This window comes from Stegastes partitus, unplaced genomic scaffold (assembly GCF_000690725.1).
Source record: "Stegastes partitus isolate 25-593 unplaced genomic scaffold, Stegastes_partitus-1.0.2 Scaffold89, whole genome shotgun sequence".
NCBI classification, from domain to species: Eukaryota; Metazoa; Chordata; class Actinopteri; family Pomacentridae; genus Stegastes; species Stegastes partitus.
The window spans coordinates 1-67,831 of record NW_007577820.1 but is presented as its reverse complement, the minus strand read 5'-3'; the positions used below and the strand labels follow the sequence as shown (position 1 = coordinate 67,831).

Genomic DNA, 67,831 nt, shown 5'->3' with positions numbered 1-67,831 from the left:
AGGTGAGTTCGTCTAGGTGAGACCGTCCAGGTGAGTCTGTCCTGGTGAGTTTACGTAAGTCAGCCCAGTCCAACTGAAACAGTCAAGGTGAGACTATAAGTTAGTCCAGGTGAGTCTGACCAGGTGGGTCTATCCAGTGGAATCTGTCCAGGTCAGTTTAAGTGAGTCAGTCCAGGTACGTCCGTCCAGTTGAGTTTACGTACTTCAGCCCAGATGAGTCCAAGTGAATTCAGTCCAGGTGAGTCAAGATGAGTTCAGTCAGTCCAGGTACGTCCAGGTGAGTCTGTCCAGGCGAGTGTCCTTTCCCAACTCAAGGAGTTTTCACAGTTTAACACAAAAAAACTTTCCTGTCATAGTTTATTTCCTGAAAACGGAAACAGTTGAAATATTTCATCGCGACGTGACGCCGATGAACAAAAACTTTGATGAAAATCCTTCAAGTACAAAAATAAAAGCTTCTGTCTGTTGTTTCAGATTTTCAGAGTAAAGCTGCAACATTTCAAGCAGAAAACTTGTTTTTAGAAATACTGTAAAGTTTCTCTTTCTACTAAAGGAGGCGTTCTACATTTCCCAAGAGTCTGTCAGGTTTGCAAAGTTTTTTTTTTTTTTTTTTTTTTAAGTAAAACATTTCAACATGAAAAACTAATGATTTTTTTTTTTAAAAAGGAAAAAAAAAGTAATTTCTAAATTAAACAAAAACGGATGTAATTAGTTCTCAAACATATGAAACTAAATCAGCTTTGAAGGATAAATTCAGGCTGCAGTGACGGATTCTTCATTTCTTTACATTATAATTTGGAAACATAACCAAAATTATTCAGAATTTTTTCGCAACTTTTTCCCCTCAGAGGTTACCTTGGCGACAGGGTGCCTGCCGTTCCCATAGGGACAGCCTCAGTCTGATATTACAGTATTGATCTGTTATCAGGTCAGTATCGGGATTATTTCTGTTGAGGCTTTTCGGCGCAAATGTTTGCGCTTTATTCTGAAACGATCCTGAAACAACAACTAAAGTAAACAAACGAAGGAGCTCAAACTGACGAAATGAAGACGTGGACAAAATAAATAAAACGATGACATAATCTCTGGTTGTCTGTAAACATCAATGAGGGGTCTGATTGGTCATCCAAAAAACAAAAAAACAGGACCAATCAGAGAATGTTCGCTGCCCACAGGCTGCCAATGAAGTCCTGAAGCTGCGGTGACATCATGCGTGATGTCAGCTGGGCAGGTTTCCTCTCAGCCCCAGAGGAACCAGCCTCGGCATTGGCCTCCAGGCCACGCCCCCCTCCCCCCCCTCTGTTGATGACACCCCCGCTACCCCGTCACTTGTGCTGGGCGGAGCCACTTTGTCTCCTCCCACCTTCATCTGCAGCAGAGGGGGCGGAGCCAGCTTGCCTCCAATAGTGTTTGCTGGTCCAGGCTGCACGCCAGTCGTCTCAGTGTGGCCGTTAAGCCCCGCCCCCTCAGTCTCTGTGGCAACGGTGCTGTTACAGTCCGAGTCCAGCTGGAGTTGCCCCGGGATGTGGGCGTCTTGCCGCTCCTTGGCTCCGCCCAGCTTAGTGGCATCCTCATAGGACGGCTTCCCCAGTGATGAGACCTCTGTTGTCGTGGCGACGTTCTGCTGGTTGAGGAAGAAGATCTCGTTGAGGAGGGACGTCAGGGTCTCGTTCTCAGGGTCCCCTCTGATCTCTGGAGGCTCCGTCCCCTTTTCCTGTGACTGACGATCGGCGCTCAGAGACGGAAAGGACGAAGGTCTGAGCTCGGCCTGCGATGGAGGCCGGACCTGATCCGGGATCCGGTCTGATCCAACTGAGACCAGCTGAAGGTCCACAGGATGGGTCTGTTGTTGTTGTGTTTGTTGTTTGTCTGTCTGTTGTTGTTGTTGTTCTGTGATTGCAGGCTGAGCCAGGTGCAGCATGTTGCTGAAGTCTGTGGCTGTAAATAAAAACAGTCACGATCAGCTGATGTTTTTCTAAACAAACAAAATAAGTTGCAAACAACAAAGATGACTCGATCCGATCTCACAGATCAGGGCTGATCAAGGCAGGGATGCACGCTTTTGATTATTTCCTTCATAAAAGCAGCATCGTCAATCAATAATTACTAACATATAAAATTAAAATTAAGCTCAGCAGATGTTAGTCTTATATGGACTGTCCTGTTTCAGTCCACACACACATGAGGGCTATAAACACAGCTCTGCTGTACATGTCACTGTGACAGAAACACTGTTCTAGTTGGTCCTGAATGAAATTCAACTCCTGAGTTCTGGTTGGAGGTCATGAACCTCCTCTAGGTCCTGTGGCTGCTAAACTCCCACAGTGCTCTCTGCTGCCACCATGACTGTAGTCTGAGTGACGCCTCCTCTGGTGGAACAGCCAGGTACTACAGCTGACCTACAACATTTGAAATGTGTTTGTTGCTTTCAGATACTAAACATTAAATGACTCAATTGGATCAAAGGTAAAACAAAAACCCGATCAGGTAAAACTCAACGATATGTTCTGTATTGTATTTAGAAGTCTCGTAGGCTGATTAGCTACCTGTGAGGTTAGTGACGGTGAGCGGCGCGGGGCTGCTGTAGATCTTACTGGTTGGTGGGCGGGGCAGTGAGGTGAGGTGCAGCTGCTGATTGGGCAGGTTGGGGATGTTCAGGGTGACGGAGGCCACGCCTACACAGAAGAGTCTCATGTTACTTTGACAACGACAGCCGGGGGCAGCAGTGAACGGAGGATCAGTGGTTAGTTAGTACCTGGTCTCTGAGCGGACTGCAGCACCGTCGGTTCCGTCATCACTGGGCTCAGCGCCAGGACCTGCTGACCTGGTAACGATGCCCGGACCAGAGACAGGACCTCCGCCGGGAGCAGAGCCTGGAAGGATGGAGGTTCAACTGGAGGATGGACTGCAGAAGGACCAGTCAGTTCATAAACTCATCGACAACACTGACCGACAACTAACCAGCAGCTAACAGGTAAAATACTTTGAACTAGTTTATTGATAAACCAAAACATTAACTGTCAACCCAAATATTTAAAACAAATTTAACTAATTAACTCTTTATTAACTGACTGACAGATCACTAGTTAGTCAGTCAGTCAGTCAAACAGCTAGCTAAGTATCAGTGAATCTATTATAAAGTAGGTAGTTAGTGAGTCAGTTAACCAGGTAACTGGTTGGCTATGTCAAACAGTAGGTTAGTTAAGTTGTTATACAGTCGGCTAACTTGGTAACTGACTGACTAAATGTTTCAGTTAGGTCAGCTACTCAGTCAATTAGCCAGCTAACTAGGTAACTAGTTGACCAGGTCTGTGAGTAGATCAGTGTATTAATCAGTGTATCAGCAGCTAACTAAGTAACTGGTCTACAATTAGATAGGTATTTAGTCAGTCAGTTAACTGAGTGAGTGTGTGACGAAGTCCACCAGTGGGTGGGTCAGTCAGTCAGTCAGTAAGTCAGCTAGTTGGCTGGTTAGTTGGTTAGTTAAGTCTTACCCTCTTCAGTTGTCGTGCTCTGCGGTGGTGGAGGACGACTCTTCCTGCGAGACAGGATGTTGGGAATCGTCCTCGGCCGGTCTCTCTGCACAGGTGCATTGTGGGATGCAGCAGGACGAGGCGGGACGGACGTCAACACCTGTGCGACCAACGGAGGCTGGGCAGGTGTAGGAGTGGGCAGGGCAGAAACACGGGTGGGAGGAGCTTGTGGAGGCTGTACGTCAAACAATGTGCCTGTGACGTCCTCGTCGATCGTGTCTCCTGCTGGCAGCTGATTGGCTGATCTCTGCTCAGTCTTACCTGCAGTCACACATACAGGCAGGTTAGAGCTTCGCCTACAGGTGAGCGGTCACAGTTATGACCTTTCTGGTCGCTGTTCTGGCTGCTCACCAGCATGTAATTTCTGTCAACATAATTTGTTTTCCAGCAACATTAGAAGCTGCCAATACTTTACGGTGTGACGTCCTGCAGGAAGGTTTAGCTTATAGAAACACCCTCACCTGGTTTCTCACCTGGTTTCTCACCTGAACTCTGTGCGTCTTTTTGCTGCTTCAGACTCGTCTTCAGACTCTTCAGTTCCTCCATCGTGCTCTTCAGAGTCTGGATCTCCTGACGAGCCTAAAACACACAAACATCATAGAAATAAAAACTGACATTTCTGATTATTTGTTCTTTCTGAGCGGTACGACTCTGTTTCATCAGCCTGCATTTGTTAAATTTAGCCGAAATGCTCTTTAAAGCAGCAGAACCGTCAGTGAGTTTCCTGTTTGCAGGCTATCAGGACGTACAGATAAACCTGACTGGATTCATGTGCTACTGAAGGAAACCTAAAAACAGACAGATTCTCAGTGAAGTTCTGAACTGTCTTGTCTGGTGTTCAGATTTGATGTGACCTCCGTGTCAGGGTGTTTTTCGGTGCTGAGTCAGTTTTACGGTGAACTGATGAGCAGTTTGCTGGCTGTACCTGATGCAGCTGCAGCTTCTTTGGAAAGATTGTGGCTCCGGTCGTCTCGTCCGCCCTGGAAACAACCAGAGAACATGTCAGAAAGCCGATTTTACATTGAAGGTGAACAGCTTCTGCTGTAAACACCACAGAGCCTGAGTCATACCATTACCTTTAGCATAAAGCACAACTTGCTGATTGTTTGTATCTGCATGACAATGTTTTTATTTTCTTTCAAATCTGCTAAAATCTGATTTTATAAAACTATTTCAATTCTAAATTCTCAAACTTCTTGTCCAGCAGTGAACCAAATTTCAGGACAAACCCAAATTTTTCTGAATTTTCTGTCTCTCATGTGGGTTGCTTATTATATACTGGACTGACACTATCTACAGTTAACCCAAACGAAGAACCTTCAGTTGTCAAACATTAATATGACCATTAGTTTTCACTGATGCAGCCAAAAGCGTTTATTTTGTGTAGTTTTAATATAGTTTTATCAGATCTACAAGTTATTTGGTCCTATGTAATAAACTGCCTGCCACATAGATTGTTAAATACATTTTCCCAATAAGAACTTTTTAAAATTCCTTCAAACTATTTGTTTTATTTGTTCCAAAGTGCTAATATTCTCTGAAGATGTATAAAAATGTAGAAGATCAAACTGAAGAGCTGCAGACAGGATTAAATTCAGCTCTGAGGTGACGAAAAAAAGATCCAATAAACGTAATAGAAGTTTTTATGTTAATATCTGTGAGAAAATCCCTGACACGAGCTCGTTAGTTTCCATAATTTGGCGTAGAATGAACAGCAGCTCCGATCAACTTCTAGTTTCACATATTTGTAGCTTCTACAAGCTGCTGATAATCATGAGAGTTTGTCTGGTTCAGATCATGACCCTCATCAGTCTTTCTTCTTCTTACTCTGATCTCCTCCTCGTCATCCACGGCCGGTTCCTCTCCTTGGAAACGCCCCAACATCCTTCCTCCACCTGTTACAAACACAGAGTCACCTCAGGTGAGCTTAATATGATACAAAATGATTTAAAAAATCTCCAGAACTGCCTCAGAATGACCTGATTCATGAGGTAGAATACCTTCAGTGTATTTAATGAAGCCATGCTACGTTTTACCTTCATGCTAGGAATGTTTCTGAGATACAGGCCCTTTAAGCACATAAAGGTGGGTACAAATTTAGCGTATTTCAATTTACTTTTTCCACCATTTCCCTAATCTCACTGATTCATCAGCACTCAGAGCCTGTCTGAGAGTCTTTCAGGTTCTCCTCTGACAGTGTTCAGTTCTGGTTCTGTCGGCCTGTTTCTGTTCGTTAGGTGTCGACTCTTTAAATTACACCCTCAGACTGACTTATTGGCTCCTGCTGAGCTCCACAGCTTCATAACGACCAGTTAGGAAAACACTACTTCCATGACTTCATGGTTTTCAGGACTGGGCTTGTTGCTCGTGACTTCAACGTGAGGTAAACTTGTAACGCAAACCTCCGCACATGTTGTAAACATCCTTGTTCACTCAATATTATACACATGAGCACACGCTGATCTAAATATCTCCCCTAAACTCAGAGATTCATCTGTCTGAACAGATTTAAGTGGCACTCTGCAGCACTTCAACATGCTGTGCTGCCACTAGACTGAACTGTAACACTTTGATATAATGTTGGTTTGATTTCCTTCAGCTAACAGATTTTCACATCTTTCGAGTGATAAATTATGACTATATAAGAAGATCATTTCCCCTCAGAGTGAATCCTGTCTACAGATGGTTCTGGTATGTTCTGGAGGTAAAATGGTCCTTCCATTGTCTAGAACTTGTTTTGACCAACCACCATCACACATGCTGATATGAGCCTGGAAAGTTTACCCAGAATGCACTTTGTAAAGTTTTCTCTGGTGAATGATCAGAACCAGAACCACATCCAGGGTACCAATGATTGTTCCTATGACTCTATTTCATAGACATTAAACTGGTACCACTATGAGACATCCCATAATACTGATGCTACCAGCTGCTGACAGAGGACGTGAACAGAACCAGGTCCAGTGTTCAGACTGAGACACCTGGATGGATGTAGAACTGGTTTCTTGTTTTGTTCCTGTTTTCTGTTGTTTCTTCTCCCTTTTGTCATTTTGCATCTGTTTTGAGTCTTTGCGACAGTTTGTTTCTTGTTGTGGTCATTTTTTTGTTGTTGTTATTGCCATTTTGCATCTCTTCTCCTGTTTTGTTCCTCGTTTTTCTTGTTTTGCATCTCCTCTTTGTCCTTTAGTGTGACATTTTGATTGCTTTATGCCCCTTGTGATACATCCCATAATATTCATGCTCAAAGTTGGCTGTAGAAAAAGTGCTCCAAAACCTAATTTATTCTTTCGACTGTGACACCTGGATGGATGTAGAACTGATCTGGTGTCAGGTTCTACCAGAACTCAGATGTGTTCTTCCTCCTAAATGTCATGTGTCTATCTGCTGTACTGATGAAGTTCTGAGGCTCAGAAATGATGGGAAAAGTCCATTAAAGTGATAAACCTGGACCCTCCTCTGTGGACTTCAAGGACCTGGAGCTCTGGAATATTCACAGTATGAAGGTAGAACTCTGTTTGGCCTTCTGACTCTGTGAGGAGCTGTTTGAATTTCTTACATCAATCTCTTCTTCAGATGAGATTTTGATCGTGTCGTCCAGCACATCCACAACCTCGATGGAGTCGGCTTCAGTCTGGTCTGTTGTCAGAAAGTAAACACAAACAGTGGGCATATTTATCACAGACACAGCTGGTAACTGTAATGTTAACGCAATAATGAAAAGCACACAGAGAATTTAAAGTACATATAAATAAATAAAAACGGATAAAGGAGGGTCATTCCAGATAAAATAGACCAAAAATGAAGAAAGCTCCCCGCTGACCTCCTCAGAATCAGCTGGTTCTTTATCTTCTATCAGTTTTCTTACTGCTTTTGACTGCTTACAGCTTCATCTCTCAGGTTTACGTCTGGTGACAAGTTTCTGTTCTGACCTGATGACGGAGCGAGCCTCGACAAATATTCGTCCCTCCTCTTCCTCAGCATCCGCTTCTTCTTCTCCAGCTCCGTCTCAATCGTCTGGAGCTCCTCTATGACCTCCACCGCCTCCAAACAAACACAACAGCTCCTGTTAGTCTCCAGAAAAAACAAACAAACAAACAAACAGCGTCGGTGCATGAGCTGGTTTCTCACCGTGTTCAGTGTGCAGATCTTTGACGTCCTCGAGTCGCTCAGTCCAGTCTGTCTCCTCAGTGCATCGAACAGCTGCCGCAGCTTCCCCCGACGCTCCCGCTCCAGCGTTTTGTGCATCAGACGCTGCATCAACAAACAAACAAACGTCAGCAGCAGCTTCACTCTGCAGGAGGTAAAACTGGTTTAGAATTTTGAGGCATTTTAAACAAGCTTCCTGTAATTTTGGAAGTTTCACCTCATTTTGAAGTGTTTGAGTGCAAAAATAAATAATCGAATAAATGTTGTTCTATTGCACTTATCCAGGTTGTTTTCTCCTCACTACATCCTTGCTTGTGTTGTATCTACTCTCAGATGTACGTCACTTTGGATAAAAGTGTCTGCTGAATGAAATTGTAGAACCGTCTTAGTGCACGGAAGACAACAGCGACAGGATTCAGGAAAAACTCAGGTGTCACCTGGTTGCTCTTCGGCGGCTGACTCTCCTCTTCGCTGTCTGACTCTCTGCAGTCCGACGAGTTGTCCGTCTCGCTGCTCGACACCAGCTCCACCACGTCTGCCGGCTGCATCGTAGCGGTATCCAGTCCCATATCGTCGTCCACACAGATGATGTCCAGGTCCACCAGGTCACAGGCGAGCTCCGGTTCAGGCCTCAACCCGTCAGCCGGGGGGTTCGGTGGAAGCGTGACCTCTGATGCTCCAGGTGGAGGTAAAGCAGGTGTGGCATCTGTCGGAGGAGGCGGAGGTGGCACTGGACGTTTGTCAGCAGTCTTTGAGTCAAAGTTTTGAGGCGGAACAGTTTTCTGTCGGACCACCACCAGTCCCGGAGCGAGCGGCATCGCCGACACCTTCACCGTCTTCACCCCCGGCTCTGCCCCCCGACCCGACGAGGGTTTGAGGGAGATCAGGGTGACGGGGGCGGCGGAAGAGGTGGAGGGTGGAGGCTGGAGGATGGTGAAGGAACCCGAAGGCGTCACCACCGTGGCGGGCTGCTGGGAGGAACCTTTACCGGGGATAATGAGGGGATCCCTGCGGGAGGGGAGGAGTTTAAAGGTACAGGGGCCCTTCTGAGACAGGAAATCAGATCCTGGGGGGAGGGGGGCGAGGGTGTTGACAGAGAAGGAGGAAGAGGAGGATGAGGAGGAGGTCACGGTAGTCACAGGTGGAGTTTGTTGGCTGATAGTAATAACAGCTGGAGTTTGAGGAGATGCAGGAAGGAGGATGGAGGGGGAGGAAGGACCTGGGTGGGAGTCAGAGAGGGGGAGGAGTCAATTTCTGGCCATTGGATCATTTTACAGCAGAACCAGAGCGTGAAGATAACATTCAGATGGATCTCTAATCTCTGCTTCACATTCTGTGAATCTTGTATTTTCTGTGATGTTGGTGAACCACAAGGCTCCGTACGAGAGCCTCTGACTAATACTGACTACAAGCTATGGAAGTTTGTTATATAATGTTGTTAAATTTCAACATGAAGACAACACGGAAGCAGCTTGTAACTTTGCACATGTAATGACAACATATAGAACCAGTAAATACCAGATTTTGTTTCCTACCAGTGAGTCCACATGAACATTTTGTCAAAATAGCAAAAAACTGAAACCTTGTCCTGCCATATTAATTCCCCATCAAATTCTACTGAGGTTAGAGCCTCAAAAGTTCCTGAAATGTCGACCAAAATTTTCATTTTTTGTAGGAAATATGAATCAATCCATATATAGACACTTACAGGAACTCCTGGGGTACCAACACCTCCCTGCTTTGAAAATGTTGCACCTTATTTTCAGAGGCCAATCGTTAAAAATACATCGTCTGCTTGATCCATTTCATCATTTAAATCTGCTGGGAACTACTGAATCCTCAAAGTGGCTTAAAAGGTAAACATATTTTTTTAAATGTGAAAATACATAACTTACGAGGTCTGAAAACACGAAATTCTCAAAATTTTGCAGAATATTTTACAGAACTTAGTTTTGGGTCCAAGAAAAGTAATAAGTAAACTCTGAACAGGTGTGCAGACGTACCTTTCTGAGCAGATGGATTTCTACCGACTGGTTTCACCTGGTTGAGTGGAACCAGTTGGACCAGCTTCCCGTCTGGTCGACGGTAATACTGAAGGCCTGACGCCGTCTGGACCGGCTGCAGAACCAGCTTCTGACCGGTGGGGGAGGTGGCTGGCACCTGGGGGGGGAGCTGCCCCATTGGACCTGCGACATGAACCATCAGGAACTGAGGAGTTTTAGGAGGCGCCGAGCCTGGGGATGGATTTACAGGTGGGACCACCGGGCTGCTGGGCTGAGAGGCTGAACACACGACACACACGGTTCACTGGTTTACATTTATCTATGGAAACATGAGTTATTTATACAGTTATTTATATAAACACAAGGTATTTATACAAAGATGATTTTAAAATACATAAGAGGTGTGTCAGAAAAGTTCCAGGACTGGTGTCACAAAAGATATATTTCAAATCCAAACTACAATCTACCAGTTTTCCCTCCGTATTAATCCCCCTGGAGTCTAACACACTTCTCCAGCCTTCACTTCACGCCACCATGCACTCCTGGAAGGATTCTTCCAGGATCCTCTCAGCTCCGTTTTCACAGCCATCTTTGTGTCGTCCACGTCTTCTAAACAGGTCCCCTTGATGACCCCTCGTGAGCTTTGGGAAGAGGAACCAATCCCACGGAGCCAGGTGGGGTGAGTAGGGAGGTTGCTCCAGCACAGAGATGTTCTTTTCAGCCAGGAGCTGCCGGATGCTCAGGGCGTTGTGAGCAGGCATGTTGTCATGGTAAAGCAGCCACAACTCGTCCTGCCACAACTCTCATGCACTGAACGACACAAACGCTGCAGGATCTCTTTGTAGATGTGTTGGTTGATCGTCTGGCCCTGTGGCCAGGACTCAGTGGACGATGCCCCCCACATCGAAGAATGCGATCAACATGACTTTGACTTTGGACTTGGACTGTCTTGCTGTCTTCGGCCTTGGCGATGTCGGATGCTTCCACTGAAGGCTTTGCCGTTGGGTCTCTGGGTCGTACTCGAAGATCCACAACTCATCACCGGTGATGACTCTCCCTAGCGAGTCTGGTCCGGTTTCAAGACACTCGAGGATGTCCCGACACACTTGCATGCGTCGATCCTTCTGGTCATCGCTCGGCAGGGAAAAAGTTCAATGGCTGCAGAGAGCTGAGATCCCCGCTATATACTCCAGGGCGATTACTTTGAAGAAGAAAACTCCTCATTTGGGTTTGAAATATATCTTTTGTGACACCAGTCCTGGAACTTTTCTGACACACCGAGAAATGTGGTTCTTTATCGATGTATTTACAGAAGCAAGTTATTTAAAATTTCCGATACAGAATGTATTTACCGCTTTATTGACAGAAAATAATAATAGAAAATAAAGGAGTTAAGGATGCTGTCTACTCACCTGTGGAGGAGGTTGGGATGATGAGTGATGTGACTGGTGGCTGTGATGTGGGCGGAGTGGTGGAGGTGGAGGCGACGGCAGAGGAGGAGGAGGAGGAGGAAGAGGAGGTCGGTGCCGACCTCAGAGGGGGTTTACAGGGGGACAAAGATGGAGAAGCCTGTTGCTGCCTGCTGGACCCGACCCGACCCGTCAGGTAGGCGGCCAGACGATTCGCTGGATGCAACGCCCCCATTTTTCCCAACTGGATCTTTGCCAGAGGATAGAGCTTCCCGTTCACCTGCAGGAGAGCAGAGGGCGGAGTTTAACAGGTGGGTAAACAGGGAACGTCTGAAACTGAAGACATGAGAGAAATGAAGCCGCAGTATCTCTGCAGCTCCACTCTTGATCATCAGAAGTATCTGAGTCTGACTTACTTTTCACAAGCAAAAACTGAAAGCAGTTCAAGGTTTGTCTGAATGAAATGTTTCTGTGAAGTTCATATAAGTTCTGTATTAGTAGGAGGCGGTTGTTCAGCTGTCGTGGGAATCATTGTCCTCTTTTCAAACTCCACCTACTGACAAAGATCATGAGGTGCAGCTGACACTGAATATAGATAATTTAGTCATCTTACATGTATAGAAAACCAGCCGTCACTGCCATACATGGTGTTCTCACCTGAATCGGGTGGTCTGTGCCTCCCGGCTGCTTCTTATTGGCTGAGAGGAAGCCGGCGGGGGAGATTCCCGTCAGGAAAGGCAAAGCCGTGTCGGGCACCATCCTTATTCTGCTCTTTGAACTCCTCTTCCTGTCATTCACCTGCTGAAGAGTGCTGACCTCCTCCTCATCAATGTCTCCTTCCTCCACCTCCCGCTGCCAGTCCTCCAGGGGCTCCGCCTCCTCCACCACTTCCTGTTGCCAGACCTCCAGAGGCTCCACCTCCTCCATCACTTCCTGCTGCCAGTCCTCCAGAGGTGCCTGTCTCAGGTCATCCTGCATAAAAATACGAGATGTGTTCAAACAAAAACACTCAGAGGTTTGAGCAGTTTTCAGCAACATGTTGACACTGGATACAATCTAAAGCCTGTTTAATTAAGACATTTACACTTACAGTAATCAGATTCATGTAAAGCGACCCAGTTTAGAATCATACGACATGTAAGTGGCACTACATAGAGCAGCAGCTTATTAAAATGGTGTTGATGACGGGCTCATTATCAGAACAGATGCTCAGTACAGGTTCAGAGTTTAAACAGCATTTCAATTCCTGCTCACCTGTTTTTTTTGAGCAGCTTTCATTTTTCTTTGGGTTCTTGGAGCAGCTGGTTTTACTGGTACTGCTGGTTTTACTGGTCCTGCAGGTTTTGTGGATGCGACAGGTTTGACTGGTGCTTCTGATTTCTCCTGCTCTGGTTTGACTCTGGAGATGCGAACCTTGTACTGGATGCATTGGTCGGCGCCGTCCCCCTCTACGGTCTGACTGACGGGGCTGACGAGGTACTTCCGGATCTTGAACGGCCGGTCCAGCCGGTCCTGAGCCATCGCTTCACACAGCTGCTTCAACACATGGCTCTGATCGGCGCTGGTCTCCCATTTACAGTCGGCCACAATGAACAGACGCTTTGATGGCTTCGGGATCGGATCCTCTGAGGGACTCGCAGGAGGCTCTTCAGGAGGCGTCTGGACTGCTTCACCTGCCAAAGAGACGGGACAAAGCTTCATCAGCAACATGAGAAGAAGAAGAAGGACAGTTTGACATAGGAGGAGCTGGACATGAACCCACCTGGAGGAGGACGGGAGGTTCTGGTCTCGGTCTCCTTCAGGGTCAAGTTTCTCTGTTTCAGAGACGTCAGCCGAGCAGGTTTACAGTTCACGTCTTTAGATGCCTCCTGGTGGACAAACATGACACAGCTGGTCAACTGTGGTGTTCCCCAGGGACGAGGAATGGGACAACCTCAGATCTCAGTCTGAGCAGATCTGTTAATACAGTACCTTTAAAAAAATAGTTCCACCCTCGGAAATTTCCTCCACTCAGTGCTTTTCAGCTTTGAATTATGGTAAATTTAATACTGGGTTTTTGAAAATGTCAAAGTGAAAAACTAACTTCTAATTTCTTTAAGATAAGGTCAATTAATGAAACATATAAAAACAGAAAATAAGTGACTGCAAAAGTGTTCACCACCTTCAAGTCAGTATTGAGTAGATGCACCTTCAGCTGGAGATACAGCATCGATCCTGTTGGTTTTAATTAGCCTGAACATCTAGATGCTGCAATGTTACCTCTTTTTTTTTTTCTTTGTAAAACTCATCAAATTCAGTCAGGTTCCACAGGGATCATGAGGGAACAGAACTTTCAGACACTAATTCTCAGTTGTACTGAGGTCTGGACTCTGACTGGGCCTCCAGAACTTCACCTTGTTGTCTTCAAACCATTTCTGTGGAGCTTTGGCTGTTTCAGTCTCAGTTCTCCTGCAGATTGCATCAGGTTGTCCTCCAGGATTTCTCTACACTTTGCTGCATTCATTCACCCTCTACCTTTACAAGCCTTCCAGGCTGCTGCTGAGAAGATTCTCACATCATGATGCTGCCACCACCGTGCTTCCCCATAAAACTCATGTGATTTTATACCTTTGGCTGTTGTTTTTATCAGGAGTCCAGTATGCATGGTTTATAGCGACAAGCCCCTCTGATAGACATCTGTTTTTTTGTGAATTTACTTTTTGTAGAATGTTCCGGATTAACAGTAACCCCGCTTGATGTTTGACATGTTCAGACAGAATCAGCCGAGCTTGTTTGCATCAATGTTGTCTGCTTTAAGCGCCTCCCACCTTCTGTTTCTTGATCTTTCTCCTGAAGGCTCGGACTCTGGCGCAGCTGCTTCGGTTCTCTCTGCCCTCCTGAAAACATCAGAACCACCAGAAACTTCAGCATATATTTTTTGCAGAGCAGCCACTCGGTGTCTTGTTATCTGTACTCACCAGAGTCCTTACAGTGGAGCTGGGCTGAGGGGCGGCTTTAGGGACGTGGACTCCCTCCGGATCTGAGTCTCCACAGTCCCTCCCCCACAGAGTCCGGACTCGCTGGGCCGGCTGGGAAACGCTGTCCGCCTCCTTCAGGACTAACAAGTCCAACACAGCAGTTAGAGGAGAGGAAGTGCTTTTACTTCAGCTTATATTTATCTAGCACTTATTATTTTTACTTTCATCAGACATTTTATTGATTTGTCTTTAATATTTCACTGATATTATTTTAAACATTTATGAGACATTTTGATAATATTTTTTAGACATTTCTTTGTTTTCTTTCAAGATTTTGATTTGATATTTTGCTGATATCTTGCTGTCGCTTTAATACATTTTTCAGACATTTTATTGAAATTTTTCTGATTTTCATTTTATATTTTACTGATATGTTTCAGACATATATTTATAGTTTCCAAACATTTATCAGCTTTTAAAAAACATCTCACAGATACTTTTTAGACATTTTACAGATTTTTTTTCTGATATTTTATGGATATTTTTTAGATTTTTACCAGAATTAAAAAAAAAATAATACTGATATATTTCAGACATTATAATATTTTTTGGATAATTTATTTATATTTTTCAGACTTTTGCTAATAATTTTTGTACATTTAAATAATACATTTGTAGACCTCTTAATTTATTTTCAGACTGCATATTTTTTCAGAAATGTGATTATTTTGTTCATATTTTTCACACACTTTTGGGATTTTTTTAAAAGATATTTTCTTATGGTTCTATATTATTCAGACATTTCATATTTTTTTCTGGTATTTTATTAATATTTATATATTTTCTTTATATTTAAAAATGTCTCTGACATTTTAATATTATTTTTCACCTTTAATTTTAATCTTCAAACAAATGCTGGTTTGTTTTGCCACGCAAACAGCAGCTGGTCTTAGATCAGATCTATAATTTGTTGACCTTCAGACTCAGACTTACTGTAGGCCATCTTCATTCTCCTCCTCTTCCTCCTCTTGTTGTGGAGCTGGTGGGAGGGGGGGCTGCAGTCGGACCCATCCAGGTTCTTGAGAAGGACGACCTTCTGTTTGAGGCAGCTGCAGCCGAACATGCAGGAGAGGCGGCCGCAGTGGCTGATCCTGGAGCAGTGGGACAAACTGGAGCAGACGCAGCCCAGCCGGCAGAACTCGTTCAGACAGGGAGGGGGCGCTCTTCTCCGAACCAACTCGATGGGCGCCGTCGGGTTCTCGCTAACAAAACCCTGAGGAGGGACGAGAGAAGAAGAGCATCAGTCTTCACAGCTCCTCAGTGCTGCATCTGGTGGTTCTGCTGCAGATTAACTCGCTTGAAGGCTTTTGACCTTTCAGTTTTTATAATGTCAGAAACAAACCCGTAACCATGGCAACTGTTAGCTATGGACCCAAAACGCATCGAAGATTTGAAAACTGAACATGTAATGCCGACCGAAATAGTTTAAATTCCAACTGAATTTAACCCTTTATACTGTCTGAAGGCTGACAGAAACACCTTCAGACAAAACTCAGGGCTCAGAAACTCTGCATCCTTCTCAGGGAAAAATTCTATATATTCATATTTTGATGCACAGGAGACAAAAAGCATTTCAGTTCTTATTATAAAACACGGCGATGCAGCGGAGGACCTAAATTTAAACTTACTGACTAAATCTAGAACTAAAACAATCAACTGAATCAACAATTAGGCGACTACTTTCATAACCGAGTCAGGGGTTTTGTCAACTTCTGCAAAACAAAAAAAAAAATCTGACATTTTTTGCTTTTCTTTAACTCATACAGTGAATATTTGTGTGAAAACATGTTAACACGCAGGTGTAGGAGGAGCTGCAGGGTTATTTCTACCTGATCACCTTTTACTGACTGATCTTCTGTCCACTGATTAATCGCTGGTTTTCTGTATCAGCAGTAAGATAACAGTCACATGAGGATTCTCACTGTCAGAGGTGCAACAGCTCACTGATTACTCATTTAGTTGTCAACTATTACATTAACTCTCAACTATTTGGACAATCAGTTAATCAGCTGAAGTACATTTCAAACAAAGACTGTGATTGCAGCTTCTGGAATGTGAACGTTTTCTGGTTTCTTTCCTCCTCTATGACAGTAAACTGATGTTGTTAATGCTGATCCTCATTCTTCACCTTTTTCTGACACTTTAGAGAACACCAAAGCAGAAAATGTTCCAGAGATAATCCCTGTAGTTGTTCTGTGTCTCTCTGGTTGATTATCGCAGTTTGTGAATGTTTTCTGGTTTCTTTCCTCCTCTATGACAGTAAACTGAACATCTTTGGATTGTGGATGAAGCAAGATGTTTGTGATTGTGAACTTCAGCTTCTGACATATTAACACGATTAATCCAGTAAATAATCAAAAGACTAATCGACAGCTGTCCTGCTCACCGTCAGGGTGAAGAGGGACGTCAGGGCGACGGTGGCCCTCTGCTCGGTGATGCCGGTCCGAGGTCGACCCTCCCATATCACGCTGTCCTCCAGGTCCTTCTGCCTGAGCAGGGCCCGGGTCATCAGGGGCCGCCGCTCCTTCCTGCCGGTGTCTTCCTTCTGGCCGAGCTCAGAGTCCGACTCCAGCGGCGCCAGGTCCTTTAATAGGCCCGTGGACCTGGAGGGGCTGAGGGTCCGAGATGTGGTCTTCAGTTTGAGTTTCCTCCTCTTCTTCAGGGTCGGTTCGGCAGTGTTGGCTGATGGGGGACCAGATTCACCTGGAGCAGGTTCGAAAGGTTCTGCTCTGGGTTTGTTCAGTTTCTGACCTCTCGGTTTCCTCTCCAACGTCCTGCCAGCTTTAGTCTCGGTGAGTCGGGGTCTCTTTGAGGGGGGGATGAACCCAGATATGAGGTCTGCTGCAGGGGAACCAGTGTTCTGCTTCTTCAGGATGTGGTCCAGCGTCCGGACGTAGCTGGTGCTCCTGGTCGGCAGCTCGTACACCAGCGGCTCCACTGGCGGCTGAGAGAAGCTGGCGGCTCGTTCGTCGATCAGTTTCCCTTCGTTCTCCAGATACTCGTCAAGCATGTCGCTGCAGAACGCCGACAAATTCTTCTTCTGTGGTTCGGAACTGGGACCAGCTGCAGGACAACACAAAGACTAGTTAGTCCTCTGGACCCCAAAACCTACCAGTGGGTCTGAAATACATGTTGTCGAATAAAAAAGTAATCAAAAAGACACAATTTATCAGTTAAAACTGTAAAAGAAAGATAGATCAGATCTTCAGCTTTCCAACAGTTCTTGAAGGTTTCATGTGTGACGTGACCAAAGCACACTGAAGAAGAGCAAAAGAAAGCTCACCTTCAGGTCTGGAGGATGCAGGGGTGGACGGAGCCTCCGACGGACTGAATTTATCTCTCCAGCCTTTAATTTGAGTCACGTCTGTAGTTTTTCCTGTTCTGGACACAAAAGCTGCTGAAACACCTGAAAATAACAGAACTAAGAGTGAATATCCTGAAGAATGTTTTTCAGTGTCAATAAACTGTTAGGATCCATACTTCTGTTGAACTGGACCTAGTCTGACAGCTTTTGGAGGCTAGTTTAAAACTCTAAATGTTACTAAAGTGCATATAAAGACATTTTTAAAAAAAAAAAATCTAATTTCTGCTTAATTTCCCTGCACTATAATTCCCTGAACCTGCAATCTGATCTTCAGATGTTTCCAACAGATGCAGCAGCAGACGATAGGCTGCAAAGCTGCTCACCTTGACTGGACTGCAGCTCCTGGGTCAGCGGCTCCAGGCTGACTCCTGGAGGGGGGATGGGCAGACGGACCCCCAGGTACTGCAGGTCGATAGCCAGAGTCGGATCCAGCAGCGTCATCTTCAGACCGACTGGGTTCATCAAGAACAACCAACACAAGGGGGAAAGTTAACTCAGAGTGAACTTCTAGAGTCCTGCCAGCTCACAACAGGAGATACGTACCTTCCTGCAGCACAGGGTGGATAACCTGCCTGTGCTTCATCAGCTTCAGGTCATTCAGCAGATTCTTCTGGAAGGCAGCAATCGTCTCGTCCAGACACTCTGCTGAGGGTTTAAACATAGAGCTGAATTCATTGTTTGGTCAGTCAATTATCACAAAACTGAGAAACATCCATCACAACATCTGAGAGAACGTCAGCACAAACTCACTCAGCTTCTAATGTGACCCGTGGTAAACAAAATGGGCTTCTTGTGGCTTTAATAAAACGTAATAAAGTCATTACCTTTCTCAGGTGTGTCAGCTGCTTGTGGACTTTCCGATGTGGTCTGAGGCTGAGTGCCGGGCCCGTCAGAGGAGTCCACTGTGTGGAGTTTGAGGGCCTCCTGAAACACAAGTTTTATTGTCTTTGTCAAATACATCATCAGTAACAATCAGGTAAGATCACACCTGTAGGTGTTACCAAGGCTCCAACACCTGTGGTAGGCAAACGGTGGCCTGTGGTCCGAAGGTGGCCCTCCAGTATAAAGCATACCCTCATTATTAATCTAATTTAACCACCAGACAGGTCTAGTGAATTCAATCTGCCATTTAACTATAAACCCTAGTACGTCCCTTTTCTTTCTTTGTGTTTGTAAATGGATGCCACTCCCAAATAAATCTCAAGTTCAACCTTTTGCTTGTGGCAGCAGTAGGCAGCTTTTCACTGCAGGAACTCAAGGCAGCCAAGAGGTTGCGTTTACCGGGTGGGTCCCGTAATCGGATCTTTCAGCATTTCTATTTCCATTCCAGTGTAGGATCCAACAGCTCCAACTCTGACGTCAGTTTAGAGTGTACCAAAACAATGACAAAAATAGTAGAGACTGGACGTAACTCCAGTTCTATGCAGGAAATAGAACAGGAAGGCGTTGTTATGTTAGCCTAAGTGGCACATTTTATGCTGTCTAGTTTAATGTTAACAAGGAGAAGATTGCTGCTGGACAAGAACATCAAGAGGGCAGAAAAAAATGGTGCTTGATGTCCTCCTACGGAGGTACTTCTTATTTCCCAAGAGTAGTCTTTAAAGAGGTTCCATGGGGGTAGTTCCTTTGGTCAGAATATGCACAAAGGCTAGGGGTTGCCCAAAAATGGCCTGCACGTTCCTGCAGTGGAAAGTGCAGGTTTTAGTCACTTTCCACATCAAGAACATTGCCCGGAGAATAGGAACCCTGTGAGCAGCTTGGTTCTTCTAGCAGCACTTCCTCTGGAGGAACCAAAGCCTGTTCAGAGGGAGTCATACCTGAAGGTTTAGGGTGGAGTTTCCAGCGCTGAACTTCTCTTACTGTTGGGCTTTCTGCAGCATTGGCATGTCTAAAAACCTGCGACTGCAAACAGGTTCTAGTGGTTGTAGTTTGTGGTACAACAGGCAACTTTCCACTGCAGGAACTCAGCGCAGCCATACGGTGGCGTCAACAGGGGCAGTCTATTCATCGGTCATTACAGCCTTTCTATTTCCGTAGGATCTGACAGCTTTGACAGCACCATTAACGCGTTAAATCTGTTCTTGAGCAACCTTTCAACTGCAGGAACTTTCACCAGGGACTAAGAATAACTTTTGGATCCACCAGAGGAGTCAGAATTTTTAGGAAAGGCCCAGAAGAAAGTTTATCCCTGGAAATTCACTGCTCAGGAATACAGAACTTTCTGAAGAATCAGGAACTTTCAGGGCAGAGCTTGTACATCTGAAAGGAAAGCTTTTCACTGCAAGACCTCAGTGCAGGCAAAAAGTTGGGTTTACAGAACAGCACCCTATTCGATCATTTCTATTTCCATTGCAATGTAGGATCCTACAGCTTTGACAGCAACATTAACGCTGAGGGCACCAAAACCATGACGTTCAAGAAGATTGTTGTCCTCTCCAAATTTAACCAATGAGCATAGGAACACATAAAGCAAGTTTTTAGCAGGGACCTTTTTCTACCCTGACCCTGAAAGAGGTTCTACAGGGAAGGCTCTTGTGGTCAGAACCCATGCAAATGTTCAAGTGGCCCTACAATGATGTGCAGGTTTCTGCAGTGGAAAACAGACCGATAATCCAGGATGCAGTCGAAGAAAACATTTTACCACCGGTGGAATGAATTTAAGGATTTGTGGAGGGAATCTCTGTGGACTGATCTTTCCAGTCTAAGCACCTTCTGACACATATATGGGAGTTTCGTATGCAGGTATTGCATCACGACATTATCAATGAAGTTTATTTAAAAACACAGAAAATGCTGCATATAAATCCTTGCAGAATAAACTTTATTTTACCTTTGATGTGAATGAGATAAATAATTGCTCCTCAACCTCCTCCAGGTTAGGCTGCATACTCCTGTAGGTGGTGTCATCCGTCTTCTCATTCAGACTGGTCTTGGGCTGCTTTCGCCGCCGGGTCTTCTTGCGCTTGTAGGGTTTGTTGACTGGGACTGGCTGCACCTGCTGAGAAGGCTCTTGTGCTTCTACTGCAGGTGGAGGCGGGCAGGGAACAGCCACTGCCTCTGTATTTGAAAACTCTACTCCCATCCCAAGGTCATCATCGGTGGAGAAAAAGTGCACAAGGTCTGCAATTGAAGGCGTGGGCGACAGTCCCTCTCCGCCTAATGAGGAGAAGGTTGGGGACAGCGGCAGCTGGAGGGCGAGGGGGGACAGCTCTGCAGGAAAAGGTAGCGACTGTTCGCTCTCCTGAAATGATGGAGGAGGACCCTGTGGAGGTGTGGAAGTGTTCAGACTATGTGGTTCAGGGTGCGAGGGAGTCTCTGAAGGCAACAAAGGTGGTGTAACATGCTCTAAAGGAAGAGTCTCCGATGTGGGCTGAAATGTTGTGAAGGGAGCATCTAAATACGGTTCAGGGAGAGGTAACACTGTATGCCATTTAAATACAGATGAGTCTTTGCTTGGCGGTGAGTCTTCAGGAGGTTCTGCTGTACAAGCTGCTTCAGAAGACGTTGTGTCGAGTTCTAAAGCTAACGAGGCCGGCAGGGGAGGTAAAGGTTCTGGAGAACTCGTAGGAGACAAAGGCTCAAAACCGAAAGACGAACACTCTGGGTCAGGAAGGAAAGATTCAGACTTCAAGGTAGGGGAGTCTGAAGGTAGTGTTGAAGACTCAGGTGGTGTTTGTGGTGAGTTTGGGACAGGTAACACTGTGTCCAGGGGTGGGGACAAAGGGGGAGATGCAGATGAGGTAGCAAGTGTTGAGGAGAGGGTGGATGTAGACTCCTCAAGGGAAGAAAATGGCTGCTCTGAGCTGGGTAACACTGTACTGTGAGGGACTGTCGGCTGTAGGCCTGGACTCTCAGAAAAGGAGGCTGACTGATCATCAGTTCTTGGTCCCACTGGACCTGAAGCAGCAGCCGTATCTGGACACAACAGACTTAAAGGTTGATGAACATTCAGAACCACTTCATCTAGATGCAGGTCTGCACCAGCATGTCTGGAGGCCTGGGCGTTGGGTTTAGTCACATCGCCATTGAGATCCTTCAAGGGATCAATTGCATTTGTGGCAGGATCCAAAGGTAGACATGCAGAGGCTGCAGCAGAACTCAGTGATTCAGACAAAGGTTCAGAGTGGGTCTCTGGGGGAGGAGAGTCCAGTTTGCTCTTGGCCTTTTTAGATTTCGTCGAGTGCTGCTTCAAAAACAGAGCAAGTGCCGGCAGAGGCAGCCGAGGTGGCCGTTTGTCTGGCTTCGTAGTCTGCTGTGATGGAGTGTCTGGATTACGTTGGTGGTCTGAGTCCTTAGAGGACCCTGCTGAAGCAGCACTATTACAGTCTGTCTGGACATTGACCTTACACTTCACTGAATTCAAAAGGTGCGTATCCTCCTTCACATTCTTCTTTGTTACATCAGTTTCAGTTTTCCCTGCAGGTTCTTTATTGTCCCTTTGAAGAACCTCCTGTCCTTTGCCTTTCAGGGTTGTGGGCTTAGTGTTAGTTTGCTCTGCTGTAAGAGAGCTGCTGTGATTGATGCCCAGCTGCTCCAGGTTGCACCTCTGCAGTGAAACATGTGCCTCACGAATTAGTTCAGAAATTAACTTCTGAGCCGGACGTGAGTTACTGGTGCTGGGGGAAACCAAACAAGAAAAGACAACATTAGAGGCACAAGCATCACTGATCATGTCACTTATATACTCCTGAACTAAACTTTAATACACTGATTGCAACTTAACTCAAGTAAGTTTTAACTTTATGCTCACAGAAACCAATCACAACAGTTTTCAATAATCAGTTGTTAAATGAAGTGCAGCACTGCAGGAGCACTGTCTGTGAGGCAACACAGAAGTGTTTGTCATGGTGGCTTGTGACTGGCTAAAACCCCAAAATGTTCTCCACTTGCCAAAACAGACTTGACAGTAGTTGGAGCGACTGCCTTCTCAAGTGTCTACATTATTTAACACAAACTGCAGTTTTCCATCTCATTAAACACCAAGAGGCTCCACCAGTTGGTGCAACCAGATACTCCATCTAATCTACTCTTCAGTCCTATCAGTTAATTTTAAATCACTTAAATTATTAATAGCAGCTAAGCGATTAACGATTCAACACTAACATCTCTACAACAACCTTCATCAATCCGGCTAATGTTTGATGTTAACGTTGTGTTTCCACTGCACTCATTTCAACAAATGATTGAGCTCTTTAGAGGACCAAAGCAACTTCTAAACTGCTTGAGTCTTCTTTTTCTTTTTTTTTTTTAATTTTGAGTAAAGGCCCAGAAGAAAGTTTATCTCTGGAAATTCACGGCTCAGGAATATCAAACTTTCTGAAGAATCTGGAACTTTCAGCGCAGGGCTTGTATATCTGAATGGACAGCTTTTCACTGTAAGAAGTCAGTGCAGATGAAAAGTGCTGTTTAAATAACAGAAACCTTAATCAGTCCTTTCAGACTTTTGTTTCTATTTAAATGTAGAACCCAACAACGCCAACTGTGACAATAACTCCAAGTGCACCAAAACAGTGACAAATAGTAGACAGTAGATGCAACGGTTGCAAAGGCAAACAAAATGCCTAAAACAGACAATGTGCCCATTCACCACACCAACAGCTCAGTAATGAGCCTCTTCTCTGTAGAGATTTAGACTGCGGTGGAAACACAAATACCAGACTGAGGGACCCTTTAGGTCCTTACAGTGCTCCTGACATTGGTCCCTGGAGGTGAACATTTTGGAGATTTTGGTGGAAATGTGGCTTTCTGCTCTTTTTCAAACCTGACATTGAGTACAAACTGAAGACGTCATTTTCACTGTAAAGTGGACCTCTTACCATGAGCTTTCTCCAGGGGCCTTGGCAGCTGGCGGATCTTTGTTTGTAGTGGGGTTTTTCTGCACATCTGAAGGTCTTGAGTCTGCTGTATTGGAGCTTCTGGGTTTATGGTTTGCCAGCAATGACTTCAAGCTCTTCTTCACAGGATGCTGCTCGGTGGTTGGAGTGCCTCCATCTTTGTGCAGCTCTTTGCCAGAGTTTGCTTTAAGCTTCAGGCTCCGTGAATTGCATCCGTCCTCCTTCAGGCCTTTAGCAAACGGGTTGTAGTCGACTTTGAGCTGAGCAAAGCGAGTGTTCTGGTAGGCAGTGACTGCCATGAACTCAGTCTGTGGGAAAGTAAAGGTGAGAACACTGGGACCGTTCAGCTTTACATCTTTAGCAGCTCTGTCTGTCTGCACCACGTGCAGCCGTGGTAAGTAGCGGTGCATCGGATGCAGGATGGTGTTCCCCTCCTGGTCCGAGCCATTGTTAGTGAGTTTCAGTCGGTAAAAGGACACGGGACTCTGCATCCAGTGTTGACCCATTGCCGGGGACTCTGGATGAGCGAATGGCTGGCTTTTTATAGGACTCTCTGCTTTTCCAGCAATCTGCCAGCTGTTGCCCGTCCACTTGTAACAGCTGTTGTCTAATGGCTGGATGTCCATTATCAGAGTGTACTTTTTACTCGGCTGCAGCCCAGCGATGCGAAAGCGGCAGTAGGGGAACATCCTGCTGCCTTGTTTATTCAGAATCATCTCTGTCCTGCATCTGTAGAACTCATTCCACATGCTGTTGTTGTCCAGCGTCACTCGGACGCCTCTACAGACGCTGTCAGGCGACAAGTTGTCGGACTGAGGAGGCTTCAGTCCGCTCGTCCTCCTGACAGCCTCCCGGGACGGGGACATGTTGAGTTTACTCCTGATATCTGCCCCCTCACTGGTCACATGGCTGCTTTGATCCACTCCGCCTTCACTTGCTCTCCCTGGTCTCGAAGCACCAGAGCGTGCAGGTGGGTGTTCGGCTGCAGGTGCCACTGCAGGGGTAGATCCCCTTTCCTGATGGAACACCATGCCTCTCTTCTGCTTCTTAGGAGCCATGAACAGGTTCCAGGAGGATCCTGCTGTTTATACATTTGTTCAAGACAGCATCCTGAAAAACAAGAACATCAAGCGTCACTATCCGCTGCTGCAAACCATGCCAAAGCCCATTCTGCTGGTGTTCTGCATGTTATAAATCAGCATTTGATGGCTACTGTCAGTGTTGTCCAAAAAAGCACCACAGAAAGCTTCAGATAACAGAGCAATTCTACAGAGCTGTGAAATGTGAGGAGCTGTTCTGTTCCTAAAAATAACTAAGACATCTCTCCACTGCAGGAACTTGGTACAAGGTGGTGTGAACATTTACTAAAGAGACTCTGGTCGTCCCTTTGAGTCTTTTGGTGTCTGGTGCAGCATAGGATCCAACAGTTCGACTGCCACTGTCACTCAGAACCAAACTAGGGATGCGAATTGTAAACAATGTTATCATCAAATAATAAGCTACGTTTAATTACAGACACATGACTTTAGCCGTAAGAGTGGTTATATGACAAGAGCCTCTCTGTGATAGAATTGCTTTACCAGTAAGCTTTGATTTGTCCTGACAGCACAAGCTCTGGCTGGAAGCCATTAACCATTAAAGAAGTCTTTGTCATGGTGGCCTGTCCCAGCTAAACCCCAACAATCCTCCCTCCTCATCAACAGAACTGCTTGCAGTCCAAGTAACTGCCTCCGCGGGTCACTACAGCATTAAACGCAAACTACTTGCAGTCTTTCATTTCATTAAACAGCCAGAGTCTCTTAATGGTTAATCATTACTGTCCCTAGCAACGACAGATAGTAGTTACTGGACTGGGAGCATGTGGGAAATAGAACAATAGAGGTTTGTTGGCCTATATGGTAAATTTTATGTTGTTGATGATAATTGTAGAATCAGTTTCTGTCAGTACTAACTTTAGCGTTTGGTTACAACCACAGCCAACAAGATGTCTAAATTTCCACCTTTGGCTGCTTCTCCACAGGAGCAAAGCTTCATGGGTAATGCAGTATTAATGGCTAAACTTATACTTTTGCATTGAATATACGCTGCAGGTAGAAGTGTAACTACATATCACAGCAGCACAGACCACAACAACTGTGACTGTTCGTCTGACTTGATTTGTGCAAATATAACTCTTATGTGAAACACACTGTGATAGGCTGTAACTGTATGTAGTTTGTTCATAATGCAAAACACCAGAGCCAGTGTACATCATGAGTGTGGTTTCCTTGTTTTCATAGCTCATACAGCCTCAACTAGATCCAACAGCGTCTCCCTTTACAGCTCTTCAGTTTCAGTTGTTAAATAAACATAAAGTCGTGACTCAATAGTCCAACACTAAATGTAAAACCTTCTTATATGTCAGATAGCAAGGCTGTCGGATTGTCAAGACGGAGGTCGAGATACAAGGAGGGCTTGATGCTGGAAGGCTCATTTGTTGTTAATATTCATGGTTTATAGTTGTTATAATACCTAGTGTGTTGTTAGAACACTACGCATCGCTGGATTTCACACCTCATTGACCGGTGAGATTGTGCACATTCCGGCCACTTCCACCCCGGGGCAGCGCTCTGACGGGGTGGAAGTGTCCAGAACACACAGGCAGTACTTGGCTGCTGATGCTAGTTTAGTTAGTGGTCACACTTCTGTTTCCACCATCGGTGGCGGCGGGGGAGTGGCAGATACGCTCCACCGTTATCATCCATGTTTACTTCCATAAACACTGAGCACGCTCGCTGCATGTAACGTCGTTGTGTCCTCTTCTGCGCATGCGGGACACTTTTGGGTCGTATAAAGTTCACACAGCAGATCACATACAAGTCGTATTTAACTGGAAATGTGAACGAAGTCACAAAAAGTCAGATTTCACAAAACAATCCAAATTGAGTATCAAGTCCTGCAGTGTGAACGTAGCCAATCTGTGGGATTGTTCAGTCAGATAATACGGCATTATCCTGATTGGTGACATAAAATGTCATGTTGGAGTCAGAATCCAAGGCTGTCACTATGTTAAGGCTGTTTTTATGGGTTCTGTTCGTTTTTCCTAAAAACCTGTCGGATAGCAGGTTTAGGATTGTTGAGGGTCGAATTATCGAGTCACGACTGTACACAGCTTCATCGTTATTGTTCCAACAACTCGTTTGACTGATTTAGTTTTTATTATCAGAAAGAATCGTGAAGTTTCTGTGGTGTTAGTACAAAACCACCAAACTTTAGGTATTGTGATGTCCATATTAGTCTTTACTGGGCATCTGCGACCCTTTACTTCATCGTTCTGCATCACAAAACAGTTCACACAAAAAATGCTGAATGGCTGACACTGACCAGAAGGAATCGTATTTTTTTAGGTTGTATTATTGTAGTTTTTGTGTCTCTGTGCTCAGTTTTCTGTGACACTTGGTATTTGTAAATTAGTTAAAGTCTGTACCTTTGCAGTTGTTCCTATGTCTGCTTTTGTTTTCCATCTGCTTTTGTTCATTCTGTGTCTTTCTTAGTCAGATTTAATCTGTTCGTGTTGATTTTGCATCTCTGGTTATGGATTTCTGTGTCGTCGTAGTACCTTATCTCTTTGTCAGCGTTTTCTGACTCTTGGTATTTGCTTTCAGTAATTTTGCATGTCTCTGTGGTGGTTTGGTGTCTGCATCAGTCTGCGTTAGTTTTGCATCTCTTTCAGTCAGGTTTAATCTCCCTTTTGGCCATTCTGTATATCTATAGGTGAGTTGTGTTTGCATAGAATCAGCATCTGTTTCACTGAGCTGTGTTCATTTTGCATCTCTTCCTGTTTTTGTGTGTCACTGTAGTTGTTTATCTCTCTCTGTCGCCATTTTGTGTCTCATGGTGTTTGTTCGGAGAGATTTTCAGTCTCTTGGCTGTTGCGTTACCGTTTTGAAACGGTGTCAGTGAGTTTGGAGCCAACTCTGAGCAAACATTCATTAAATAAGTCGCACCAAACAGTCTCCATCAGCTGGTTGGACCAGTTCAAAGTTGTGAAAACACGGGGATGTTCACAGGTGGTCTGCTTCTCCTGCTGATAAAATAATGGATTAATCCTGTTGATAGATCTTCTCTCAGAGACGGATGAGAGCCGATCAACCAAAGAATCCACCAGAACACCTGAGAACAAAGACCTGCTGCAGCGTAGCAGCCGACCAGGTCTCTGCAGCTTCAGAGATGTTCGATTTAAGGTTTTTAAAGATGAGTCTACTGATATTTCGTAGCTCATTTTACCAAAATGTGAAACAGATTTTTACTGGAACACAGCGACTCAACATTTGGCAGGTTTAGGACTCGCAGCGTCATCTGCTCATTTAACCACAACTTTTCATACAGTTGAGCTCCAGCTTATCAAGAACACTGCTCTGCTAGGTAAATGGTGAGAACAAATGAGTCAGAAACAAACACAGACTGGCAGTAACCTATAAGAACACACTGAGGAACATCACATTTACTGCACATTAACATCCGTTTCAGGACTGAAACCACAACTCACCATAGTTTTTCCATAGCTGAACACTCACTAACTATCAACGTCTTTTGTTTAACTACCTGTTCTGGTTTCAGGACCAGTTTACCATAACTAAAGGAACCATTCACAGTCAGTCCCCTGCTCATTTGACATGACTCTCCCCAGTAATGATGATGCTAACCTGCTAACCGGCGGCTGTTGACCCGACCTGATTAAACTACAGTTAGCTGACTCAGTAAATCATCCTTTACTAGTCGGTAGTGTCTCTGCCTGTTGTTCTCTCACTAAGCTGAACTGTAGATAAACTACATTACTGTGATGCTAACCTGCTGACCAGCAACTGTTTATCCTGACCTGAGGGAACCTGGTTAGTTATTTAACCAGTACATTAGCCTTTACTAGTCAGTAGTGTGTTAGTCTGCTGTTCTCGTACGGAGCTGAACTGACATTGGTGTTGTCTTCGGTAGTAATGATGCTAACCTGCTAACCAGCGGCTTTTACCGTGACCTTGTAAAACCCAGACAGTTAAACCAGTTATTTAACCAGTAAATTAACCTTTACCAGTCAGTACTGTGTCTGCTTGTTAATCTCTCACTGAGTTGAATCCGCAGGAATATAAATGAACTACATCATTGTTGTCTTCAGTAGTAATGACGCTAACACGCTAACTAGCAGCCGCTGACCTAACCTGGTGAAACTCACCTAGTTAAATCAGTTATTTACCCAGAAAATTACCCTTTACCAGTCAGTCTGTGTCCGCCCTTTGTTTTCTCGGTGAGATGGATCTACAGTAATGTAGATAAACTCTGTTACAGTTGTCTTCAGTAATAATGACGCTAACCCGCTAACCAGCGGCTTTTAACCTGACCTGGTCAAACTGAGGTAGTTATACAAGTTATTTAACCAGTAACCTATCCTTTACCAGTCAGCATGCATCTGCCTTTTGTTCTCCCACTGAGCTGAATTTACAGTAATATATTTAAACCACATTACTGCTGTTTTCAGGAGTAACGTTGCTAACCTGCTAACCAGCGGCTGCTCATCTTGACCTGGTGAAACTACAACTAGTTAACTCTGTAAATTAACCTTTACTAGTCCTTGGTGTGTGGATATTTTGCCCTCTGGGAGCCGGACCGTGGATAAATCAGCTAGCTGTGGTTCTGACTGAGCAGCAGCTAGCTAGCAGCAGGCCTGACCCTGAGCCCGGATGGCTGCCATCACACACCGACCCTCCGAACCGAACCTCCGCCGCGCTCCAGTACCGGATTACCTTCTGCCCGCTCCGAATCATCGACTGTTCGGGCGGAGCGACGCGAATCCGTCGGTGTTTCCGTTGGTTTTCCGTTCAAACGGTGGATGTGGTCTGACGGTGGAAGCAGCAGCACGCGGAGCCTCCACCGTCACGTCACCGCCCTCCTCCTCCTGCCGCACTGCGCAGCCTCCGCCGCCATCTTACTGCCGCCACCTGGTTCAAACCGTCCCGGAGACACCGGAGGACACACCGGGGGACGCACCGGAGGATCCACCGGAGGATCCGCCGTATGCGACCCGCTGCTGCTCCGCATGTTCTCCTCCATCTGCTAGAAGTTTACCGGAGGGTGAAGCTGCCCGGACACCGGGGGCCCATGGCCCGGTTCCGGACACCGATGGATCGGCTCTACCTCCGGGATACGGAATGCCATTGAGCCGTCAAAACCGACAGAAATACGGAAGCACTTAAAGCGTGGACTCGGTCAGATAGTGACGGCTAAATAACGCGTAGGTAACGGCGAGTGTAACCGAACCCGGTCGGTGTTTATCGGCTGGTTGAGGGAATGTTAGGCGGCGCCATGTTGTTTCTGAAGGGCGCTAATGTCGGAGCTGCTGCGGGGAACGAAGGAGAGTAAACCGGGTAAAGAAAAGAACCACAGGCTGCACCGCTGCTGAGTGTAGTGTTACTTCATAATGAATTCATTTATTGACCCAGCGGTCGGTCAGAACCGGAACCGGACCGACAGAGCGGATCAAGATCCGGTTGTGACCGCTGAAGCTCACAGTAACATCTGGATTCTCTGAAGACATCATGAGCAGATGTTAGTTTGTTTACCGCTTTGTTAAAATCCAGCCTGCGCGTTCGTGAGTGTTTCGCGGGGGCGCGGATTGATGCGCATGCGTTGTCACCGATGCAGTACCAGCACTTCAGTGTGTGTGTGAGTGTGTGAGAGGGTCGACCGATATGTTTTCCAGGGCCGATACTAAGACTGATTATTAGCAATCAAAGTTATTGATTATTTATGTTTGGAGCTGAGAAATGAAAATGTTGGTGTCAAAGTCGAGAATATCACAAAGTGTAGCTACGATTAGTTGAAACCAGAGCTGCAAATGGTTGTTTTTATTGGTTGAAATGTCCTCATGTTTATTCATGTTTACCTTGAAGAGAAGGTTCAATATTTATCCTTTAGTGCTGATTGGCTGTTAGTGTGATGTGTAACCAATCAGCTGGAGCCGTGGGAGACGACATCACAGCCCAGCTAATGCATTATTCATTGTTGATTTACAGGAGGATGGTTTTAAAATGTTAAAAAAAAGATCCAGATAATAAACAAATCTGATAGTCGGTCGACCTGTGTGTGTGTGTGTGTGTGTTCAGGTGTTATTCGATCCCGTCAGTTCGTCTTCTGCAGGTAAACACACCTGAAGTGCACTGAGCCCAGGTCAGATATAAGACAAGTCTCAGGAGTGTGTGTATGTGTGTGTGACAGATGGCTTCACTACTAAACCAGTCGATCGATACTTATTGATCAGGTGCAGGAGATGGCGGCTGATGATGGCGTTTGTCTCCTTCTGTTCCTGTTTAAACCACCTGAGCGTCTGTTCACCTGTCAGTCAGAGCTGAGGGTAAAACCAAGCTGGATCAATATTAGATATTAAAATATGTTCAGCTCCAAAGATCAATACATGTATTGATTGGTGACAGTGATGCAGTGCGTTTACAGTCTGGACGTGTTTCTTTCTTTCTTCAGCTTCTTATTTCTACTTAATGCAGGACAACCACGATTAGATTTTACATCTCAAACATGTAATTATGTGACAGTAAATTCTCCTAAAACCCATTTTTGATTATAAATCTGGAATCAGATTTAACATTTAACTGACCTCATCTACTTTTAAACATCACTTTGACCTGCTTTTCCTGCACACTGAGTACTTTTACTTCAGGTACTCGACACACATTCAGTGGATTCTCACTGGAGTAAACCTTGAAAACTAAACCTGAGCTTAAACTGCACATCAGAGTTTACATGTAAAACACAACCTGATAAACGTTACAGTAGATTCAACTTTATAGTATGTCATAATGTCGACTTCTTAAAAATAATTTTGGCGTGTTGTCAATTTTAGGATCGAACAACTTATCGAATTAATATTCGGATGCAGTTGTTTGTTAAATCCAAACTACAGAAACTGCATTTTTTTGATAAAAGTGAAACGTCTGACAACATAAACGAAGCTCTGAGACACATCGACCTGCAGACGTGAAGGAACGCCATCGTTTAAAATTTATTTTATTCAATAACATTTTTTTTTAAGTGAAAAATAAACGCAAAAATTCTCATTTTTAATAAAAATCAAATCTCGAATCTGTCAAAAAAATAATCACAACATGATTTATTTCCTCGTTGGTCAGTCTAACTTATTCATAGAAATCTTATGTTTACGATATTTATTTTTTATTTTAAACCAATTTTTTATATAATTTCATGATTGCTGTGTTTTAGAATTTGAACTGTGTACGAGTTTTTGTTTAAATCACTTTTAAGCGGCTTTCCTGCGTTTTATTTTGCTGTTCGGAGTCGGTTTCTATCAATAACCAGCTGATCAATAAATCCACTCCACCTCCTGCTCACCTGAGTAGCTTCACTTGTGTTGAACCGATGTGCAGCTGCAGCTGATTATTGATTAAAGTCAACACACCTGAGGCAGGTGGAGGAGGAGGAGCTACCTGGGAAGTAAAGTTTAACCGTGATTATAAGGTCTGACGTCGAAACTAGTCGACTCAGTTTATAGAATTAATAATATTATAGAGTCTTAACTTTGTATTGAAATTATGTGGCAAATTTCTATAAATATCAACATTGTAGGGTCCAAACATGAATATTTAATTAGTTTATGTAGTAAATCACATTGTAGGGTCCCGACGGTGACGTTTAGTAACGTAGGGCCCTGACTTCAACGGTTACATTCGTCAGCTGTAATAATTAAATTACTGAGATCAGTTTGTATTGTTCATGTTACAGGGTTGAAACAGTAATATTTAAATTAGTCCACCTCATTTACATAATTAATATTCCTGCAGGGTCCTAATTATTCAGATATATTTATGTAATTAATAATATTAGAAGGTGTTGATATTTAAATTACGGAGGTTGATTTGCATATCTAATGATATTATAGGGTGTTTATATTAATATGGGCAATTTGCATAATTATGAATGTAGAGATGAAAGATGAATAATTAACTTGAATAATTTGCATAATTAATAGCATTGTAGGTGCCTAAACACATTATTTAAATTAGTTAAGTTCATTTGTCATGTTAATCTTATTTCTTTTTTGAGGTTTGATTATTGATTGATCTTCTGGTTATTGATTAACTGATAAGTGCCGGTGGCTCCTGTTCAGTATTTGGAGGTAAAAGGTGTCGTCGAGGTGATTGATGATGTTTCAGGAGCTCTGACCTCAGATCAGCGATGGATCAAACATTTTGATTACTGTTCATGAGCACGCTCAGGTAAGACGACAGGTGTGACGTTAACGACACACAACAGGATCAATACGACGCCCCACAGTCCTCGAACGCATCGATAATCGATCAGAAGCTTCAAGTTAATTCTCTGTACACGTATGACCACAGCAGCAGGAAATATTGATAGCGATTCCATAATCGATCGACCAGAATCCACAGGGCCGCTTCCTCCTCGTCAGGGCCCTAAGGGACCCCCCATACGCAGCCTAATCAATAACTGAGGAACCGAGCAGGAACCTCCAGCCAATTGATCGATCACAGAGGATTTACTTTGATATTGATTAGCTCAACGTGTTTTACTGTTGAGCAACAAAACACGACGTCACAACGTGTTAAACATAAATCAATTGATTATTATCAAAGAAAAATGTGATGTATTGATCAGCAACATGGATCAATATGACATCACGGGAAGAAAAAACAGCTGAAGAGCAGGAAGCAGAACCGCTGAAGTTCTCCTCAGAACCAGAACCAGCCGACAGCTTGGAGGAGCAGCTCAGTGTCAGGTTCTGACGTGGAACGAGAATGAAGCTGGAACCGAAGTTTGATTGATCCTCAGATTCAACAGCTGATCGATCAGCTGAGTTCCAATTAATCCGTGGTTTATGGTGTAGAACTCTGGAACATCTCAATAAGGAGACGTAAAACTACAAATACTGACTGTACAGGTGATGACATATTGATCATCAGAATAATTGATCTATTGACTGAAACGTCACAAAGTAAAATCATCCTGGTGTCTGAATACACTCACCGTTCAGGTCACTGAGATTCACACGAATGTGCGTGAAGCTCTAATCGGTTTAAAATAAACAGTAACCAATATCAATCAATCAATCAATAAACCATTTCTGCTGTTAAATGAGTGTAAAGTGATTTCAACCAAACAGATTCGTGATGTAACATAAGTATCAAACTGCAGAGTTGTGATCACTGTTAATCAATCTGCTGATTAGTTTGTCAATCAATCGTTTCTTTTTGTCAATAATCTGTGAAGCTCAGACGTTCTGCTCGACTTCTGTCAGAACCAAAATGTTCCATTTACTGCCAGAAAAAACACATAAATTCACCTCATGAAGCAGGAAGCAGCTGAAATCCAATATTGGTCCTGAAGATTGATGATATATCGATCAATGAAGATGATTATCGGTTCTATCAAAGCAGAACGTCACACGACTTCAGTCCTGATTCTGTTCTCAGCTGAGTTCATGATGCAGGTCAGTCACAGAAACAGTAAGAATACACAACGCCCACAAACTAATCAATAACTCAGAGCCAGTGTTCTGTTAATCAATCAACAAATGATCAATAAAACATCAGAAACGGGGCAGAGTGCCGACGGGTTTACATTCAGCTCAAAGAAAACACACCTGGAAATGACTGAAAAGATGAATCAATTATCAGCTGATCAATTAACTGATCGATCGCTGAACAGAAACACAGAAACAGCTTCACATCAGACTGAGTTAATTAAAGTGCTGCAGGTAATTAGAGCTGCAACCAATTATTGATTCATTAAATTAATCTCCAGCTATTCTGATAATATTGATTAATCTGGTTGATTAATTTTTAATAAAAGGGTTAGGGTTAGGGTTAGGGTTAGGGTTAGCTGTTTAAATTTTCTGATTCCAGATTCTAAAATATGAATATTTTCTATTTTTTTCCTCTTCTGTGACGGTGAACTGAACATATTTGAGTTGTGGACGAAACGTTTGACATTTTTCACCTTTTAGAGACCAAACAACTAATCGATTGATCCAGAAAATAATCTCTGGATGCAGCTTTGGACAAAAATCCAGCAACTGTTCTGATGATCAAATAATCAATGAACAAAGTCAAATATTTACTGGTTCCAGCTTCTTACGTGTAAAGATTTTAATCACATCTTTGTCATACATCACGTTAAACTGAATCCACAGACGTTAGCTCAGGACATGTGAACTTACAAAGAGGAATTTTCACACTTTTTACTCGTCGCAAAAACAAAAACAGAGAAAACTGTTCGTCACATGAAACAAAAATGAAAGTAATTGTTAGTTGCAGCTCCGGCGTGGTCGAGTTTCACTTAACGGATGAAACGTTTTGTCCACAAAATGTCAGAAAACAATGAAAGAATGCCCACAAAAACCTCCCACCGACTAAAACCACGTCCTCAGATGTCTCGTTCAGTCACGAGCTGCGGCGATAAATCAATCAGTGCGCAAATATTGACCGTTTTAATAATTAATGTCGGTTTAAAAGAATAAATTGCAGCTTCTTAAATGTGAAGATTTCCGACTTTCTTTCCTCTGTAACAGTAAACTGAATGTCTTTGGATTAAATGAGACATCTGAGGAAACTCTGATCGACATTTTTATTAATTTTATGACACTTTAGAGACCAAACAGCTGATCGATCGATCCGGAAAATAACCAGTGAAAATTAGTTGCAGGTCGACCGCTACAGCGTTAACGAACATCAAATCTACAAATTCACAGTTAAACCGTCAGAGCTGCTGCTTCAGTGCTCACAGCTTCATGTGTTCGTCCTGAATTCACACCAAACAGCCCCAAACATTTCCACAGAGCGAAACACAAAACCGTTCTTAAATATACAAGTGACCAAAAGTATGTGGACGCTGAACGTTCACTGTGCAGCTCCGACAGACTCCACGTCTTCCAGTGTCAGAACAGAAACTGGCTGTAAAATGTCCCAAACAGCAAAACAAAAACAGCTTCATCGAAAGAAACTAAGAACCAACAGTCAGGATTTCATCTTCCACTGACGGTCCTGCTTTAAAAACGGCCTCCCTGTTCCGACGGCGACTGACAGGTGAGTCAGGAGGGAGCAATTTCAGAGAAAAAATCCACAAAGTCACCTTTATTACCAGTTTATTACAGCAGGTTGAGTAAGCAGCGTCCGGCTGCCGTTCACCTGTCGACCAGGTGAGTCACCATTCCAGCCCAGACACGAGCGTCACCTGTTCCTGTGAGAAACTAAACACCTGGTCAAGCAGACACACAACACTCAGAGTCACAGTGGTTCAAAACTGGAGGTTCGCGGCCCAAACGTGGGCCACAGGTAACAGAGGGCGGAGCAACTTCAAGCAGCCAATGGGTGTTGTGCATTTGAATCACATGACCAAACAAACCCCGAGAACACAGAAGTTTTACAGTAAATATGACAACGAGGTCGCAACAACCAGTCGATCAACCGATTAACAGAAAACTAAACGGAAACCATTTGAAGAATCAAATTAAAAATGAAAACAGTAAAAAAGTTTCAAACTTATCGAGAGTTTGTTGCTTTTCTTGGTTGGAGACGTCACCGGGGCGATTAATCGATCGATCAGAAATCCAAAACTTAAAAATTAAAAATTTGCAGCTTTGTTTTTAACTAATTTGTTGATGCAAAAACAGGAAAGTGTAAAAATGAAATTAAAACCCTGTGTTTCAGCGTCATGACGACGCCCCCTGGTGGTATCAAATCACAAAGCTTCAATCTGCTGATCAATTTCATGAATAATCAATCATTTTCCGTGAACTGTACAAAAGACCCAGAGTGACGTCTTCAAACTGCTTCACTCCAGGAGATAAATCCAGTATTGATTAATCTGCAGGTTACTGTCGTGATTGGTCGCTGTTGAAATGAGGTTAGAGGCAACAAACAGTCTTCAGTTTACTTCATCACATTAAAAATATTAAAATTCTGGCGTCTAAAACCAGAAAATATCGGAGTTTTTTCCTGGAAAAATTAATAATCAGATACCAAGACAGTTGCTGGTCGATCAGCTGATCAATCGATCGGCTGATGGCAGTGAGGAGGCAGCAGGTGGGACCAGTGCAGCTCGGTAACTGGGACAACTGGTCCTGATTGTGTGATGGAGTCGGTCTGTTCCGGCGGTTTGTCTCCACTCGCCTGCTGCTGCGCCGCCACGTAACTGAGCGTCTTTGTGATCAGCTGGCTGAACTCTGGTCCAATGAGGTGAGGGGAGCAGGAGGAGCGCTGTGATTGATCAGACGTTGATGACGACGTCATCCTCGTCGTCCCTGACCTCGTCCTGTAACATGTCCATCGACTCCCTCCTCCTCCCCCCTGCACCGTCCCCCTCCTCCCCCTCCTCGGGGGGTCCACCTGGGCTGATGATGTACCTGTAGTCTCCCCCGATGGCGAGCGCCGCCCCCGACCCCACCATCAGCCAGTCCTTCTCCTCGTCCTCCTCCCGCCGCTGCCAGGGGACGCTCCAGCTTGAAGCCGCCGCCTCCTCCGACCCCGGAGCCCGGGGTCCCACCGCTCCGCCTCCCCGGCCCAACTCCCCCTCATCCCCCTCCAGGTTAACGTACAGTAAAGGCTCCTTGGAGGGCGGGGCAGGCGACAGACTGAGCCACAGCGCCTCCAGCTGGCCGACCAGGTGCTGGAAACTGGGACGACACTTCGGGACCGGACTCCAGCAGCTGTGCATGATCTCATATCTGAAAACCACAGAAGAAGGAGGAGAAGGTTAGACCTCCTTCATCACAGATAGGAGGCGTCAAACTCATGACATCATGTTTAAAAACCACAAAACAACAATACTTGGTTGGCGTCCGGATTCATTGTCTCATATCTGAAAACCACAAAATTAGATGATCCTCCGTCACCCCCACAAGGCATCGGGTGGCATCAAAAATCATGAGTTTATGTATGAAAATCGAAGAGGAAGTGGAAGATGGTGGTTTCAGATTCTCTCCCTAACCAGGACCACCACAGTGGATGCATCGTCCTGACAGTGAAGCACAGAGGTGGCAGTATCATGATATGAGGCTGCATGAGGGCAGAAGGTGTTGATGACGTTTGTACATGCACCATCAATGCCCGACCGCAAAAGCATGCATAACGACCACAAAGAGGTACAAAATGATGACAAAATAGATAAAAGTGACACAAAACAACCACAAAAACATGCAAAATGATCACAAACACAGTCTGAAGGGAAGTTCAAAACATTAACCTGCATAGACGAAAGACAAAAATAAAGACTTTCTTTTCTGCTAAGAACAAAACATTATGATTAAATTTGGCTAAAGAACATGAACAGAAGCCTGATGGATGCTGGAGAACATTCTCTGGTCAGATGGAGATCAATGTGTTGGGCTCAGATGGAGTCCAGATGTTTGGTGTGAACCTGACCAGGACCACCACAGTGGATGCATGGTCCTGACAGTGAAGCATGGAGGTGGCAGCATCATGATATGTTGATGACGTTTATGTATTGTTGGCTCACATGTCGTCTCTGCAGTCTGCAGGTTTCTTCAGTCGCTCTCCTTTAATCAGGAACTCGTAGATCTCAGAGTTTTCCACTCCAGGATACGGAGTCTGACCTCGAGTCATGATCTCCCACATCGTCACACCAAACGCCCACTGAAACACAAACAGACACACATGTGATCCATACCTGATACCGTTACACATCTGAGTCAGAGCACTTTGGCTGGTGCTGATCCAGATCACCTGGAGCCAGCTGTGTTGAGTCGCTGATACCAGGTGTGCGTCTGTCTGTACGTGGTTGTGTGTGTGTTTACCACGTCACTCTGCGTTGTATAGACGTTGTCAGCCAGACTCTCCAGAGCAATCCACTTGACGGGCAGCTTGGAGACGGAACCCTGGCGGTAATAGTCTCCGCTGTAGATCTTCTTGGACAAACCGAAGTCGGCAACGCACACCGTCATGTTCTCGTTAAGCCTGAAACACACACACACAAACACACCTTGTTATAACGGAAACCCAGCAGCGCCCTCTGCAGGCCACAGTCTGAACAAACTGTCCTGCATTTTACAGTTGGTCTTGCAGGTGGCGCTGTAAGAAATATCATTCACATCTAGAAATTATTTTCTAGTTTAACACGGCTGATGTCTCGAAAGCAAAATTTCACAAAGAAAAATCAAAAACTGTGACAACCTGACAGCTGAGTGGACCAGGTGTAAACCTGAGCAGCAGGTCTGATGACATACTAACACAAGGCTAATACTAGACTAATGCTATGCTAATGTTACGCCAATGTTAAGCTAACGTAAGGCTAATGTTGGAGCACTGAGAGGCTAATGCTAGAATAATATTAAGGTAAGGACAGGCAAAAGCTAGGCTAATATAGACTAATGCTACACTGATGTTAGACTAATACTAGGCTAATGCTGGCTGATGTGAGGCTAATACTTCTTTACTGTTTGGCTAATGTAAACACTAGGCCCAGGTTAGTCTGATACCAGGCTAACACAAGACTAATGCCATGCTAATGCTTGTTAGGCTAATATGAGGCTAATATCAGACTAATGTTACGGTGATGTTAGCGCAATTAGAGGCTATTGCTCGGCTGAGGCTACTCCACTGCTTGGCTGATACTGGTCTAGTATTTGGCCATTTAGGCTAATGCTATGCCAATGTTAGGCTAATGTAAGGTTGATGTTTGAGCAATGAGGGGCTAGTGCTAGGCCAATATTAAGTTAAGGACAGGCTAAAGCTAGGCTAATAGTACTGTCCATTGTTGTAATTCTGTTCTTTTTTCTGATTGGTGGACTGACATGCAGTTTCGGGCGGCGAGGTCTCTGTGGATGATGTTCCTGCTGCTCAGGTACTCCATCCCCCGAGAGATGTCCAGCATGAACTGGACCAGGGTCTGCAGCGACAGGTCCTGGTGGAGACACGGCGGCAGGTCAGGTATTGATCGGACTGACGCTGATCGGTTACTGACCGGTGAATGTCCTGACTTACAAATGGCTGATCTCCCAGCCTGGACAGCAGCAGAAAGGTGTGAAGATCTCCGTGCTTCATGAACGGCAGAACCACCATCGGGATCGGCAGCCGCTGGCTCGGACGCCGGTGCAGACTCACTCCTATTGGACGAGACGGCCTGTCAATCAAAGTTGTTGACCTGTGTGTGTGTGTGTGTGTGTGTGTGTGTGTGTGTCTGTGTCTGTGTCTGTGTGCATGTGTTACCGATGAGCTGGATGACGTTGGGATGGTGGAAGTCCTTCATGTAGGCCGCCTCCTTCAGACACTGTTCGATGTCTCCTGATGAGGTGATGTCAGCTGGAGGCGACACACTGACGTTAGTACGACGCTTCTGCTGCACAAACACCAAGAAGAAGAAGAAGAAGCAACATCTGACTCACATTTCAGCACTTTGACCGCCACCTTCTGGACGGACGAGTCTTCGCTCTTCAGGAAAGCCTCACGCACCGACCCAAACTCACCTGTACAGGTAAACACAACATGAACTTTAATTCTAATTTTTACTTTTGGACATTTTAGTCATGAATTAGAACATTTGTGGCATAAATTTCAAATATTTCATCAAGACTTTTTACTTTTAATTGACTTTTACAAATAATTTTCCATTAAATATTCATTTTTTCATTCTTCAGACATATTACTCTGATTTTTTTTCACATATTCTGTAATATTTCTTTGACATTTAATGTATTACTGATGTCCTATCATCTTCTACTTTTTTTGCAATCTTAACATATTTTATTTAATTTTTTTATATATTTATTAATATTCATTTTGTAAATATTCCATCATTAAGAGTTTTTGGACAATTTCTGAACTGTTTGGGACTTTATTGTTACCTTTGCCCAGCATGTGTCCCAGCGTCAGCAGCCTCTCTGGAATCAGGACGTCCTGCAGTTTGTTCTTCAGCTCATCGTTGATGCCCAAACTGTCCACTGGAGGGAGACACACAGACACACACTGAACACTGCACAAACACTCAAACAGCCATGTTTGACGACAACACTCAGGTGTTTGACTTACAGGTGTTCTCCTGATCAGCGGCACTTCTGCTGAAGGATCGAGCTGCAGTGAAGGAAACTGAACTCTCAGGACCCGGACTCTTGAAGGCCGAACTGGAGACACACAACAAACATGTTACACACTGAACACACAACATGCTACACACCAAGTGACATCCTGCATAATATTAGGCTAATGCTAGGCTAACACTAGGCTTAAGTTAGGCTAGTGCTAGCATAATATCAGACTGATGCTAGACTACTATTTGGCAAATATTACAAATAATTCGCAGATTACTGGCTAATATTAGGATAATAGTAAGATTAGACTAGGCTTATACTAGGCTAATATCCCGTTTTATCTGGCTGATATTAGGCTAATATTAGGCTAATGCTAGACTGAGGCTAGGCTAATGCTAGACCAATCATAAAATAATATTAGGTTTAGGCTAGGCTGATCCTAGGCTAACATTCCCCTTTTATCTGGCTGATATTAGGCTGATATTAGGCTAATGCGAGGCTAATATTTCTGTACTGCTGGGCTGATGTTAGGCTCAACATTAGACCAATACAATCTGAGCTGTGTGAGTCTGAGCAAACATTCGTACCCGAACTGTGTTTCTTTCCCTCGACGCTGAGCAACGACGGTCAGCAGCAGGCCGACGATGGTGGCCACCAGAAGGCCGAGCAGCAGCCCGACCCACATGTGGCTCCGCTGGGCCTGGAGCTGCACTGAGGGACCAGCAGGGAGGCAGACTGATCAATCAATCAATCACTCAATCAATCAATTAGTCAAAGTCATTCTTGTGGTAAAATTAGCCATTTAAAAATCTAATTTGTCCGATTTCAGCTTCTTCGATGTGAATATTTTCTGGTTTCTTTTCTCCTCTACGACTGAACATCTTTGGACAGAACAAGACTTTTTCATCTTGGAAACAACAATCTACATTTTTTAATGTTTTCTGCCATTTTAGAGACCAAACAACTGATCGATTAATCCAGACAATAATCAACAGGTAACCATGACAGTTTGGTGTGTCTTTGTGGTCGTTTTGCATCCATTCGTAGTTGTTTCATGACTTTTTGTAGTTATTTGTGACTCTTTCTGGTCATTTTGTGTCTTTTTGTTGTTGTTTTCAGTGTCTTTGTGGTTGTTTTGCATCTGTTTGGAGTTGTTTTGTGTCTTTTTGTGGTTGTTTTGTGTGTCTTTGTGGCTTTTTGAGTCTATTTAGGTTGTTTTGCATCTATTTGTTGTTGTTTTGCATCTCTGTAGTTGTTTCATGTCTGTTTGTGGTGGTTTTGTGATTGTCTTGTGCCTCTGTGTTCACTTTGCATTTCTTTGAGGCTGCTTTGAGTCCATTTTGGTTGTTGTGCATCTTTTTGTTATTTTCAGTGTCTTTGTAGTGGCTTTGCATCTTTTTTGCTTGTTTTGCATCTCTGTAGTCGTTTCATGTCTGTTTGTGATGGTTTTGTGATTGTGTTGTGTATCTTTGTGGTCATTTTGTGTGTCTTTGTGGCTTTTATGAGTCTATTTAGGTTGTTTTGCATCTTTTTGTTGTTGCTTTTAGCATCTTTGCGGCTGTTTTGCTTCTTTTTTTGGTTGTTTTGCGTGTGTTTTGTCTGTAGTCGTTTCAAGTCTTTTTGCGGTCGTCTGATGTCTGTTTGAAGTGTCAGGGGATCTACCTGAGGCGGGCAGCACCAGAACCGGGGGGCTCCAGGGTCCACAGCCCACCGCGGTGCAGGCCGACACCTGGAAGGAGGCGTTGAAGAAGCGTCCTCCTCCTGAGAGCTGAGCAGAGTTCTCCTTAAACAGCAGCGGCTCCTGCAGACACCATCACATATACACACAACAGCATGTTAGCCACACAGTCCGGGACCAGTTCATTAGGATCCAAATGGTACCACATGAAGGTCCGATTCCTTCATCTGTCCTCAATAACACAAATAATAGAAACGTCTAATACTTTAAGCTGTACTTGTACGTATTCATGCAGCCATTTTCTTTCTGCTTCCTATGTTGCGGTAACAACGTCAGCACTTCCTCTGGACTCCGGTGCAGCCCGTCTCACCTGAGCTTCTCCTCCCAGAGTCCACTGCACCTTGTAGGCCAACAGCTTCCCCTGCAGCTCGTCGTCCTGCAGCTTCGCCCAGTTCAGAGCCAGCTGCTGCTCCGACAGGTCGAAGGTCAGGTTCCTGGGGGCCGCCGAGGGAACTGCAGGCAGAACCAACATGGTCTGGGTCAGTTACAGAGCAGCAGCACCCCCTGCTGGGTGGAGGCTAACATCTGCTGCATGTTTCCATGTAAACAATATCGTCAACAAAAGGCTCAGTTCAGGCAGAAACATGTTGCTGCATCGTCTCAGGATTTGTTCAGAGTTTAGTTATTTGTTATCTGGAAAAATGATGGTTTTCAGACATCAGAATTTGTTATTTTCACACTCAAACAATGTTGGGCGATTTTAAATGTTCGATATATCCAGAAATAAAACTCCCACAACCATGAAATGTTCTGCGGACACAGGCTGAGTTCGTTGAGTGCAGAATATCTTAACTGGTAGTGGTATTGTGACCCAGAAAGTTCCTGCAAGTGTTTATATATATGGATGGATCCATATTTCATCCTAAAAATACAGTCTTTGGTTAAAACTTCACCAACTTTCAGCCGTAGACGCACACCCATATATAAACCTGTATTGGAACGTTTTTGGTGCCACAATTTTTGCACTTCTTTTCAATTTTTAAAGGCCAGTATTAAAACCTGGGCCTATGTTGGAGCCATCAGTCATTTAAATCTGCTAGAATCTATTCTGTCTGAATCCTCAGCAAAGTTCATGGTTGTCGGAGTTTTATTTCTGGAGATAACAAACCCCTAAAATGGCAAAAATTTCCCAGGTAGGATGTTTTTTTGTTTTTTTTTTTTTTAGGATGAAAATCCAAAAAATGCATTTTTAAAAACAAATGAAATTCTCAAAATTCAGCAAAATATTTTATCTTTGGGTCCAAAATAACAAACAAGTAAACCTTGAACAGAATCAGAGAGTTTAGGTAGCAGTGGCAACGCTGTGTTTGTATGATATGTACATCATATAAATGCAGCTCATGAGCTACAAATGTGAAGTTTAGAAAAGCTGCTGCTGTTTTGTTTTTAGTAAAAGTTTCTTCAGACCTCGCTAATGTTGTAAATGCTGCTGAGAGCATCAATATTTCCCTCATTTCAGTCCTGAAATGTTTAATTCTGCTCCAACCGTGATAAATAATGTGGATTATTATGATTATAGCTTTTTTTGGGGTTTGTTTACATTATCTTTTTTTCTGCCTCTGCTATGCGTCTCCAAACTGTGATTCGTTTCTGTTGCTGTGTTTCGCTCCTGAAGCTGCAGGTTCAGCTCAGTTCTCTGTGAATGAGGCCGAGTGTGTTCGGAGCTGCAGTGTGATCTGCATGTGAAGGCGCCGCCGGACGCTCGCAGCTCGCGGCTCCAGCAGGCGGCGCTGCAGAGGCCGCTGCCGAGTCCTTTCATGTGGATTTAGGCCACAAACAAAAGCTGATTGTACGGAGAGGACTGGAATCTACTGGACCGGATCCAGCTGGACACACACACACTCTCNACACACACACACACACACACACACACACACACACACACACACTGAACAAACACAAACAAACAGCCTCAGAGTTCAGCTGTGAAGCAGGAAACCAGCAGCTCCTCTGTTTACTGATGAAACAGTAGAAAAAACTCGTCACCACTTTCTACACGTCCAGTAAAAACTCTGAGAGTCGCCGAGCTGCTCACACGTCGAGTCCAATACGTACAGACGGAGGAAGAATGGAAGAAATAACCTGAATAAATGAGCGGAGGATGCAGGTGCTTCAACTGCACTGGAAAAAATACAGTAAAAACTGTATATTAGCTATTAATATATTTAAATTAATATATTAGGAAACAGTGGGATATTGTGATGTTCAAAAAGTGTAGAAAATAACAGAAAATATCTATAAAATAATGATAATTGTTTTTTTTCACGGTGTCACATTGTAAAATAACCAATTCATATTTTTTTTTTAAAATGTTTTTATATGTGGACATTATTTAGAGTTTTGGCCTGTTTTCTTTCACAGTCAACAAATAAATTTTGTAAAAAATCCTAAGATTTTACTATATTTTATCTGTATTTTTAAAAAAGCAGGCAAAATCAGTAAAATAACAATTAGAAAAATGATTTACCATTTTTGAATCCTCGACATATATCATTTTTCTTCCAAATCATGTTAAATTATCAGTAAAATAATGAGTTTTAGCTGATTTAAATACAGTTGTCAGTGTTTGCTCTATTTACAGTCAACGTGGAAATTAATACTTAGATATTTTTTTTGCAATTTAACAAAGCATCGAAAAATGATTTACCAGTTTGCATCTTTATTCCACATAATTTTTCTTTCATATAACTGCAAATATTTGCAAAAATATTTATGTTATTGCTGATTTAAATGCAGTAAAACAGTGATTTTAAGGTCACACACTGTTAAAGAAAAACACTTTTAAAAACACAGATTTTTGGTATGAATAGTGTTTACAGCATGTTTTACAGTTACCATTTAAATTAATAATGTTTTGAAGGATTTTACAGCAGTTCAGCGTCACATCGTCCGACCCACCACGCTAACCACTGCAATATGAAAAAACAGCAACATGAAGCCTGGCTGGAGCAGAACTTTACTGTCACAGCTGATCTTCTGAATTAAAACGCAGACTGTCCCCAAGAAACTTGCTTAATAAATATCGGGTTCGTGGCCTCGTATTCCTGCAGGACTTCAGCACCAGGCAGCAACAAAAGCATCAACATTCAACTCTGCTGACAATAAAACCAAAGAGTGTCGTTTCGCTGCCTTTAAGTCCCAGATCATCCCGATCACTCCTGTTTACAGTCATTTATGTTGTGTTTAGAAACTATCCAGAGTGTAGAAACGGTCACAAAAGGTGACGCTGGGAATTCACTGTGAACATTTTTTGCTGCACTGAAATGTAAATATTGGACTCATCAGTGTGACTGGTGTCTATGTGGAGCTGCATTAGAGAAGTCTGGAGCAATACGGGACTATTAACCTAACCAGCATTTATTAGTCCATAATTGGTTAATCGCATAAAGTGAATAAAGTTTAGTAGACATTAATTTAGACCATTTTTAATCTTGGACATGTTGTTAAAGCAGCTCCATTTAATTGGCTACTCATCATCAGAAATGCTGCCCGAACAGATTTCAGCTGATCTTTTATTCATGAGCTCTGGTTGGAGGTCATTAACCTCCACAGAAGTCTTTGTCATGGTGCCCATTGCTAGTTTAGGCCTCATCCACAATATCCTCCCCCTCCACACCACCTCGTTTTTAGAAACATCCATCCACACCTTACCGCATGAGTTTGTCGTTAAGCACATTCATAAGCTGCCAAACCTTCAGGTGGCAGTAGTTTCCCACATCCTATCCAATCAGAGGAAGCTTCCGTCTCTCGACGTGGTAAAATAACCGTCTTTAATCCTTCTCCTGTGTTCCTGTACGTGGAGCAGTATCTGGGCCTGGACCAGAGACGACACCAGCACAGGTCTGAGGGCATCTACGCTGCTTCCAAGGTCGCACATGTGACGTAAGAACACATTTAGTCGCAGGCAGTGACGTTTCTAAACCTAAACCCGGTTACTGACATCCATATACAGACGCATAAACGGAGGATTCGTAGATCTTCCCTTTGGTCGGAGGTTTTTGAAAGAATCGTTTTTAATGACGTAAATCTGCGCTTTTGGGTGGATGACAGGAGAAAAATATCTTGGTTTTGTGGGACACGCTGCTACAAGTGGACGAGGCCTTAACGCCCACAATGCTCTGGGCAACAGTCTTAAACACAAATTAAGTGCAGTCTTCAAAAAGAGAAGGTGGCTCCACCTGGTGGAGCAACCAGGAACTACAGCTGGATGTTTTCTGACATCTTCTGGGTTTATCATTTAATATATTTTCATTCAGTTGAATTATTGACAGCAAATAATTGGTTAACAGTTGCATATGAACGTCCCTGCTGCGATATGTGCTGAACAACAGCAGCTCTTCCTCGGCTCAGTGTCTCTGCAGGACGTGATCCGACTGAAAACAGCCGTCTACAGTCACCAGACGGATGTTACAGCTGAGCGCTGATACTCTCGTTACAAACATGGGTGAACGGCAGAGAGTTCAACAGAGCAGAAACCACAGAGATGGAGAAAATCACAAGTCGTCCTCCATATTCTCAACATCTCTGGCTTCAACAAGAGAATAAAACAATCTGAGCATTGACGGCACAGTGAGACGATCTGTGGGACGAAGAATCACTGCAGATCAATATAAACCTTTATCTTCTAAACATTTCTGTCCCGATGGGAGTCATTTGTCTGCATCTCTGTGTGGTTGTTTTATGTCCACTGTAGTCATCTTAAGGCTCTTTGTGTTGTTTTTGAGTCTTTTGTGTCATTTTTTGTCTCTTTATGGTTGAATCTGAGTCTATTTGTGGTAATTATGTGTCCTCTGTTGTCATTTTTGTCTATTCGTGTCTCGTTAAGGTTGTTTTGCATCTCTTTGTTGTCATTTTGTGTCTCCTTGTGGTGGTTTTGTATGTCTGTGTGGTCAGTTAGCATCTCTTTGTGGTCCTCTATATATGAGGTAGCTTTGCGTCTCTTTGCAGTCATTTTTTTGAACATCAGCGTCTCACCTGACTCAAGTGTGAGGAAATGCAGCCACGGAGAGAACGGCGACGCCCCAACTTCGTTCACACAGGAAACTCTTATGCTGTAGTTGGAGTGACTCCTCAGACCTGACAGAACGTGGAGGTGAGGAGGAACCTGGACCTCCTGCTGGGGAAGATCCCACCTTCGGGATGAACGCCTCGACACCTGAGGAGGAAGGAGGAGGAGGAGGTTAAGGTTTGTGTAGCCATACAGTACACAACAGCAGTGACAAAAATCACTGAAATGCCCAACGATACTATTCAAGCTGCATCTATAAACGTCATCAACACCTTCTGCCCTCCTGCAGCCCCATATCATGATGCTCTGTTCAGGTCTTCTCCATGTGGAGCCGTGATGCAGACATAGATAGACCCAGTCCATAGGTCCAGAACTGAGAAGGTTCTGCTGTTCTCAGCTCATTGTAGAACCATGTTCATGTTCAGTTTTAGTGGTCACAGCTGGGTTCACTTCTGTTGCTTTGAGTTTTTACTTTGGGGCCTGAGTTTTCAACACAGTCTTTATAAAGTCGTTGTTTTTAAATGTTAAACAGATCAGATGTATCAGCGTTACCTGGACGATGCAGGTGGTCAGCTCGGAGTGGCCTGTGAACCCTGGTTGCCATGACAGCGTGACGTTGTTGTCCACCATCCTGAGGACCTGCAGGCTAACCGGAGCCGCTGGCAACACTGAGACAGACAGACAGTGTTGAACAAGCCCCGCCCCCACAGAGTCTTCCTCCAATCACAGCTCAGCTTACCGAGGCTCCTGTCTGAGAGACTCACCTTTGATGTGGACCGTCCCGGTTCTGGACACAGAGATTCCTCTGGCGTTCTTCGCTTCGCAGTAAAACTTCACGCTGATGTTCACACCTGCACACACACACACACAGCTATTGATTAGTTATTGGTCACTTACAGATTGTTCCATTAAACCTCGACGCCCTTCTTGAGAGACACTTTGTTTTTACACATCTGTGTCTTTGCTGTGTGTGAGTCAGGAGGCCCAGGTGCATTGTGGGGGGATGTAGGCTCTGAGATTTAAACAGCTGCAGGCGACCCAGAATGCAGATCAATACGTGAGATAAGTTTTATTGATTTACAGCCGAGTGTCCCTTGAATAAACAACATCCGGTAAGATGACACGGCTCACTGAGGACAGTGTGCGTGTGTGTGTGTTTATGTGTTTCCAGTAACTGTCTGATGTGTAACAGGATCCTCCAATCAGCAGCCAGAGCTCCACTGATGTCATCCCGTCGATCAATGCTGCTGACTGTGCAGTAAATCTCTGCACTCGTGACTCAAGGACAATCGTGTGGATCCGCTGGTATTATAGAGGAGAGGCCAGGTTCACACTGACTCAGTGGTTCTGCAGCTGATTGTGATTATTATTAAGATAATCACAAGTAAGAAACTGCAATCAGCCACCATGAAGAGACACAAAACCACCACAGAAACCAAAACAACCACAAAAAGACACAAAACAACCACAAAGAGACGCAAAACCACCAAACTGAGGCGCAATAAAACCCACAAAGAGACGTAAAAAAAAGAACAAAATTAGACGTAAAACAACCAAAAACAAAAAGACCACAACAGAACTACAATTATCCATCAAACATTTTTTCCCGAATTAATCGACTAGTTGTTCGGTAAGAAAACAGTCAGAAATGTGTGTCAGCTTTGTCCAAAGATGTTCAGTTTACCGTCAAGAGTAAGAAGGAAACCAGAAAATACTGCAAGAAAAAAAAAAGCCAGCCACCACAAAAAAAAAAAAAAAACGACCCAAAGAATACAGAGAACAAGCACAAAAAATACACAAAACTATCAGAAAATGACACAAAACAACCACAAAATGACCACAAAGAGAATCAACTACAACAGTTATTTGTGGATTATTTTCTAGATTAATCGATCAGCTGTTTGGCCTCTAAAATATCAGAAAATTATATATTAAAAACAAAAAACTGTCACAGAGGAGGAAAGAAAACACATTTATCACATTTAAGAAGCTGCAATCATTTAATTAGGACGGTTTTATTTAAAAAAAAAACAAAAAAAAACAAACACACTTAATCTGATTAACAAATTACCAAAATAGCTGACGATTGATGTAATTGTCGACAACTAATTGATTAATTGCTCTGTCTTTCACATATGCAGGAAGATCTGTCTCTGCATGTGTTGAAACTTGAACAATTTGTGGAAAATAAACGTGATTTTTCTGACCGACGTCGTGATTTGATTTGCGACAAAAGGGAAGCTTCACGTCGACATTTACTGTGCGACACAACAAAAACATAAAGCCAGCGTGCAGCATTTCTACGTGTGTTTATCTCGCTACACTTCAGTCATGAGACCTGATTCCTGAGCGCCGCCAGCTCTGACCTTTGTGTTAAATCCAGCGTTCACATGTGTGTGAGTCACAGCTGCAGAATGTGTCGAACACAAGCGCAACACAATGAGGCGATGAAGCAACGGCAGAACCTGACTGACTCCAGAGTGACTCAGGCATCGATCGGAGGAAAACAAGCAGGAGCTGTGATTATTAATAATCAGCTCATTCTATGGAAACCTGTCAGCCCTGATCCTTCTACTGTGACTTCATCTAATGACCAGAGTTCTACCTTCTACCAGAGCTCCAGGTCCTTGAAGTCCATAGAGGAGGGTCCAGATTCATCACTTTAATGGACTTTTTCCATCATTTCTGAGCCTCAGAACTTCATCAGTGCAGCAGATAGACACATGACATTTAGGAGGAAGAACACATCTGGGTTCTGGTAGAACCTGACACCAGATCAGTTCTACATCCATCCAGGTGTCTCAGTCTGAACAATGGATCTGGTTTCCGTCATGCGTGACTTTAATCTATAATCTTTGAATCAATCTGACTCATTTCTAGTCGTTTTGGACACATGTTGAAGCCACTCTGGACGATTCTTGTGCCACGTCAACAGATTTTATGTAAGTGGTAACCAGTGGTTCTGGTTCTGATCATTCACCAGAGGAAACTTTACAAAGTGCATTCTGGGTAAACTTTCCAGGCTCATATCAGCATGTGTGATGGTGGTTGGTCAGAACCAGTTCTAGACGATGGAAGGACCGTTTTGCCTCCAGAACACACCAGAACCATCTACAGACAAGATTCACTCTGTGGTCAAACAGTTTTCTAACATAATAAAATTGAGTTAAACATGTAAAAAAATGACCATAAAATAGTTCAAATTGACCTAAAACAGTCCAAAATTACACAGAAATTACCCAAATAACTCGTATAAATGACCTTCATGTCAACAGTTGGTCCAACATGACGTTCATTAACTACGCTTACAGGTCTGTAAAATGCTTTTTGGCCTTTTCACCATTATGAACCGAAAATTAATCTGAGCCCCAGATGGATGTAGAACTGATCTGGTGTCAGGTTCTACCAGAACCCAGATGTGTTCTTCCTCCTAAATGTCATGTGTCCATCTGCTGTACTGATGAAGTTCTGAGGCTCAGAAATTATGGAAAAAGTCAATTAAAGTGATCAATCTGGACCCTCCTCTGTGGACTTCAAGGACCTGGAACTCTGGAACATTCACAGTCTGAAGGTAGAACTCTGGTCAGTAGTTAAGTTACTGCAGATAAAGAACCAGGTAGTTCTGAGGAGGTTTGGGAGGAACTTTTTTTAATTTGTTGATTTTATATGAAGTAACTCTCTTCCAGTCCACAAACACTGGATCCTACATCTCCCATGATGCACCTGCCCAGTATGTTTGGTTCCAGGTGTGACTTCTGTCTGACCTGAGACGTGGAGGACGGATGGCGACGGTTGAGGTTCTCCCTCCTGGACTCCTCCCAGCCACCACAGAACCTCGACGGGCTCCGGAGGGCCGACAGCTGCACAGGTGAGGTTGAAGGGAGCATTGGGGAACGTCGCCACGTCCTGAGGTTCCTGCACAAAGTGAGGAACACCTGCAGGAGACAGAGCAAGTGAGGGAGGTGCATGATGGGAGGTAGAGTCCTCCAGCAGATGGAACAGGGTCTCACCTTCCACTGTGATCCAGGCCCGCTCAGAGGAGAACGTCAGGCCATGGAACTCCACCTCACACCAGTACTGACCCGCATCCTGCTGCTGCACCGACTTCACACTGGAACCACAACACAGAACATCAGAACATCTGAACAGAAACAGAAAACGCAACACAGAACACAGAACTGGACCAGCAGAATGTTAGAACTGGCACTAAAACATCAGAACTGGTATCAGAACCACAACACAGAACATCACAACACAGAACATTTGATTTGGAACCATGACATAGAACATTGGAACTAGAACTACAACATCAGAACTAGAACCAGAACATTAAAAAAGGTACCAGAGCACAGTATCTGGACTGGAACCACACCACGGAACATCAAAACTGAAACCAGATCCACAACCCAGAGCATCACAACTGGAACCACAACGCAGACCATCAGAATCTCTGAACTGGCACTAAAACATCAGAACTGGTATCAGAACCACAACACAGAACATTAGATTTGGACCCATGACGTAGAACATCACAACTAGAAGTAGAACATAAGAAAACAGAACATTGGAAGAAGTGGAACCAGGACCGCAACACTGAACATCACAACTAGAACAGGTACCGGAGTACAGCATCTGGACTGGAATGAGAACACAGAACATCAAAACTGAAACCAGATCCACAGAGCATCACAGCTGGAACCACATCTCAGATCATCAGAACTTCAGAAATTGGGCTGAAACCAGAACATCAGAACTAGAGCCAGAATACAGAACCTAGACTGGAAATAGAACACAGACTATCAGAACTTTGGAACATCACATTGGGAACCAGAACACAGAGCCTGGACTGCACCCTGAGCACCACATTAGGACATCAGAACACAGAACATCAGAACTAGACCCAAGACACAGAATACAGAACCCCGGACTGCAACAAGAGTACAGAACACAAAACATCACAACATGAGAGACCAGAGGCACAACACAGAACATGAGAACATCAACCAGAACATGGAATACTGGGCCTGTGCTGGAACCACAACAACAGAACGGAAACCTGCTCTTTCATGCGACTGGGACAACAAGCTGAGCAGACAAACTTCTGTATCAGTGAGTCTGAGTTGAGACACTGGAGCAGAGAGACAGCGCTGCCACCATCAGGTCAACCTGTGAACTGCAGCTCTGCCCTCCATTATGTTTAAAAAAAAACACTGTTAGAACCTGAACATTACAGATTCACGCTGGTACCTGAAATACCCAAAGCTAGAAAGTGAACTGGAACCAGCGACACGTTGGATTACTACATGACCTGGAACCAGAACCCTTTCAGAATAAAGGTTCAGCCTCTGAACGAGCGTTGACGTGTCCTTGGAGGAGCGAGGAAGATGAAGTCGGTCAGAGGAGGAAGAGCAGCAGTCAGTCGGTGTTCAAAGCAAACTGCAGCGTCGCCTGTATTTACACCTGATCCGCTGTTTAACCATCAAACAGCAGAAACACCAACAGAAACACCGACCTGCAGACACACTGCCAGTCAGAAACTCAGCCGGACTTCATGGTGGTTTTAACGTCATCAGGAAGCAGACAGAGGACACATAGTAAAACTAATCCTGATTCTGTTGTTTTATAAGCTCAAAATAATACAACATTTAAATCACTTCAGGCTTGTATCTAATATCAGTTATCAGTTCAGAGGAGAACAAACAAACACCTTTGATCACATTTGGCTTCTCATGTTGGAATATGGCTCTTTGCATTAACAACTATGGAAGCAGCGTAAATCACTGCATCATCAGCGTACGGTTAAATCTGTGTGTCAGGACGAACAGAGAGCAGACTTTAAAAAGCTTTAAAAACTACAAAGTGGCAAAAAAGTTGGTGATTAAATTATTATTTGACAACTAATAGATTAATCGTCACAGTTTGTGACCAAACGAGACATCTGGAGATGTGATTTTTGTTTGCAGGAGATTTTTTATGAGCATTCTTTTATAATTTTCCAGCCAATTTATAGACAAAATGGTTTATTGATGTTTTGTTGTCAGAAGTATAACGTTTTAGAAAAATGCACTTTCAAATTTCAGCTTCAAAGTGACATCTTCAGTTTTAGTTTAATGTCACACATGATAAAGAAAAGCTTAAAATATTCACATGACTCACCTGTCGCTACGGCTGTTCTGAACCAAGCAAACATTTATTTTCCAGATTAATTGATGAGTTGTTTGGTCTCTAAAATGTCAAAAAATAGTGAAAGATGTGGATCGGTGAGTCCTAAAGATGACAGCTGTCTTGTTTTGTCCAAAAATATTTAGTTTACTGACATAGACGAGGAAAAAAAACAGAAAATATTCACATTTAAGAGGCTGCAAATGGCCAACAGAAATAGGCACAAAACAACAACAGAAAGGTGCAAAAAAAATCACAAAAAGACACAAAATGACCATAGAGAGACACACAATTACCACAAAAAGACACAAAACAACCACAAGAAGATGCAAAAAGACGACAGAGACACAAACACAAAGAGATGCAAAAAAACTAGACAGAAAATAACCACAAAAAGATGCAAAACAACTACAGACAGACACAAAACAACCACAGAGATGCAAAAAGACCACAAAAAGACACACAACGATCACAAAAAAACATAAAACAATCACAAAGAGACGCGAAAAGACGACAAAGAGACATAAACACAAAGAGATGCAAAAAAACTAGACACAAAATAACCACAGACGGATACAAGACAACATCAAAGAGATGCAAAATGACCACAAAAAGACACACAATGACCACAAAGAGACGCAAAACAACCACAAGGAGACACAACCTGACCACTCTGCTCGTTTTAACGGTTGTTTGTGTGTTTTGGAAAATCCGTTAAAGCTGAATTCACAAAATGTAGAGAGAAGTACAACAAATGGAAAGCCTTTGGTTGATTAGACACAGTAACCTCCAGGTAGATCATCCAGGTGTCGCAGGTCGTGTAAATGTTATTCTTTTAGTTTAAGGGAATCAGATGGAACATATTGATCAATATTCTATAATGTGTTGAACAAACAGCTGCTACAGCATCCATCACTGACTTAATGAATCCAAGGAAACAGGGAGCATGGATGGAAGCCGTGGAGCTGTTCTGTCGGCTCTCATTGATTGATTGATTGATTGATTGATTGATTGATTGATTGATTGACTGACTGACTGTGTGTGGGCGGAGCTGCACCTGTGCGAGGTCTCCCAGTGCTGTTCTCCCAGAGTGAGGAACACCTGGTCGGTGCTGTAGAGCTTCTCCCCGTCCTTCATCCACGTAATCTCGGGCTCCGTGACGCCCTCCACAGCACAGCCCAGCCTCACCTCGTTCCCCTGAGACACCGTCTGATTGGACGGGTGCTTCGTGAACACCACACCTGCAGGAGGAGGGGGAGGAGTCAGTGTTACCTGGACAACCACAATTAACACCTTGTCCTCATTTGTCTCCTCTCAGACTGTTAAATTAAATTCGTGTTTTGTGTTGATCACATTGAGAATCGTTGGGATTCTGCCTATAAGAGAACTCCAATGGTCTCGACCTTGATACACATCAAACATCACTTCTTCTAAACTGCATCGCCTTTACAGTAATCTGATTACTTCTGAGCAGAACAGCACAGCATTTGCGTTGATGTTTAGATGTACTATATTAACAATACAGACGCCGCAGTAAAAACTCAATGCAGCAGGAGTCAGTTCCCCTTTTTCAGTGCTTCACATGTCCACATTTATTTCTGTTGACAGACTCGATCCTCATCAGCATGAAGGACCAGAGTTCACACATTTCTCCAGTTGTTTTTTACTGGAGGGGTTATGTTGCTCTAACTTTCTCTTCTGGATACACCAAAGGTTATCTTCTTCCAGCTTCTGCAGACTGGGAGGCATCAGCCAGTATTCTGGTTTATCCTCAGACATTCATCTATAAACGTCATCAACACCTTCTGCCCTCATGCAGCCCCATATCATGATGCTGCCACCTCCGTGCTTCACTGTCAGGACCATGCATCCACTGTGGTGGTCCTGGTCAGGTTCACACCAAACATCTGGACTCCATCTGAGCCCAACACATTGATCTTCATCTGACCAGAGAATGTTCTCCAGCATCCATCGGGCTTCTGTTCATGTTCTTTAGCAAACTTTTATCTGGATGTTCTGTGCTGAAAGGGTTTAGTTCTGGTCCTCCGTCCATAGAGGTTGATGCTCTGAAGTGTGTGAGCTTCACACTAACTCTGGTCTCCACTGATAAGCCCTGTGCCAAGTCTGAAGCAGCTGCCTTTGTCTGGTGTTCACAGCTCCATAGTGACAGTAGTTGACTGTCCGTGGAGTCATTGTAGGAGGACGACCACTGCAGCCCTGATCAGTGCTACTATGGCTCCTTCTGGACCTCCTGGTTACTGCTCACACTGGGCTGCGCTGGGTTTTAGTTCCTGGATCCTTTTCCATCTTTGTCAGGTCTCTCAGTCAGATGTTTCTCTTCCTCTGTTCTGCTCTTCACAGCTCATGTTGAGTTTCAGTGGTCACAGCTGGATTCACTTTGGCTGCTTTGAGTTCATACCTTGGGGTCTGAATTTTCAATATAGTGTTTCTTAAGTGTTCGTCTTTGATTGTTTCTTTTCTGAAAATGCACAACTTAAGAATAGTGAAGATACTGAGAGCTGATACAGTTTAGACTCACGTGACACTTAAGTGATGCTGCACAGGGTCGAACTAACTGCTGCTGTTTACTATGTTTGTGTAATAACTGCATTTCTAACACTTCCATAAAACAGTCCAGAAGCTGCCTGAGCATCTGTCTGTTTTTAGTTTCCTTCAGCATCACAGTGATCCAGATACAGTCGTCAGACAGAAGACGACTCTGCTGATTTAATGGGACCAAAGGACAAAAACTGTAATAAAACATCCAATCAGTGGAGAAACAGGTGACATCACCGTCCTTTCCTGATGACATCATGACGTAGCAGCCTCCGTGCAGGTAATAACGGTGAAGTCATCAGTTTATACCCAGAAATGATGCCAAAGGGAGGGAGGTAATCAATCACAAAAGCTGCCTACATTACCCAGAGTGCACCTGCAGCTTTCACACAAACTCATTATTTACTCACGTTTCACTTTACAGGAAAGAGAAAAAATGCAATTTAAGAAAAATTGCTCAAAGTGGAGCCTCTTATTGGCTGCTGGTCCACTGATCAATCAGTGTTAATAGTAAAGAAAAAAACACATCTATAATCATTACATCCTGAACACATTCTAATGCTTTAGAATCTTACTGACATTTATATCTGCTATTTTCGGTCTGTTCAATGTTTGAAATCTGCCAAGAGCTCCTCTGCCAGTCGAGTGCAGTGCATTGTGGTCCATCAGAAACTGGTTTTGTTCCTGTATTTGTCCTGTAAACAGCTGAGGTTGGATTTCAGTTTAGGTTTTTACAGCATTTACTGATCCTATATTACCTTTATATACAGTTTCTGATCGGCGTACTGCAGCTGCTTTGATTTTACCTCCCTATAGAGGCTGTTGATGTGCCCATAGTCATGTGTGTCCTGGATAAGATGATAGCTGTGTGCAGCTCACATTCCCTCAGAAGCCTGCACTTTGCCCACTGAGCTCTGGTTTGAGTCTGCATACAGAAAACCCTTTCAAAAATGGTACAATTTAAGGTTAATTAGCTTGTAAACAAGTTTCCTCTCTTGCAGAGACTCGTGTTTAGTTTAACACCAGGTTCTTGGTTAATTCAGCATAAATACATCAAACTAAGAAGCAACTTATTCGATGAAATGTGATGTTTTACTGATTCAGGTTGAGGCAAACGACCCCCGTAGAGTGGTTAAAGCGATTAAAAAAAGTTAAGAAAAGTGCTTTAAAAACCTGCTGCTGGATGTGCTAATGTACGCCGAATTAATGACAAGCTCCATTATTAAATATCTCCAGGTAACTTCATTCAGGTGTGAATATTTAGCGGAATGTGAATAACTCTAAAAACTGCTGTCTTTCAGGTGGAGTCCGGCTGTAGCCACATTAGCCGCTAGCGGCCGTAATGAGCTCGTTCACTCACCGTTCCCGCAGCTCCCCGCCGGACTCCGCAGCAAAAACACAACAATCCACAGGAGCGGCTTCATCTTCTCATTGTCTCCGTCTGCGGGGCTTTCAAACCGGCTCTCACGGGAACCGGGTCAGCTCGGCTCGGTTCGGCTCCGCTCGGTGTCCCACTCCGCTACTGAGGCTTCATCTCCCGGCGGACCGACCGGACTCCCGGCGGAGCGGAGACGGAGGCTGGAGGCGGCGAGAGGCTGGAGGAGGTTCGCGCCGCAGGTGGACTCACGGAGGGAGGCTCATCCCGGCAAACAAACAACACGTAAACAGGTAAACAAACAACAACACGGCGTGAGAAGCGGTGGCACAGTGAGAGTTCTGCGGTCTGGGAAAGTTCTCCGTTTGTTTTCACACCGAAAAACGGCAACTTCGACACGAAAGACAGGAGGCGCCTTCAAAATAAAGGTCTGGTTCAACTTTTATTACGTTAAGATAAGACAAGATAAAATAAAATATGATATAATATGATATGATATGATATGATATGATATGATATGATATGATGAGATTAGATACGATAAGATAAAATAGGATAAAATGAATAAAACAAAATAGAATAAGACAAGATAAGACGGGGGTTATGTTGATTAGATGTTGATAAAACTTCCTTTCTTTCATACACATAACTATAGTTTTTTGTTGTTGTTTTAATCATTCATTTATCATTTCTTAACTTTTTCACCAGCTGCTATGAAAACTTCCCGACTGTTTTTGGCCAGGTATTTTTTTTTTTCATATGCCTGTTTTAATAATAAAATAGTGTTTTATTTATCACATTCTATTTTTTTTATCTTACTTTTTATTTAAGTTTGTTTGTGGACATTCATTTAGTAAGAGTAGTATACTCTATTTTTTATTACATTTTATTAACTATGTTTTATTTTACACTTATTAGTTTATTGTGTTTTCATTATATTTTTGTTCTAAATTAAATTTTATTTGGATTTGTTGTTTTATTTAACATATTTTAATATTTTTTAGTTATTTCTCTTATTTTATTATGTGTTTGTAAATAGCAAAAACAATGATTTTAATTCAGTTATTTTTATTTACTTTTGTTTTTATTCTGTTTATTTTTGTTGCCATATATATTTTAGCTTTTGTTTTGTTTTTATTACCTAATTTGTTGCATTTTGGTGTTTTTTTAAAAAATCTTTTAAAAATATTTTTTACGTACATTTTTGTTTTACTTTTAAAGATTACTACATTTTATGTTAATTTATTTATTTCATTAAATATTAGTATTCTGTGAACTTCTTTCATTGAAATTTATTTACTTGGAGGTGATAAAACTTCAGCTGTTAGATTAAAACCTGTAACCGGAAGTGCGGCTCTTATTCAGTCGAGCTTCACAACAACGATCTGCTGAATCTCGGTGGAATGTGGAGGTTCGTGTGTGTGCGTGAGTGAGGACTCACTGCGCATGACAGCCACCTGCTGGTGCGACATCAGCTCAGGTAGAGGCTCTCTACTGATACTCGGATACTTGACTGTAGTAAAAGTATTACTACCACATGAAGCCGTACAGAAATACACATGATTTCACATGATGTTTGATTTCTTTGTGTATTTCATTTAATTGTTTAAATATTCATTTAACTCTGGCGTCTGGATCTGACGGCTGTAACCGGACGATGCTGAGATGAAAAGCTTTTGCTCAGTTTATTGTACATGTTTCCAGCATTTTTAGTAGCAGATTAATTGATCAGGAAAAGACAAAGCGCATAATTCACTCAGGACTCTTGTTTAACATCCGTTAAAGCTCATCAGCAGGACATTGACCCCAACCTTTATTTAAGCAGAATGAAATAAAGACAAAGCTCCACATATCAACATTTCAACCTGCAGAGTTAGTGTTTAATGACAGAAAAAAAAGAGTTCTGATCCTTCATCTACAAACTGAACTCTGTGCAACATTTACAGCATTTAAAGTGGCAGAAAAAACAAGAAAAACATGAAACAGATGAAAAACGTGAATGAATCCTTCAAAGCAGCAGGGAGGAAACTGGGTGAACTGCTCCTTTAAATGTATGTCACTAACTCACACAAAGTCGCTTTTTAAAGAGGAATAAAAGACACTTGAGACGAGTTTCCATCAACCTGAGGGAGGAGAGTTTCTTCAGTCCACCAGCCTTCATTCAAAAACATCAGTTCAGTTTGTCAGAAACAGAAAGACAGAAACACTGAGAAAAACTGAGAAACCTTCAAATAAACAAATGAACTGCAGGAAAACGTCTCAACAGCATTAAACCGTGCTGCATAGCACTGGGCTAGCTGAGGCTAGCTGTTAGCTTAGCTTAGCCACTTTGTCCAGATGGGTTTATTTACATAAATACAACAGAAGCTAAATCTGAAATCAGAACATTTAAAAACATAGTTGCAGGCAGAACTAGCTGCTAAGTGTTAACTAGCCTAGCTTAGCATAGTCGTCGTGTCGCTGTTGTGTTTAAACGCTGTTAGATGAGAATTTAAAAAATAATCTTCTGCATTGTTTCTGTTTTTTTTCCTGCTTTCGACACATTAAAACAGTTCAGATTATAATGCTTGTTTGTAGGTTTGACAGTTAGTAATAATTAAAGATCAATAATCAGCCCAAGGAAGCAGAACATGAATTTACAGCTCACATGCTGCTGTCTGACTCTCGTGCAAATCTGAAAAAGATAAATAACATCTAAATAGTTATTAAAAGACGTGTTAACGGATTAATCACTGGACGCCAATAGCAGAGTTCAGCTCGTGGTGAATAAAAAGCTCAGTGAGGCTGGAAGACAGAAGTCACTGGAACAAACATCACTGGGTTTCACTTAATTAAGGAATCACTTAAAATGTTTCCTCAAATCAGATTTTTACCATCATATCAAAAATATTGCATATCTGGAGTATTTTGAAATATATTAATTTGATTTCAGGTAAGATTTGATGGTATTTTGCTGTATCGTATCTGATATCTGGAGTATTTTTGTTAGATTTTTTGAGCATTTTTGTTTGATTTCTGGACAATTTTGAAATATTGTAATTTGATTTCAGTGGTACTTTGTTTGATTTCTGTTAGATTTTTGAGGATTTCATAAGTATATTCAAGTGGTATTTTGAATCACAGTGATTTCTGTGTTACTTCTTAAGCATTCTTTACTTTTTCTTTCATGTTCTGTTTGACTTCTGGGAAATTTTGAAACATCTGAAATGATTTCTGTTGATTTTTTTTGTAGTACTTTGCTTTATACGGCTTGATTTCTGTTTAATGTCATTGTATTAATGTAGTTTCTTTGATTTCTGGAGAATTTTGCAGTATTATCTGTGAATGCTCTGACCTAACATTGTTTCTGTATCATTCCTGTCGCATTTTGCAATATTTTGTTTCATTTCAGTACAATTTTTGCAGCGGTCTGCAGCGACGTTGTTTCGGCTGGATGAAAGCTGCTGTGAGAGCTGAATGTTTCTGTCCACCGCTGAGCGAACAATAAAGTTTTACAGTGACACATTCAGGAGAAAACAGTGAAACATCAGAGAGCCTGAAGCCTCCTTCTTCTTCTGTGGTGTTGAATCTGTCCTGTTTGAGTCTCTGCCTGTCTCCATGTGGACCCATGTGGTCTCTCTGCAGGTTTAGGTCTTTGTGGGAGGACTGTCCCGGCTGCCTGGAGTCTGGTTTTAGCAGCAGAAGAAGAAGCAGCGATGAGTGTTGCAGGGGGTGGAGCTTCACCTGGCTCCGCCTCCAGGTGAACTCGCAGGTCCAGATTAATCATCGGGGGCTTCAGGCAAACTTCTTCTTGGTGGCTGTGAATCGTTCCATGTACTGAGGAGGGAGAGCAGAGACCATTAGAGACCAGCGAGACCAACAAAGACCTTAGAAACCATTAAAAAATAATATAGACCAATGGAGACCACTAGAGACTAACAAATGTCATTAGAGTCCAAAACAGACCATTAGACATTAATATAGATGAATGGAGACTATTAGAGACTAACAGAGACCAATAGAAACCATTAAAAAACAATATAGACCAATGGAGACCATTACAGACCAACAAATGTCATTCGAGTCCAACAGAGATCATTAGAGACCAACAGATACCATGAGACACTAACAGAGACCAGTAGAGACCAACTGAGATGAACAGAGACCATTAAAGACCAACAGGGACCATTATAAACCAGCAGAGACCAACAGAGACCTAAAGAGACCATTAGGAACCAATAGAGACCATTGAAGAACAATATAAACCAATGAAGACCATTAGAGACAATAAACATCATTAGAGTCCAACAGAGATCATTAGAGACCAAGCAGACCATTACACATTAATATAGATGAATGGAGACCATTAGAGACCAACAGAGAACAACATAGACAATTTAAGACCAACGGATACCATGAGACATCAACACAGACCATAAGAGATCCATGGAAACCAGCAGAGACCAGCAGAGATCATTAGAGAAAAACAGAGATAATTAAAAACCAACAGAGACCAGCAAAGATCACGATACACCATTAAAACCACAACAGAGTGGATTATACACAGATTTGGACTGCTACTGGTCTCACTGATTGGTTTCTAGGATTCTTCCGTCTCATCTGTCTAAATGTTTCTGACTTAATATTTCCAGCTGCCAACTGACAGTCCATCAGAGTCGGCCACCAGAGTCCAACCCAGAACGTGGCGGTGCAGGAGCTGGTCCTCACCTTGTCGTATCCTTCCAGGTCTCGGAGCTTCTTCACCTCAAACAGGTTTCCCTCCACTGAGAACAGAGACACCTGGGACTCGTTCAGAATGGACACTGGGATGGAGGACAGCTCCAGACAGTTCTCCTCCAGACGGAGAACCTTCAGACGGGGACATCGAGAGACCTCCGCCGACAGCACCGAGATCTGGACCAGAGGAGGAAACCAGGTTACGACAACATCCAGATAATTACCTACCTCCAACCAACCTGGTTCTGGTTCTATGGTGCCTGACTTTGTTACTAAGGACTAAGATACCAAGTTCTGGGGCACCTTGTCCTGGTTCTTCAATGCCTGTCTTTGTTAATTAAGATTCAAAGATCTGGTTCTTGGTGACTTAGTTCTGGTTCTATAGTGCCTATCTTTGTTCTTTAGAACTGTGAGACCTGATTCTGGTTCTGTTGTACTTGTCTTTCTTAGTAAAGACTGTGAGACCTGGTTCTGGAGCACTTGGTCACATGGTTTTGGTTCTACAGTACCTCTGTCAGTTAATTAAGAGTGTCAAGCTTTGGGGTATCTAGTTCTGGTTCTGTAGTACCTGTGTTTGTAAATAAAAACTGTAGGACCTCGCTCTGGTTCTGCTGCACCTGTCTTTGTTAGTCAGACCTGGTTCTGGTTCTGTAGTGCCTCTCTTTTGTTCATTAGAACTGTAAGACACCTCTAGGGTCCTTGTAATCTGAGACTGCAAGACCTGGTTCTGGTCTCTACAGTACTTGTCTCTGTTATTAAGGACTACAAAACCTGGTTCTGTGGTACCTAGTTTTCTGATTCTGTAATACCTGTTTGTTCATCAGGACTGTGAGACCTAGTTCTGGTTCTGTAGTACCGGTCTGTTAGTTACGAATGTGAGATCTTCTTCTGAGGTACCTGGTTCTGGTTGAGGTTGATCTCGATGGCTTGCAGCTCGGACACCACTGCGGGGACGTTGTGGATCTGGTTCCGAGACAGGTCCAGCAGATCCAGCTGCCTCAGGGTTCCCAGTCCAGATGGGAACTCTGAGATCTGGTTCCCGGACAGGTTGAGGGTCCGCAGGGCTTTGAGCTGGCCCAGAGTCGGAGGCAGCTGCTGGATCCGGTTCCCGTTCAGACTCAGGGTCTCCAGCTTCTTTAGCTTCCCGATCTCAGCTGGGATCTCAGCTAAGGACAGAACCACAGTGTCATGAGTCTGAGGGTTCTGGACCAATTAAAAAAACAACCCATCAAACACTCACTCAGCTTGTTGGAGTTCAGCGTGAGACTCTTCATCTGCAGGAAGTTCCCGACGGCGGCAGGAAGAACCTCGATCTTGTTCCCGGACAGATCGACCGTCCTCAGGTTGGCGGTGAGTCTCTGCAGCTCTTCTGGAAACTGAAACAGAGACAGAAAGCTGCAGACTTGTTCTCCGGTTTCATCCTCTGAACTCAGACTGAAGCTGTTCTGTTATTAGAACAGAACCAGAGCAGGAAGATGTTAAACAGAGTGTTTCAGTGTGTCGATCCTGTTTCTGTTCATTCTGCTGGATGATGTCGAGATAATAAAACACTGACTGCTTATTCGTATTTCACTCGACTTCCAACTCGAGCTGCAAGAATTAGTCGTCTAGTTCCTCAGATGATGGACAGAAAACTAGGACGTCTCTTAATACAAACCAGAAAATGTCTCAAAATCAATAAAAATACATAAATAAAATGTATTACTGTGGTGTGTTGTGTTTTCATTCCCTACAATATATACATGTATGAACAAATTAAAGCTCATAAAACTATATTATTATTACTGTTGTCGTCACGCTGTCAGTGTTGTATTTGTATCATCGCTGCTGCAGCTCGGTGGGTTTTCCTTCCTGCGTCAGTGAAACCTGATAGTTTAATGCTTCCACCCTACTGACTAAATCTGATGTTAATGGAGTGGATAAAATATCAGGAACATCTTTCAGTATAATGGACTCACCACCACTTTAAAAGACGTAAAGTAGCAGCATCATATGTCTGAATAATGTACTGTAGAAGCCTCCTGAAGCAGAGCTGCAGAGTGTGACTGTACATGTGTTCCTAATAAATGGCACCCTGAGGTGTCATCAGCCAACCTGCAGTGATCATTTATCTATCCTACGACAACATGTGATAAAAATGGTTGATAAAGCTAGAGGCTGTGAGTGACTTTATCACATTTTTACAAAGTCATTTCATTAATTAAAAATACACATCTGGACGCTGCAATTCTACTTTATTCTTCTTATAAAACTGTTCAGATTCTGTCAGGTTCCACAGGGATCATGAGTGAACAGAACTTTAAGTCCAGACTTTAATTCTCAGGTGGACTGAGGTCTGGACTCTGACTGGGCCTCCAGAACTTCACCTTGTTGTCTTTAAACCATCTCTGTGGAGCTTTGGCTGTTTGCTTCGGCTCATTGTCTTGATGGAAAACAAGTCTTCTCCAAGTCTCAGTTCTCCTGCAGACTGCATCAGGTTGTCCTCCAGGATTTCTCTACACTCTGCTGCATTCATTCACCCTCCATCTTTACAAGCCTTCCAGGCTGCTGCTGAGAAGATCCCCACATCATGATGCTGCCACCACCGTGCTTCACGTCATGATGCTGCCACCACCGTGCTTCACGTCATGATGCTGCCGCCGCCGCGCTTCACATCATGATGCTGCCGCCACCGTGCTTCACGTCATGATGCTGCCGCCACCGTGCTTCACATCATGATGCTGCCACCACCGTGCTTCACATCATGATGCTGCCGCCACCGTGCTTCACGTCATGATGCTGCCACCACCAGGCTTCACGGTGGGGATGGTGCGTTTGTGAGGATACCTTCTCACGAACGGGGGTGAATACTTTTTACAGGCACTGTAAGCAGAGCTGCACTGATCAGTCCATTAATCACCAACTATTTACTGAGATGAGTCCACATCTGAAGTTCACGTCTTGTCTCATTTGAACAGTTTTTTATTTATCTCTTACAGCATTACTAAATGAAGCAAGATGTTATCCTTTTGATATTAAATCTACAACAAACTAAAAGTGCAGAGATGGAAGCCACTATATTTGTCTTCTGTTGACCAGTTGAACAATTTTAGAACATGAACTGCATTGAAGATAATGTGTGCAGGATTTGTTCAAAGTAACTTATTCTGCAACACCGTGACAGTGACGTGTTACATGTACTGCTGATGTTTTATGTGTAATTTTAGATTAACTTGTCTGTTGTGTCATATACAGACTTCTGCTTTGTGGGTCTGGTTTCTTTTGTTGTGTTGTTCGGATTTTGTGTGTCTGTTTGTGTCTCCTCAGTGTTGACCAGTAAACACAGTGATCTCACCTCCTGCAGGCCTTTTCCCGTCAGCTGAAACACTCCCGTCTTCTGGGAGGTTTCAAGGTGAGACTTCAGTGCGCTGTTTCCCATCTGGTCCTGCAGTCAGGTACGAACCCTCTACCTGTCCTCCTGTCTGTCCTTCTGTCTGTCCTCCTGTCTGTCCGCCTGTCTGTCCTCCTGTCTGTCTCTCAGTCTACAGCAGTAGAGCAGAGTTCATGTCCAGCCGAGTGATGGTGGATCAGCTTTAACAGCGCTCTTGCTCCTCCTCCCCCTCTTCCTCCTCCTCTTCCTCCTCTTCTTCTTCTTCTTCAGTGGCTGTTAATGAGATCAGACGGTGAAATCCCTGCAGGAGAGTAAAGACCCTCGTATGAGTCCCTCATACAGAACATCATCATCGACTCAGTGTCAGAGCTCGCCATCATAAACACACCTGACATGTCTGAGGTCGCTTTAAAACAGACAGAAACACAGAAACTCTTCAGATCATCTCATTAAAGAAGTTCTCCCTCTGCTGAACAAATAAACTGGTATTTTCAATTTCAGAATTCCTTTCATTCACAATTTATCTGCTCTTTTTTTTTTTAAATGTTGGTTTTGATTAAAATTTGACAGTCATCTGTGACAAATGTGACATCTTCAGATGCTTAATTCTGTCAAACCAACAGACTAAAAACCCAAATATGTACATATATATAGACTTTTTTAAAAATACAGAGCAATGAAGAAAATAATCATCAGATCAATTGATAATGCAGTTATTTAGTTAGTTGATGTATTTCTGTAAAATAAAAGCTGCTCTGTGGCTGAATCAAGATGGTCGCTCATACAAGTTCTACGCTCCACCACTGTGGTGAACACAGCAGCTTCCTGTGCCAGTTACAGCAACACAATTACAGCTTCATGATCATCATGTGCTCACACCAATGCGACCACTTGAAGCTTTAACTCACACATTCTCAAAAAGCGTTCATTTTGAAAGGAAAGCTTTTTTGTTTTGTTTTCCTAATTTCTCGATGGCAGCTTGTGTAAGTGAATGGTTGTGTGGCAACTGTGCAACAAAGAGTTTTAAGACACAAAGTCTAAAAATGTTGAATGTAATCGCTATAATTGCACTTTGAGTTTGCACGAATCTGTGAATGTAGACGGATGAAAAATGCAGATAAATATAGATGACAAATAAACATCTTTGTTGTTTAATTTCACATATATGTCCATTCATTGATTCTGCCATCAACCAAAGTTTATTTGAATTGAAAAACTTTGCTTATTAATAATATTGCTATTTGATAAAAATGTGACTAATGGCAATTAATAATTACAAAGTCTCCAATTAATTAGATTATTTTTTTAACTGTGTCCCACCACTATTATGTATATATAAAGTCTTACAATGGAATTTTAAATAATCCATCTCAGTAATATAAATACGATGTCAGAGAACATCTGGTTTACTCTGTCAGCTGTTCACCACGTTAATGATTCGTGTGAACTGGTGAGAATCACAACTGACCACTACTCCCATTACCGAATAATCAGTGGATTATTTGCTGAATGAATGAATCGATTGGTTGCATCAAAATGTCAGAAAATGGTGAAAAGTCACAATTCGTGTTTCCCAAATGTTTTGTTTTGTAAAGTAACCAGAAATTCGTCACAGAGTTTAGACTTCTGCTTATTAAAAGTGACTCCAACTGATCAGCTGATTATCAAAACAGCTTCATGCTTACACATACAGTCTAGCATTGCAGCTGAAGTCACAACTCTACACTGACTGCTGAACAACAGAAGACAGACTACAGAGCAGGCTGCTCTAAAGCATCCACCCCATGACCAGCGTCCTGATGTGTTTTGGATTCACTGCATCGGACTGTAAAGTCCACAGAGACACGTGGAGCTCAAACGTCACCAGAGAAACTGGAACATCGACTACTCTGTAACCTGTAAGACTGGTTAAATAACTTATTTTTAGTTGAACAGATGAACTGTTTCTTTTGTTCTGATGATTGGAAGAGTCTCTGGTGTTTGTGTAAACACGTCAGGTGCTGTTCATGATCCAACAGCACAGCCTCAGTGTGTTTAATAAAAACTAGAGATCAGCTGAGACACTGACTGAACAGGATCATCAGCTGCAGACGGCGGATAATAACTTTAACCGGTTTGTTCTCTTGAGGTAAGGAGCTGGGACATGTTGAGGCACACACAGCAGCATTAGCAGCACCGTTAGCCTCCTTATAATCCTGATGTACAAACTCAAGCTGAGTTAGCTTAGCCTGCTAACAGCGACTACACAACAGCTAACTGCTAGCTGTTCGGTTTTACTTACTGCCTCGGAGCGAACACGACACCGAGCTGCTCGTCCTGGTCGGTCAAATGTCGTCTGATCAAATCTTTCCTGACAAAACGAGTGAGTTTAAGTTGAAGTGAAGAAGAGCAGCAGCGAGTAGCCGCCCCGACTCACTACACTGACAGGCGCCAACGTCACAGCTGTCAGCCAATGGGAGCACAGCACTCCTTTGGGCATGCGCCATAGGCCTCCTGTACAATAACACATACATGCGCTATTAATACTTCAATAAGACACGA

General features: G+C 43.4%; 3 protein-coding genes and 1 long non-coding RNA gene across 9 annotated transcripts in view; 1 reads left to right on the top strand and 3 right to left on the bottom strand.

Moving 5' to 3' along the window:
- The window catches only part of LOC103353902 (uncharacterized), a 1,029-nt gene extending 396 nt beyond the window's left edge, over positions 1 to 633 (top strand). The window contains exon 2 of the long non-coding RNA XR_520023.1: positions 3 to 633. This is a non-coding gene — a long non-coding RNA (uncharacterized LOC103353902). The remainder of the gene's footprint in view (positions 1 to 2) is intronic.
- On the bottom strand, positions 341 to 29,198 carry mgaa (MAX dimerization protein MGA a). 5 transcript variants are annotated; one of them, XM_008277083.1, is made up of 27 exons: positions 29,081 to 29,198; positions 23,289 to 24,416; positions 20,303 to 22,088; positions 18,297 to 18,396; positions 18,016 to 18,117; positions 17,796 to 17,924; positions 17,392 to 17,514; positions 16,495 to 17,171; positions 15,042 to 15,321; positions 14,049 to 14,188; positions 13,899 to 13,967; positions 12,854 to 12,959; positions 12,346 to 12,764; positions 11,749 to 12,063; positions 11,095 to 11,371; positions 9,683 to 9,961; positions 8,117 to 8,898; positions 7,662 to 7,784; positions 7,463 to 7,574; positions 7,090 to 7,172; positions 5,361 to 5,428; positions 4,459 to 4,513; positions 4,007 to 4,112; positions 3,495 to 3,794; positions 2,756 to 2,905; positions 2,547 to 2,675; positions 341 to 1,938 (listed from the first exon to the last, which is right to left on the bottom strand). In XM_008277083.1, the coding sequence occupies exons 2-27, from the start codon at positions 24,362 to 24,364 to the stop codon at positions 1,220 to 1,222; spliced, it is 8,505 nt and encodes a 2,834-aa protein (XP_008275305.1). In that variant the 5' UTR covers positions 24,365 to 24,416; positions 29,081 to 29,198; the 3' UTR covers positions 341 to 1,219. The 5 variants fall into 5 exon arrangements, with proteins under 5 accessions (XP_008275305.1, XP_008275308.1, XP_008275306.1 ...); XM_008277086.1 differs by having other exon boundaries at positions 4,019 to 4,112; XM_008277084.1 differs by having other exon boundaries at positions 7,090 to 7,169.
- Positions 29,199 to 34,935: 5,737 nt separating this feature from the next.
- On the bottom strand, positions 34,936 to 57,253 carry tyro3 (TYRO3 protein tyrosine kinase). Its single transcript, XM_008277082.1, has 19 exons — positions 57,190 to 57,253; positions 54,331 to 54,514; positions 51,122 to 51,222; positions 50,876 to 51,046; positions 47,876 to 47,962; positions 47,664 to 47,779; positions 47,078 to 47,258; positions 42,414 to 42,556; positions 42,028 to 42,166; positions 40,953 to 41,076; positions 40,367 to 40,458; positions 40,183 to 40,278; positions 39,724 to 39,804; positions 39,548 to 39,640; positions 39,323 to 39,444; positions 39,133 to 39,242; positions 38,137 to 38,296; positions 37,839 to 37,975; positions 34,936 to 37,047 (listed from the first exon to the last, which is right to left on the bottom strand). The coding sequence occupies exons 1-19, from the start codon at positions 57,251 to 57,253 to the stop codon at positions 36,591 to 36,593; spliced, it is 2,658 nt and encodes an 885-aa protein (XP_008275304.1). The 3' UTR covers positions 34,936 to 36,590.
- A 1,714-nt stretch (positions 57,254 to 58,967) lies between these two features.
- Positions 58,968 to 67,699, bottom strand: lrrc57 (leucine rich repeat containing 57). Of its 2 annotated transcripts, none has more exons than XM_008277079.1 (6): positions 67,572 to 67,699; positions 65,255 to 65,591; positions 63,161 to 63,296; positions 62,818 to 63,086; positions 61,912 to 62,097; positions 58,968 to 61,020 (listed from the first exon to the last, which is right to left on the bottom strand). In XM_008277079.1, exons 2-6 carry the CDS (start codon positions 65,336 to 65,338, stop codon positions 60,979 to 60,981), a joined length of 717 nt encoding a protein of 238 aa, XP_008275301.1. In that variant the 5' UTR covers positions 65,339 to 65,591; positions 67,572 to 67,699; the 3' UTR covers positions 58,968 to 60,978. The 2 variants fall into 2 exon arrangements, with proteins under 2 accessions (XP_008275301.1, XP_008275302.1); XM_008277080.1 differs by having other exon boundaries at positions 65,255 to 65,563.
- Between the last annotated feature and the right edge of the window lie 132 nt (positions 67,700 to 67,831).

Bases quoted from the DNA above. Each gene is read 5' to 3' on its own strand.
- mgaa (XM_008277083.1), bottom strand. From the start codon at position 24,364: ATGGCTCCTAAGAAGCAGAAGAGAGGCATGGTGTTCCATCAGGAAAGG. The intron at 12,064-12,345 runs GTGAGCAGGAAT...ATTTTTATGCAG, and splicing joins AAGCTGCTCAAAAAAAACAG to GATGACCTGAGACAGGCACC. The intron at 9,962-11,094 runs GTGAGTAGACAG...TCGTGTGTTCAG, and splicing joins CATCCCAACCTCCTCCACAG to CCTCTCAGCCCAGCAGCCCG.
- tyro3 (XM_008277082.1), bottom strand. From the start codon at position 57,253: ATGAAGCCGCTCCTGTGGATTGTTGTGTTTTTGCTGCGGAGTCCGGCG. The intron at 47,963-50,875 runs GTCAGACAGAAG...GTGTGTGTGCAG, and splicing joins ATCCGTCCTCCACGTCTCAG to GTGTGAACATCAGCGTGAAG. The intron at 38,297-39,132 runs GTCAGTCCACCA...TGTGTGTTTCAG, and splicing joins CTCGCCGCCCGAAACTGCAT to GCTTAACGAGAACATGACGG.
- lrrc57 (XM_008277079.1), bottom strand. From the start codon at position 65,338: ATGGGAAACAGCGCACTGAAGTCTCACCTTGAAACCTCCCAGAAGACG. The intron at 63,087-63,160 runs GTGAGTGTTTGA...TTCTGTCCTTAG, and splicing joins GCTGAACTCCAACAAGCTGA to CTGAGATCCCAGCTGAGATC. The intron at 61,021-61,911 runs GTGAGGACCAGC...CTCCCTCCTCAG, and splicing joins ACCTGGAAGGATACGACAAG to TACATGGAACGATTCACAGC.